This window comes from Mercenaria mercenaria, chromosome 17 (assembly GCF_021730395.1).
Source record: "Mercenaria mercenaria strain notata chromosome 17, MADL_Memer_1, whole genome shotgun sequence".
NCBI classification, from domain to species: domain Eukaryota; kingdom Metazoa; phylum Mollusca; class Bivalvia; order Venerida; family Veneridae; genus Mercenaria; species Mercenaria mercenaria.
Window position 1 is genome coordinate 21,507,299 of NC_069377.1, and position 68,798 is coordinate 21,576,096.

The window sequence follows — 68,798 nt, forward strand, 5'->3', positions numbered from 1 at the left end:
CCACACGTTATTACGTTTAAACAATGCGACGTCGTATACAATTAACCACGAAAGATGACCTAAGGCTGCAGACATTTGTATCTAATGTTTATACTTATGAGTAGGCTGGATTTGATAATAAAACAATTGTCGTTTTTATGTGTGGTCGATATGTGGATTTATCGACCTGTTAAAGCGATATCAAGTCGATAAATTCGCTCGAGGTTGATATTGCTTTTATCAGGCCGATAAATCCACATATGAGCCAAGCCATGAGAAAACCAACATTGTCTATTGCGATTAGTTTTTAGTTTATACAAATTTGTTTTAGCTCGATTGTGATGAAAGCTTCAAGCTTATTGTAACCACTCTCGAGTCCGCTTCCTGGAAAAACCAGTACTGGTGTCATATGAGAAGTCATGGTCGTGACCCCAGTGGAGCTCGAACCCACGACCTCTGGATTGAGCGGCCAACACCTTATCCACTAGACCACCGCTCCCTATTGCGATTAGAGAAACCGTTAGCAAACAGCATGGATCCTGACCAGACTAGGCGGATGTTGGTTTTCTCATGGCGCGGCTCATATCGACCTCACCAAAAGGCAATTATTCACGGTATACTATCACATGCGCAGAAATTGAAAATAACGATTTTGCGCACGAGATATAAAAACGCTTATGATATATTATTCAAGTTAAACTAATGGGAAAAGTGCATTGGACATTGTGTGGGGTATAATAATTTAACATCTGAATTGCACACATTTGTAATCCATGCTTTAAAATGTTCATTTTAAAAACAAAAAAGTTAACATTGTGTGAATAATTGTATAAGCATATAGCAAAAGCATAGTTCGTAGTCCGACCGGACCGGTTTTTTTTTTAATTCTGTGTTAAAAAGATATGCTAGTATTATTTCAAATATAAAAGAAAGAGAAATCAAAAATTAAATAATCTAAAAACAAAAATAACGTTAGCAGTAAATTGTTAAAACATGAAAGTTCATTGCTATCACTACCCTCCCATTTATCCGTATTAGATATTTACCGTTTTTTATTGTTTTGTTTTAAACAGACTGAGCGGACATGTTTCGGGGTGTGTGTGTGTGTGTGTGTGGGGGGGGGGGGGTCCGGGTTCGAAACTTTGCGACCGATCTTTCATATTTTATACTCCAGTTCATTCATTTCTACAACTTACTGTAACTCCGGGTATCATCTCCATACAAAATCACCCGGTTTTGTTTAAAGCTAAATCATATGATTTATCATTTGAGCAACATTTTGTGATATTTTGTTTTCAGTTTTCTTGTATTTCAGGAACAAAGACCTGTTACATAGAGTTATACCTCTTCTGGAAATGTTTACTTTGATATTTTTTATGAAATTTTGTAATTGCCTCCCTTTAATATGAAAAAAAAATGTAAAAAGTGGACTGTGTTTTTAGATTTTGATATAATTTATTAGTTTATTTAGTTTTATATTCAAATTTGAATACTTCAACAACCTGAAACAAATGGCAAATATGAAAACAGCGCATAGCTTCGTAGTTCATCTATTTTCGATCTATCTTGGTTGCGCAACCGAGATAGGCAAAAGGAGTATAATAATAATTTCATAAACTTACATTTCTAGTTAATTTTCGCAAAATGTGTACTTACCAATGCAAATCTTTGACAACCTTAATATAAGAGTGTTTATATTCATATGTTCCCTAAGACAAGATATTTTCATTAAATTAAAACTTAATATGCTAAAACGCTATCTTGGTCGGGCAACCAAATTTTATAAATACTTCCAGTGCACGGTATAGACCCCTTCGCCTTATGTCACATCGTTAGGTGTGAAATAACGACGTACATTTAACTAGCCTGTCCAGTTCTGTTGAAAGTATCCTGCAAACTGCTATCTCATGTCTGTCCGGTACACAAAATGACACATCGACTGCCGAACGTATTACTTCTTTGATTGAGTGTGATTCAAATATCTTGTTATTTTAGGTCTTCGCTTATGTCAAGTGCAATACTTCATCAAACATACGTATCATCAATATCAAATACTTTGCTTCTACTTTTGTAATAATGAAATAAAATACACATAATGACCTTGATAAAGATAACGGTATCACCATTCGTAATTATATTAGCCTTCCGTCCGTAAGTTTCCGGTGGTTTCCGTACAATCGGAATCGGCTATTTCCGTGGTTTGGGCCGGGCCGGGTTTTATTAATAACCCCGGCTACCTCTTTCTACGAGAGTTTCTTGAAGGGATCAGCTATTAACTGTATTCTCAAATAAGTAAGCTGGAGTTATCGTTCTTCATTTAAACGAAAATGGACCCAGCTAACAAAATATGAAGACATGAAATTACGTATATGAATAAGCATAAAGCGCAATACAGAAATCGTTGCTCTCTTGACATTACACAAGTACTTAATGACATTACAGTGTATGCATGTAATAACTGTAATAAAAACAGTTGATTAACAATGAGAGAACGTATTTGCTAACATTTAACTAGTCTTCAATAGCCCAAATCAAGTAAATGACTACCAGTTCTCTTTTGGCACTTGGCGTTAGAAAAAATACTTTGAAAAATTATCATGAAGCTATACATAAGATACTAAGGATTTTGGCATTTAAAGCATTAATTGGTTTACTTATATCCATATATAAGTGATCTAAATTGCAACATGTAGCATGCGTTTGTCATCAACAATAAAGCACTTTACCAAATGCAATAATAGTTGTCATTAATCATAAAGCGTTTGATCAAATACAATAATAGAATTTTTGCATAAATAATCTTCCATAAAAAGTGACCCCCTATTTGTGAATCAGATATTTTAAATTTCTAGATCTCCATTTCTTCATAACCAGACAACTTCAGACATAAAAGATAGATTCAAATAATTCAAACATTTATATGAATGCGAACAAAATTGGTAGTTCTAAGTGTTAGTAAGTTTAGATATCATGAAATTTAAACCTAAACATTATCATGAAAATCTAAACATATTACTCTACAATGTGCCCAGTCACGTGATAATCACATGATCGCGTTACGTCATTTTGTTCCCGCTTCAAGCTCGAAAGTGAAAGTGGAAATTTAAGGTAAACAAAAATTATAAATCAGGGCGTAAGTTTTTCATTAAATATATTGTGTTAATATCATGCACATGATTCGAAACCTATTTGAAAGTGCTGCCCCCGGTGCTACGACTTCCCCACTAAAACCTTCGCGTTTTAACGCTAGTACTCGATTAGAAACTACTGAAAGTTTTTTGAAATCGAAAGTAGATTTTCCGCCAAACACTTCTCTTAATTTGAGAAATGATAATTATCGGATACTGTCAAATGTTGTTGAACTGTACAGTTTCCGCATCATCACAATATCCGGCTTTTGATAAATAATTTAAACATTGGTGTTAGGGGTTTTTCGATGCGGGTTGGCGCAAAGACGTCCGACACGTGTACGTGTTGGTCACCTTACTATGGCATAAATAAATAGTCCCAAGCCACTCACTGGGGTAGTAACCCATGTTTTTGCCCCCAGTGGTTTGGAACTATTTATGTAGTGACCAATGCTTTTGCCCCCAGTGGCTTGGGACTATTTAATATGCAATATTTAAGGTGACCCACATGTGTGACTCGTATATACCCTTTTTGGGTGGGCAGGGATGAGAATCAAACTTGTATTCTTTTTAACTTTGTCATTTGTCTTTGATGATTCCAACAATTGCATTGTCTGTCATGCCAAAATGTAAACATTCAAAGGAAATATGAAACTTCCATTTTTTTGTTAAAAATTGTCACATTTTTTTTTTCAAATCCAAAACCAAGTGTTTGCAAGAGTTACCTTTCCTGTGGTCATTGCTACCTAGTATATAGCCTTACTTAACGTAGAACAAATTAGTTATAGTCAAGATGATATTTATGTTCATGTGCCAAAATTACTTTGGCAACAGATAATTTGTGGTGAATTTGTTAATTCAGAAGATGCCAGTCATTGTACGTCAGAAACGTAGAAGCAGCAATAGCCCTGCTTGTCATGGGAAGACGAATGATTCCGGTACTAGTAAGGAAGATGCTAATGAGGAAAATGGAAAGAAGACTCCTAGAAGGGGAAGCCCTTGCAAGCAAAGTTTGGACAAAGATGTCAGTAAAACGTCATCAGGCAGATCAAGGTTAAGACGGAAATCCCCTACAGATTCTCCCAAAAAATCTTCGAGCAGGTATGTACCTTTAGTAGGGTATACAAGTTTTATTTTATTAAATTGACAATGCCTTAAAATGCATGTTTTGTTTTTTTCCACCGGCTTAACTTAGTAAATTGGAGTGAACAGATGAGCATATTGTAGTGCTGTAAGTTCAGTCCCCAGATGAGACCTATGTTCTTCTGTGACATTTTGATAGATGATCTTGTGTCTGAAATCATTCATTTTCCACCTCTGATCATGCGTGGATCCAGCCAATTTTCTCAGAGGGGGTCCGCCCGCCCTTAACTATGACTGACAAACATGTGTCTTTATACACTAAATATATTTGTGTGTGTGTGTGGATGCTAGCCGTTTACAAGTACAGCGTTGCCAATTATTTTTTCTTGAACAGGCTGAAATAGAATGCCCCCCCGCCCACACCCCCCCATGGAAAAATTTGAAATTAAACGCTTCATTTCCCGTATTCTGGGGCATTTTAGGAGCATTTAAGAACACCTTTTCCACTGCAACTTTATATACAATATACCCCTTATTTTCACGATTTTATGAGCTCACCTGTTAAATTTAGGAAAAATAATTAAGTCTTCTTAAAGGTAAAATTCTTTGTTTCTTTGAGAAAATTAACATGAATATGAATTACATCAAGGTCGTATGTAGCAGCAGCCACATACCCTTTGAATGCGGTCCTAATGTTGCCTTTTCGAAAAACCATTTTCTTTCCTTCTTCTCTTCTTTTCATTTTTAGCTCGACTATTCATAGAATAGTAGAGCTATTGGACTCGCCCATGCGTCCCGATTTGGTTAAGTTTTTGTATGTAAGCTGGTATCTCAGCAACCACTTGTGGGAATGGATTGAAACTTCACACACTTATTCACTGTGATAAACTGACTTACATTGCACAGGTTTCATAACTCTATTTTGCTTTCTTACAAAATTATGCCCCTTTTTTGACTTAGAAATTTTTGATTAAGGTTTTGTATGTAAGCTGGTATCTCAGTAACCACTTGTGGGAATGGATTGAAACTTCACACACTTATTAACTGTGATAAACTGACTTACATTGCACAGGTTCCATAACTCTATTTTGCTTTTTTACAAAATTATGCCCCTTTTTCGACTTAGAAATTTTTGGTTAAGGTTTTGTATGTAAGCTGGTATCTCAGTACTCACTAAAGGGAATGGATTGAAACTTCACACACTTGTTCACTGTCATGATCTGACATGCACAAAGTAGGTCCCATAACTCTGTTTTGCTTTTTTACAAAATTATGCCCCTTTTTCAACATAGAAATTTTTGGTTAAGTTTTTGTATGTAAGCTGGTATCTCAGTATCCACTAATGGGAAAGGATTGAAACTTCACACACTTGTTCACTGTCATGTTATGACATGCAGTGCAAAGGGTCAATAACTCAACTTTGCATTTTACAAAATTATGCCCCTTTTTCAACTTAGGAGTTTTTGGTTAAATTCTTATATGTAAGCTGGTATCTCAGTACCCACTTACGGGAATGGTTTGAAACTTCATACACTTGTCCACTGTCATGAGCTGATAAGCACTATGCAGGTTCCATAGGACCATAACCCAATTTTGCTTTTTTTAAATTATGCCCCTTTTTCGACTTTCTTATTCATTCAATCGACAAGGCTGTTGAATAGTCGAGCGTTGCTGTCCTCCGACAGCTCTTGTTTTTTTAGCTCACCTGTCACATAGTGACAAAGTGAGCTTTAATTTGTGATCAGCCTTCGTCAATCGTCTGTGCGTCAGTGCGTCCATCTGTGCGTCCGTCAAAATTTCTTGTCTGCATGATAGTGGTTTCATGTATCACCATAAGATCTCGGTTCCTTTCTTGAACTGGCCAGATTCCATCATGGGTTCCAGAGATATGGCCCCTGAAAGGGCCAGAATTAGCTATTTTGACCTTGTCTGCGCAATAGCACCTTTATTTATGATTTGATTTTAACCAAACTTGCACAAAACTTGTGTCACCATAAGATCTCGGTTCCTTTCTTGAACTGTCCAGATTCCATCATGGGTTCCAGAGTTATGGCCCCTTAAAGGTCCAAAATTTGCTATTTTGGCTTTTGCAGCCATATAGAGTCCTCATTTATGGTTTGATTTGATACAAACTTCCAAAATATCTTCAACAACAATAAATCTTGGATTCCATGACGAATCTGTCTTATCCAATCGTAGGTTCCAGAGTTATTTTATATCTGATTACCTCCCCTGATAGCTCGTCCGCTTAGCTCAGTAGGGAGAGCGTTGGTATACGGATCGCAGAGTCGCGAGTTCGATGTTCTCCATGACAATTTGATAAAAGGCATTGTGTCTGAAATCATTCGCCCTCCACCTCTGATAACTCATGTGGGGAAGTTGGCAGTTACTTGCGGAGAACAGGTTTGTACTGGTACAGAATGCAGGAACACTGGTTAGGTTAACTGCCCGTCGCTACATGACTGAAATACTGTTGAAAAATGGCATTAAACCCAAAACAAACAAACAAATACCTCCCCTGATTGTAATCAAAATGGATTTATATCAGTAAGTACTTATAGGACTTATTTGAAATTTCATTAATGTCATTAGTTGGACTGAGACAATCAGGGTAGATAACTATGGACTGATTTTATGTCAAATTACCTCCCTTTATTTCAAATTAAAATGGGTATATCTCCGTAACTAATGAAGATACTGATCTGAAATTTCATTGACTTGGACAATTAGTGAAGATACTTATATTGATTGAATTTATGACAGATTACCTCCCTTTTTTTTTTATCTAAATGAATACACCTTATATAGCAGCTTCTAATGAGATTGGTTTGAAACGTTATTTAATTTTTTTTTTTTGTCTTCCATGGTAAGAAATAGTCGTATTAGATAACTCTTGATTGAACATTTATCGATAAGAATACTTTACTAATATATTGTTGTATAGGCTTGTACTCTGTATCTTCTACATGCATATCCCAATGCATGATTACCTCCCCTGATTTTAATAAAAATGGATTTATCTCGGTAAATATTTATAGAACTCATTTGAAATTTCATTAATGTCTTTAGTTGGACTGAGGCAATCAAGGTAGATAGCTATGGACTGATTTTATGTCAAATTACCTCCCTTTCTTTCAAATTAAAATGGGTGTATGTCAGTAACCAATGAAGATAATGATTTGAAATGTCATTGGTGCCATCAGATGGACTCTGACAATCAGGGTAGATAACTTTTGACTAAATTTATGACAAATTACCTCCCTTTATTTTATGTAAACGAATATATATCAGCAGCATCTAATGAGATTGGTTTTAAATGTTATTTAAGTCTTCCAGAGTAAGGAATAGTCATGTTAGTACAAAAATGCAGCATTTGAGCCTAGGACCCTCAAACTTGGTATGGAAATTGGCCCTGACTAGGTCAAAAGGGACTGTTACAAGAAAATGTTTATCCTGATGATATTTAATGTGTGTGCCAGCCTATGTGCTCCATGTCAACACTTGATCATATCATTTTGAACAATGGTACTCAGGTGAGCCATACAGGGCCATCATGGCCCTCTTGTTGTTTTTTTTCTTTTGGATTTCCCAGCGGGGGTCCGGACCCCCAGACCCTCCCTCTGGATCTGCGCATGTCTGATAATTGTGGAGAAGTTAGAAGTTACTACAGAGAGCAGATTAGATCTGGTACTGAATCCATGAACACTGTTTAGATTAAGTGCCCACAATTGTATAACAGAAATACTAGTGAAAAATATTTCAAAGCGAACAAACCTGGTTGAAGTCTTGCACATCTGAACTTTGTACACAGGTTTAAGAGAAAATAAATGACAGGAATGCCTTTATTTGTTAATATACCTTTACAAATATTATGATAAAAGAATACACAGATCTACATTCATACTGTGATAATGAACCTGACATCTTGCAGCAATGTTTGATATTATAGCTCATCAAACTAGTAATTATTTGTTTATTACAGAAATTTCTGGCAGATCCTGGTCCTCCAGACCAGCTCTAAATACAGTTATCAAGCCATGAAACTTTCATCAGTGTACACATGTTGATATCACATATTTATATTTCATGTTTGATGCAGTTCACAAGGACATGTTTCTAATGAAACTGATGAAGAATCTGATGATGATGTTATAAAACCAGTGTCGTCTGCCAAAAAAGCTAGAAAGATTTACTCTAGTGATGGTAAAATTCAATTTACAGTTTAATGCTTAAATATATCAAGTTCTATTTATAGTCATATTCATATATATTAGTGAGCAGCAGGATTCTTAGATCCTTTAGTAATGAGTTGAAGACAGTGTAAAGAAATATAAGAAAAGATGTAATATCTAAGTGTTATTTAACCCTTCAAAATAGCTTATGATCTGACTCTGTTAGAAGAGGTGGCGACTCATGTAGCAATAGCATGAGCTTGTCAAGAGCTGCAAGTGAATTTTTGGTGCCAAAGACAACCCTGCACAACAAGGTCCACGTTACTGCTACGCATGTGAAAAACCATACATGCACCAATTGTATATATTTCACCCTAAATGTGTAGCAGATTATTGGGCGATACAGACAAATTTCCATTTGAATGCAAATACTGTTAAGTTAAACACGGGTTCTAAGACATTTGAACTGCTATAACCAGGGCTCCGGAAATTTTGATAACTCAATCGGTCCGAAACGAAAATCCTGACATCGGCGCTACCCCACCCACCGCATTCCCAATATTACATATTTTGTAAAACTTGATAGGGTAAAGAAATAAGCATGTCATGCATTAAAAATGAGTTACCAGTCACCGCGCGTTACCATACAATGAAGACAGTTATTCAGTGTTATGTGTGATCGTTACTTTGTTTAAATTTCGATGTTTTTCCGAGATAATACGAGGCATTGACACCGTGTGCGTAACTAGTCTAAAAGCCAACGCACTTGACTTCGATACCGTATACACGGCAGATACTTTGTGATGTTTCCTCATTCTTTGACGGAATTCTATAAAATACAATGCGTCAAAGTCAGTTACACGACATGTATTCTCTGCTAAACAGCCTCAGTATTTAAAGAATACTCTGCCGCGGACCGAATGTGTACGTTATTTGAACGCTGAGATCGAATTTCCCGGATGTATAGTACCAAAACGTCACGCGGGTTGGCCACGGATATTTCATTTTACTTACGTTGTACTTCAATAAGCAACTACATTTTATAAAGTTGTATGTTCTCTTCTGATGTAAACAAAATTTCATTTTGAAACGTTTTTTTAAAAGACCGATTTGATAAACAGTGCCACTCCGGTTTTCTTTATCATTCGTGGTTGCCCGTCCATTTTTTTCTTTTTTGTACAGTCAGGTTGCAAAGACGATTTTCTGCATTTGTTTCAACTGGAGCCCCAACAAATGAATCATGTATTTTTTTCAAATCAAGTAATTATAAAAATTATTTTTATCGGTTTTCCGTGTGATGTCTCATTAAATCAAAGACCTATAATGTACAATTATAGCTCTTTGATTAAATGCAGCGACCATTTGTTTGTTACCGTGATCAAACATAGCCTTTTGAAATAAACCATCCGTCGGATTCTAAATAAAAGAAGTGGATCCCCGTCGAAATGATTTGGATCCAGTCAGAAACGTTAAGAAACCAGTCAAAAATGTTTAATACACCGCAGTCGGCTGTCTGCAAACATTAAAGGATGTGCCGCGCGAGCACTGATTGCGTCACGCACTAATTACGGACCGATTATCAAAGTGACAATCAGACCGATTGACACGTTTATTGATTATCTGAAGGTGCGACCAACAATTTCCTACTTGGCAGGTGATTGTGTATTGAGATATCAGACCGAAATTTATTCTTTTCTCCATTTTTACGGGACCGATTTTTTTTCGTTTTTTCACTTCACGAATCGGTCTGAAAAGTCAAAAATCGGTCCAAAACCGACAAACCGGCAAATTTCCGAAGCCCTGGCTATAACACTGCACATTGCACCATGTATAAGAATGTTAATACTCTATTCAGCGTTTTGGACATTAATCATGTAGAAATTTGTCAAGATGTTGTGCTGTGTTTCTGCAAATTTAAGTTTAGATACAGATATATGTTTTGTTTTATAAAGTTCCTTAGTTAAAAGTGCAAGTAATACCGTAAAGATTTTGTATGTTTATCATTGTATACAAACATTTAAAAGGTTCTATTTTTAAAAAAGTTGGGACTGTTCGGAATTAGCCCCCCTATTGTTCGGAGTAACCCCCACTGTTCAGAAATACACGTCCAATAGGTAATATCTTCAAAACACTGTACTGACGGTATCTATATACGTATATAGTTCGCAATTATACACGCTAAATCAGTTGGAATTACTTTATAAACAAGTTGTTTTTAAATGGCAATATAAGTGGGTATTTCCGAACATTCAACATTATTGCTTAACTGTTCGGAAATACCCACATCCGCTCTATATTGTTTTGCTTAGTGTCCGTCTGTCTGTAGTTGGTTGATCATTTAGTTTCTGATCAGTAACTAGAGAATGCTTGGTGTCACAATATTCTTGGTTCATAGAAAGATTGCCTGTGGATAGTAAATGCCCCCAAAAACTTTAGGGATCACTAGGTCAAAGGTCATGGTCTCAATGACATAAAACGTTTTCCACTCAATATGTAAATAATGCTTTGGTCTGCAATCATCAAACTTCTTAGAATGATATCATGTTGTATCTCTATTTACTGGGGTCAATGGTTAAGGTCACAAGTGCATACAATTGTTAAGACTTCTAAGGGACATTGCCTGTTGTCAGTATGTGACCCCAATTATTTTGGGGATCAGTATGTCAAAAGTCAAGGTCACACCTTGACATTGCAAAATGGTTGCCCCTTAATAATTAAAGGACAGTTTGACCTACAAGCATCAAACTTCATTTGATGATTGCCTGTGGTTAGTAGATGTCTCCTACTGTTTAGGAGGTCACTAAGTCAAAGGTCAAGGTCACAGTGACCTCAAAACTGAAAATAATTTCTGCTATGTAACTTTAGAACCCTTTGGTCCATAGTGACTGAATACATTTTCTGCTAAGTAACTAAAGAACACTTTTTATCCTGTCACTTGCAGTATTTTCGACCCGATATCAGGGTGCCGTATATCTTTCTTGATATACCGTCAGTTGATCATGTGACCAGTGATATACGGTCAGTTGATCATGTGACCTTATGATCGATATTGTTGTCATAAGAAATTTTGCAACGAAACCATCATCATTGTGTTGGAAATGTCCGAACTAAGAAAATGAGTGGTCAAATAATGATTGCAGACCATCTGATGATGGTGGGCTATTAAAATCACTCTGCGTCCGTGGTCCGTCCGTCCGTCATTCCGTCCGTCCGTCCGTTAACAATTTCTCGTTATCACATCTCCTCAGAAACTACTGGGGGGATTTTGACCAAACTTTGTCAGAATGTTGTATTGGTACCCTAGTTGTGTCCCCCTGAAAATCAGACTGGTTCAACAATTTATGAGTGAGTTATGGCCCTTTGTTTATTTATATAGATTTATATAGGGAAAAACTTTGAAAACCTTCTTGTCCAAAACCACAGAGCCTAGGGCTTTGATATTTGGTATGAAGCATCATCTAGTGTTCCTCTACCAAGATGATTCAAATTATTTCTCTGGGGTCAAATATGGCCCCGCCCTGGGGGTCACATGGTTTATATAGACTTATATAGGGAAAAACTTTGAATAACCTCTTGTCCAAAACCACAGGGCCTAGGGCTTTGATATTTTGTATGTGACATCATCTAGTGGTCTTCAACTAAGATTGTTCAAATTATACCCCTAGGGTCAAATATGGCCCCGCCCTGGGAGTCATATGGTTTACATAGACTTATATAGGGAAAAACTTTGAAAATCTTCTTGTCCAAACCACAAAGCCTAGGGCTTTGATACTTGTAATGTAGCATCATCTAGTGGTTCTCTACCAAGTTTGTCAAATTATCCTCCTAGGGTTAAATATGGCCCCGCCCCGGGGGTCACATGGTTCATATAGACTTATATAGGGAAAAGCTTTTAAAATGTTCTTGTCAGTAACTACAACATTCAAACTTGGACCACATGTATATTTTTGAGTGGCAAGATGAACCTTGACATGAGTTGACCTTGATTTTGACCTAGTGACCTACTTTCACATTTTTGTAGCTACAGCCTTCAAATTTGGACCACATGCATAATTTTGTGCACTGGAAAAAACTTTGACCTTTATTTTGACCTAGTGACCTACTTTCACATTTTTGAAGGTACAGGCATCAAATTTGGACCATATGCATAGTTTCGTGTTTCAAAATGAAATTTGACATTGATTTTGACCTAGTGACCTACTTTCACATTTCTCAAGCTACAGCCTTCAAATTTGGACTACATGCATAGTTTTGTGTACCGAAAAAAACTTTGACATTGACATTGACCTAGTGACCTACTTTCACATTTTTGAAGGTACAGGCTTCAAATTTGGACCACATGCATAGTTTTGTATTCTGAAATAAAATTTGACCTTGATTTTGACCTAGTGACCTACTTTTACATTTCTCAAGCTACAGCCTTCAAATTTGGACCACTTGCATAGTTTTGTGTACCGAAATGACCTTTGACCTTTACATTGACCTAGTGACCTACTTTCACATTTTTAAGGTACAGGCTTCAAATTTGGACCACATGCATAGTTTTGTATTCCGAAATAAAATTTGACCTTGATTTTGACCTAGTGACCTACTTTTACATTTCTCAAGCTACAGCCTTCAAATTTGGACCACATGCATAGTTTTGTGTACCGAAACAAACTTTGACCTTTGCATTGACCTAGTGACCTACTTTCACATTTTTGAAGGTACAGGCTTCAAATTTGGACCACATGCATAGTTTTGTATTCCGAAGTAAAATTTGACCATAATTTTGACCTAGTGACCTACTTTTACATTTCTCAAGCTACAGCCTTCAAATTTGGACCACTTGCATAGTTTTGTGTACCGAAATGAACTTTGACCTTAAGATTGACCTAGTGACCTACTTTCACATTTCTGTAGCTACAGGCTTCAAATTTAGGACCACATGCATAGTTTTGTGTACCGAAACAAACTTTGACCTTGACATTGACCTAGTGACCTACTTTCACATTTTTGAAGGTACAGGCTTCAAATTTGGACCACATGCATAGATTTGTGTTGTGTACGGAAATGAAATTTGACCTTGAGCTAGTCAATAAGTCTTGAAATTTGGAACACTCAAAAATGGCACATTGGTGGGCGCCAAGATCACTCTGTGATCTCTTGTTATTCAAAAATGAAGAAGTTATTGCGATTTTGCCGGTAATCACGTCATTATATAAGTGACGTCATTACGAATATGACGTCATTAAAGCGGTTGTCGCACACTTATTTTTGTAAAAATAAATTGCCAAATATCGTCATATTGGTCAGAGGTCAATGTAAAGGTATACAAATTTACACAGCCACTTGCCTTTGACAGACTGTCATGGAGGCGTGTGTGTTGCGCACACAGGTCTTGTTTATTGACATATTTTCTTCAACACAAAGAACTTTTCGTAAATACCAATTTAATTTCATTTGTTATTATACCCCCAGATACATAGTATTTATTGGAGTCATGTTTGTCTGTTGGTCTGTCAAAGATTTACATTTAATTAGCATTATTTGTTAACCTCAGCAAGAGGATGTGTAGAAAGTTCACTTCAGGTCACTACATGTCCAAGGTCAAGATCACACTTGAACGTCGAAGGTTAAATAACTTAATTTTATATTATATGCTCCATAGTGTCTAAATAGCTTGGAAGAATTTTGTAAAACTAACCAGTTGTTTACCTCACCAAGATGACATGCAGTATGCTAGGTCGAAGCTTACTCTTGTAGGTCAAAGGTCAAGTAGCTGAACTTTGTTTGTGCTCTTTATTTTCTAAACTGATGTTTTTCATAGAATTAGCATCAGTTAATGATGCTTGGGCCACTAGATCCAAGGTCAAGGTCACAAATAGAGGTCGATAAGCTTCAATTTGTGTGTGCTTGATATTATATTCTTTAACTTTAGAAGGATTTTCAAAAATCTAGCATCAGTTGTTCACCTTGTCAAGACGACATGTAGAGTGCACAACCCAAGTCACTAAGTCCAAGGTCAAGGTCACTCTTAAAGATTAAAGGTCATAATCACAATATTTTACTTTCCCTGTATTAAAGTGGCTTCTGTGGATATTACTGGTAATCACCTTCGGTGACGGCTCGAGTTTGAATTATGTAATATCACATGATGTAGCTTGTTAGAAGAAGTATTCCCTGTATAACCGGTAGTTTTCCAACACTTAAATTTTTTTCTATTTTTTGTGACTAAAAAATTGGCATCATCTGAAATTCAATTATCACTTTCTTTATTTACTTGTCTTCTCAAATTTGTAAAACTTAGTCTCATAAAATTTATATTAGTTTTTTTTCTCAAATACATACTTTTACAGAAAAACTCATGTTCTAAGCTTTTTCAAAACTTTGTTCTTTAATAATAGATACCTTTAAAGGAATTCATAGAATAGAGATTTTCTTATTCAACATTTCTTTTTAGCCGTAACATTAAAAATTCTTGATATATATTCCAACTTTAAGCACTTCAAACATTTGTATTTGAAACTATTTATATCTTGGTGTAGAAATTTATTTATGGACTTGATTCACATGCCTAGCAATAAACTTTAGATGTATCTTTGGCAGAATAGCTGATAATTATAGTATAAAGTGAATGAATCTTGAACTGTGTTGTATTTCATTGTGTAGAGGCCTTAAAGAAATGCTGTAGAATAATTTGTCTTTTCCATAGACTCTGATGCTGCAGAAACATCCTCTGGTAAACAAAAAGGTTCAGATAATGATGACAAGAGTAATGATGAAAAGGATGTTACTAAGTCTTCTAAGTCTTCAAAGAAAAAGGTCAAGAGGGTAAGAAAATACTATAGCAATGAAAGAGTACAAGTCTTCCAGGGGTTATCAGCTCAAAACAAGACTAAGATTTTTTAACCTCTTTAGCTCAGTGGTTAGTAGACTGGCTATAGAATGTGAAGGTCATTGGTTTGAAACCCACAGGAGGCTGGTCTTGGTATCGGATCACTAGCCAGAAGAAGCTACTGGAGTGGGGGTATTGTCTGTATCTAACACTATTCTCCTAAACTTAACTGACTTAACAATCTTCAGGAAGAGTCACCAATATGGACAGTGTTTGCAGTTAAAAATAAACTTACATACAAACAAAATTATTAGATCTCAGTGAGAAGTCATTAATGGTTGATGAATTTATCTTGTGATTCCTGAATAAATTCTCAGTAACCCATGTATTTCTTAGATGTGTCCTGATTGCAGGAAATACTGAATACAGGTTGAAGTATTACATTGAACACACATACTGACATAGAATGTAGCAATTTGCATAATGACCCTTTTAATTTTAGTTCTTTAAATTTTGTCTGTTTTTAGCTCACCTGAGCCAAAGGCTCATGGTGAGCTATTGTGACCGCTCAATGTCCGGCGTCCGTCGTGTGTCCGTCAACATTTTCTAAAAAAATCTTCTTCTTGAAAACCACTGGGCAGAATTACACCAAACTACACAGGAGAAATGGTTAGGTAATGGTTCATTATTGCACAATTATATGCTTGTGATAAGATCAATACATTTGTATATAGTTTTGTTGATCTGCCTGTAAGTGATACAGACTTTACATGTTGATGGAAGCATAGGTCTACATATTGTTATAGTACATACCAACAATGTACTGCATTGGATTTGTATTTCTGTTTTCTTTTATTTCTTACAATTTTTTTATCAGACGTCACCCTGTGAAAATTACGATGGGCCAAGTCAGTAGCACTTCTCCAAGGCGTTATCGGTTTTTATAGACCTGCGCATACTGTGCTGGAATGACGGTATTTCAGCAGTGTGTATTGTATTAGATATTTACAATTAAAATTGTCTGTTTACTCTTAAACTTACAGATAAAGAAAACTAGTACACAGAATGGGGACAGGGAAAAACATAGCAGCAGTGGATCAGATACAGACAGCAGCAGCAGCAGCAGCAGCAGTGGATCAGATACAGACAGCTGCTGCAGCAGTAGTAGTTCTGATACCCACAGTTATCACTCTGGACATGGTAACATTATACAGCAGTTAAGGGCAATACAAAAAGAAGATGATGGCATGTTAAATTTGCTTCAATATTACATCCTGTGGTTTGCTTTGAAAGCCGGTGGGGAAGACTGTGATGACGGTGGGGAAGACTGTGATGACGAGTTAAAAGGTCTTTTTTTTCAGTTATTCATGCATTACAGTCAATCCTGTGTATACAGACCAGCATGAGAGAGCCAAAAAATTGACTTTAATATTGTCACCTACTATGAGGGGAGATATATTGATTTTGTGCTGTCTGTCCAGTAAGTCTGACTGTCCATCTGTAACAAAAGTTTATCTGGAATAATCTGAAACCATACAAACGTTGTAGAAAGGTTTTGTATCTAGGCTAGTTTTGCATGTTACAGTGGAACTTCTGAAAACTGGACCTTCTAAAAACTGGAAACGTTTGAAAACTGCATGAAACTCAAAGTCCCATTTTTAGCTCACCTGTCACAAAGTGACAAGGTGAGCTTTTGTGATCGCGCAGCGTCCGTCGTCCGTCCGTGCGTAAACTTTTGCTTATGACCACTCTAGAGGTCACATTTTTCATGGGGTCTTTATGAAAATTGGTCAGATTGTTCACCTTGATGATATCTAGGTCAAGTTCGAAACTGGGTCACATGCCGTCAAAAACTAGGTCAGTAGGTCAAATAATAGAAAAACCTTGTGACCTCTCTAAAGGCCATATTTTTCATGGGATCTGTATGAAAGTTGGTCTGAATGTTCATCTTGATGATATCTAGGTCAAGTTCGAAACTGGGTCAAGTGCGGTCAAAAACTAGGTCAGTAGGTCTAAAAATAGAAAAACCTTGTGACCTCTCTAGAGGCCATACTTGTGAATGGATCTTCATAAAAATTGGTCAGAATGTTCATCTTGATGATATCTAGGTCAAGTTCGAAAATGGGTCACATGCCATCAAAAAGTAGGTCAGTAGGTCAGATAATGCAAAAACGTTGTGACCTCTCTAGAGGCCATATTTTTCATGGGATCTGTATGAAAGTTGGTCTGAATGTTTATCTTGATGATAAAGTTCCAGTTTGAATCTGGGTCATGTAGGGTCAAAAACTAGGTCACTAGGTCAAATCAAAGGAGAATCTAGAGGCCACATTTATGACTATATCTTCATGAAACTTGGTCAGAATGTTAATCTTGATGATCGTAAGGTCAAGTGCAAATCTGGGTCATGCGGGATCAAAAATCTAGGTCACTGGGTCAAATCAAAGGAAAAGCTTGTTTACAGTCTAGAGGCCACATTTATGATTGTATCTTCATGAAACTTGGTCAGAATGTTAGTCTTGATGATTTCTAGGTCAAATTCAAAGCTGGGTTTGTTGGGTCAAAAGCTAGGTCAGTAGGTCAGATCAAGGGGAAAGCTTGTGAACACTCTAGAGACCACATTTTTGACCCAATCTTTATGAAACTTGATCCGAATGTTAATCTTGATGATCTTTAGGTCAAGTTTGAATCTGGGTCATGTGGGATAAAAAAAATAGGTCACCAGGTTAAATCAAAGGAAAAGCTAGTTAACACTGTAGAGGCCACATGTATGACCATATCTTAATGAAACTAAGTCAGAATGTTAACCTTGATGATCTATAGTTCATGTTTAAATCTAGGTCAGGTTGGGTAAAAAGCTAGGTCACAAGGTCAAATCAAAGGAAAAGCTTGTTAACACTCTTAGAGGCCACATTTATGACTATATCTTCATACAACTTGGTCAGAATGTTAATCTTGATGATCTTTAGGTCAAGTTCGAATCTGGGTCATGTGGGGTAAAAAACTAGGTCACAAGGTCAAATCAAAGGAAAAGCTAGTTAACACTTTAGAGGGCTACATTTATGACTATATTTTAATGAATCTTGGTCAGAATGTTAATCTTGATGATCTCAAGGTCCAGTTTGAATCTGGGTCATGTAGGATAAAAAACTAGGTCACAAGGTCAAATCAAAGGAAAAGCTAGTTAACACTGTAGAGGCCACATGTATGACCATATCTTAATGAAGCTAAGTCAGAATGTTAACCTTGATGATCTATAGTTCATGTTCAAATCTAGGTCAGGTTGGGTAAAAAGCTAGGTCACAAGGTCAAATCAAAGGAAAAGCTTGTTAACACTCTTAGAGGCCACATTTATGACTATATCTTCATGAAACTTGGTCAGAATGTTAATCTTGATGATCTTTAGGTCAAGTTCAAATCTGGGTCATGTGGGGTAAAAAACTAGGTCACAAGGTCAAATCAAAGGAAAAGCTAGTTAACACTGTAGAGGCCACTTGTATGACCATATCTTAATGAAACTAAGTCAGAATGTTAACCTTGATGATTTATAGTTCATGTTCAAATCTAGGTCAGGTTGGGTAAAAAGCTAGGTCACAAGGTCAAATCAAAGGAATAGCTTGTTAACACTCTTAGAGGCCACATTTATGACTATATCTTCATGAAACTTGGTCAGAATGTTAATCTTGATGATCTTTAGGTCAAGTTCGAATCTGGGTCATGTGGGGTCAAAATCTAGGTCACCAGGTGAAATGAAAGGAAAAGCTTGTTAACAGTCTAGAGGCCATATTTATGACTGTATCTTCATGAAACTTAGTCAGAATGTTAATCTTGATGATCTTTAGGTCAAGTTCTAATCTGGGTCATTTGGGATAAAAATCTAGGTCACCGGGTCAAATCAAAGGAAAAGCTAGTTAACACTTTAGAGGCCACATTTATGACCATATCTTAATGAAACTTGGTCAGAATGTTAATCTTGGTAATCTTTAGGTCAATAGGTCAGGTGAGCGATACAGGGCCTTCATGGCCCTCTTGTTTGCTGATGTTGATAAGTTATCGTTAACCTTTCTATTTCCCCCAAAAAAATATTAGCTTATCTCTGAACACATGTTGTGCTTTGGCCAGATATTGCACGTCCTTTGGTCATGCCATTTAAATGAAGCAGTATGGGGAGACTTGTACTTTTTTCGCGAACAAGGTCTAGTTTACAGGTGTTTTTACAAGCAGGAGGTGTTTTTTACAAGCTGGAATATACAGCAAACTAGAAGTTAGATTTTTAGTCTTTTAAGTCTTGTGGTCTCTATTCTCAAAGGTTGTGTTTAGCACAGGATTTACTGTATTTTCAGTTGATTATGGCCCTCCGATTTTACATGTAATAAAGATGTTTTGACACAGAAGTTTCAAGTATATGGACTATAGTTGTATTGATAATAATTATGATACAAGCTTTCTGCTATTGCCATTTGTTCTATATACATACATACATCATGTAAAGGAGGTGTTGTCTTAGAACATTTTGTACCATGCTTATACTTTATGCACTTTACTTTTCATATGTATGAAAAGTTTTTCAGCATTTAAATGATAGAATGGAATTCAATATAGTACCAAGACTTTCAATTAGAATAATCACAAAGTCAGCAAAATTATTGTTCAATGAAAGCACGAGGCTGAGTTTTCAAGTTAGTTTTAAACTTTGTTTTCAGAAATATGTGATGCTAAGAAAAGGTTGGACGGCAGACTGGAGCAGAAGATGAATATATGTGTGAGTCAGGCTTGGGGAGCAGACTTTAGCGTAAGCTCACAATTTATTATCAGTGGCAGCATTACGCTTTAAATCTACAAATGTGTAATGTTAATATGACCTGTTAATGCATTTTTAGCTCAGCTATTTAAAGAATAAGGAGAGCTATCCTACTCACCACGGCATTCACGTGTCACACCTTGGTTAAGTTTTGTGTGGGAGTCATTTCATCCTCAACCTTGATTCGTGTGGAGAAATTAGCAGTTAATTATGGATAACAAATAAGTACCGCTTACTGGAACAGAATTTAGGAACGTCGGTTAGTTTAACTGCCCTCCATTACATACTGGTACCGGAACTTAAAATACTGTTGAAAAACAACGCTAAACCCAAAACAAACAAATTGCCACCCATGCCATATAACACAAGTTGCATCACTCCAGCAGTAATATTCTATTATTTGTATCCCTTTTATACTTGGAAATTCTGGTTAATGTTTTCATACACTCTCACTCTATTATTAATCCCCCGCCGTGGCGGAGGGATTATAGGAATGGTCTGCGTCCGTCCTTCCGTCCGTCCGTCCTTCCGTCTGTAACAAAATCGTGTCCGGTCCATATCTCCTAAACCCCTTGAAGGATTTTCATGAAACTTGGGTCAAATGATCACCTCATCAAGACGATGTGCAGAACCCATGAGTCAGCCTTGTCGGTTCAAGGTCAAGGTCACAACTCAAGGTCAAAGGTTTGAGCCTGCCATTTTGTGTCCGCTCTATATCTCCTAAACCCCTTGAAGGAATTTTATAAAACTTGGGTCAAATGATCACCTCATCAAGACGATGTGCAGAACTTATGAGTCAGCCATGCCGGCTCAAGGTCAAGGTCACAACTCAAGGTCGAAGGTTTGAGCCTTCCATTTTGTGTCCGCTCTATATCTCTTAAACCCCTTGAAGGAATTTGATAAAACTTGGGTCAAATGATCACCTCATCAAGACGATGTTCAGAACCCATGAGTCAGTCATGTCGGCTCAAGGTCAAGGTCACAACTTAGGGTCAAAGGTTTGAGCCTTCCATTTTGTCTCCGCTCTATATCTCCTAAACCCCTTGAAAAGTTTTCATCAAACTTGGGTCAAATGATCACTTCATCAAGGCGATGTGCTGAACTTATGAGTCAGCCATGTCGGCTCAAGGTCAAGGTCACAACTGAAGGTCAAAGGTTTGAGCCTTCCATTTCGTGTCCCCTCTATATCTCCTAAACCCCTTGAAGGAATTTTATAAAACTTGGGTCAAATGATTACCTCATCAGATCGATGTGCAGAAATTATGAGTCAACCATGCCAGCTCAAAGTCAAGGTCACAACTAAGGGTCAAAGGTTTGAGCCTTCCATTTGGTGTCCACTCTGTATCTCCTTAACCCCTTGAAGGATTTTCATCAAACTTGGGTCAAATGATCACCTCATCAAAAACTCATGAGTCAGCCATGTCAACTCAAGGTCAAGGTCACAACTGAAGGTCAAAGGTTTCAGCTCTGTATCTCCTAAACCCCTTGAAGGATTTTCATGAAACTTTGGTCAAATGATCACCTCATCAAGACGTTGTGCAGAATTCATGAGTCAGCCATGTCAGTTCAAGGTCAAGGTCACAGCTAAAATCAAAGGTTTTACCCTTTCACTATCCATAGCAGTGGCGGGGGATTTAGCTGTCATTCAGACTGCCTTGTTCACTGCTATTACAAAATGGAGTAGACCCAAAATTACACTGTCTTCCAACAACATCATCCAAATTTGGGGCATAAATCTTTCCAGCAATAGCTCTAGTTTCCCCAGATATGATAGTGGCCTATTGTACCACCAAGTATTTAAATGGTCAAGCATACTGTTTCCTCTGAGAGCTCTTGCTTAAAATACCTAAAATGGATGAGGTATTAATTTACTATTTAAAGAATAATGAATTTCAATTTCAAATTTAGACAAGATTTAGATGCAGTGTTGTTGCTTTGGATCATAAACTGTGAAAGAGATTATATTACTCTAGGGTTTTATTTTCAGAAAGACGTAAAGGCCTATCCACAATTCAATGATTATGTAAAACATGAAGATCTGAGTGGAGGTGATATGCGTCACTTAGGGAATTGTGAGGTAACGTGTTTATATAAAGAAAATGGTTCAGTGATAAGTAGTGCCAATCTGGACTATAGCTCTCTTCCCTGACTGTGCATCCAACCGCTGCAAAAAATGGCGTAATCAATGATTTAACAGCAAAAAAAAAAACATTTCCAAATAGCAAATTTTCTCTAACATCAGTATAGTCAAATATCATTCAGCGTCACATACTGGTGCCTGATAGCAGTTACTGGAAAGCACAACATCTCACGTCTAAGTGCATTAGCACAGCTGTATTTTTATGCTCCCCGAAGGGCGAGCATATAGTTGCTGCTTTGTCCGTCCTTCTGCCTGTCTGTCCATCACACTTTTGTCTGGAGTATAACTTGAAAAGTATTGATGGCATTTGATTGAAACTTCACATATTTATAGAGGCCATTGAGACAAAGTGCAGTGTCAAAGATTCATAACTCTACCTTACCTAGATTTTGAATTATCTCCCTTTATCAAATAAGGCTTGTCCAGAGCATAACTTAAAAAGAATTAATAGCATTTCATTGAAACTTCACAAAATGATAGAGGATATTGACGGAAAGTGCATTGTCAAAGAACCATAACTCTGCTTTACCTAGTTTTTGAATTATCTCCCTTTATTAGACAAAATAAGGCTTGTCCGGAGTATATCTTGAAAAGTATATATGGCATTTTATTATCCCCTGACGAAAGTCGGAGGGATATAGTTTTGGCGTTGTCCGTCCTTCCCTCTTTCCGTCCGTCCGTCCGGAGCCATATCTAGGAAATGGTTGGGAATATTTATTTAAAACTTCATATACATGTACACCACTATGAGTTCTTGCGGCCCGTCAAGTTTCAGTCAGATTGCCCAAGTAACACCAGGGTTATGGCCCTTAGAAGTTTCTAGTGTTAACTATATAGGGTACTATAAATATGGCAATTTCTGCATCATAACTTTTGATATATTTGACCTAGAACTATGAAACTTAAACAGAATTTAGATCACCATAATGTGGTTGTGTACACACAATTTCATTCGGATTTATTTGTAAATTAAGAGTTATTGCCCTTTAATTGTATAAAAATCCACATATTTGTACATAACAAACTTACCATTTTGTAGAATTTCATTAAATTTCTTTCATTCTTTTCCATGAACATTTATTGTAAACATGTGAAGTTGTGTACCCACACCTGATCACCGCCTTACCTTGATCACACACCTCTCCCCCGACCCCCACCCCCCAAAAAAAAATATTTAAAATAATTCATTCCTTATTTTAGATTTTTTTCAAACAATCTTCATATACATGTTCACCACTATGAGGTTATGGGGCCCATCAAGTTTCAGACAGATTGGCCAAGTAACACCCAGAGTTATGGACCTTAGAAGTTTCTAGTGTTAACTATGTAGGGTACTATAGATTATGGCAATTTCTGCATCATAACTTTTGATATATTTGACCTAGAACTATGAAACTTTAACAGAATTTAGAGCACTATAATGTGGTTGTGCACAGACAATTTTGTACGGATTTCTTTTGTAATTTCAGAGTTATTGCCCTTTAATTGTCAAAAAATCCACATATTTGTATATAACAAACTTACCATTTGGCAGAATTTCATTAAATTTCTTTCATTCTTTTCTGTGAACATTTATTATAAACATGTGAAGTTGCGCACCCACACCAGTCCTGGTCACCCACTTGCCTTGGTCACACCCCACTCCCCCACAAAAAAAAATATTTTTTTTTTTTCATTTCTTATTTTAGATTTTTTTCAAACCTTCCAAATTGTACCATTCCCCCACCTCACTTCTCCACCCAGTCATGCCCACCACCGATCATGCATCCTCTCCCCCCCCCCCCCCCCCCCACCACCCAACTTCACCCTTTTACCCTTTTTTTTTTTTTTTTTTTTCATTTTTAATTTTCAATCAATATTTATAATCAACATGTGAAATTTTGTTTCCTCTCCCGTTTCCCTGCACCCCCACCCCCTAAAAAAATAAATATATACATATATCTATATATATACATATATATATATTTCCATTCCATTCCTTTTTTTTTTTTTTTTTTTTTTAATGTTCAAACCTTCAACATGTTAAGTTGTGACTGCACAAACCTTGCCCTCAGCCATGTTCAAGATATCTTACCTGTGTTCTCTTAAGGACATCTGTTCTTTTAAGTTCAAATGTACATGTTAAACAGCAACACCTGGTGCCAAACCACTCAAAGACAATATTTCGTTCCAGTTAAACTTCAAGCTCACATTTCAATTAACTGCATTTAATTTTAAAAGCTAAGCTTATTACAGTAAGCATATCCCATTCAAAATAAATTCTTTAGTCAGGATCAAAGTATCATACATTTATTATGTACTCTTTAATTAAACATTTGTTTTCTGTTAAATTGATTTTGACTAATGAAATTATTTGCTTCTTATTAACATCCTTAACTTTTTGCCGGATATATCTTTTTGCCATTCCTCACTACAAACCCTTTCGGCGGGGGATACCAATTCATCGAATTTGCTTGTTGAAACTTCACATAATCATAGAGGCCATTGAGACAAAGTGCAGTGTCAAAGAATCATAACTCTTCCTTACCTAGTTTTTAGCTCACCTGTCACAAAGTGACAAGGTGAGCTTTTGTGACCGCTTGATGTGCATCGTCCGTCAACAATTTCTAAAAAAATCTTCTTCTTGAAAACCACTGGGCAGAATTACACCAAACTTCACAGGAATGATCCTTGGGTGGCCCCCTTCAAAATTGTTCAAAAGAATTGAATTCCATGCAGAACTCTGGTTGCCATGGCAACCAAAAGGAAAAACTTAAAAAATCTTCTTGTCCAAAACCACAGGGCCTAGGGCTTTGATATCTGGTGTGTAGCATCATCTAGTAGTCCTCTACCAAAATTATTCAAATGATCCCCCTAGGGTCAAATATGGCCCCGCCCCGGGGGTCACATGGTTTATATAGACTTATATAGGGAAAACTTTGAAAACCTTCTTGTACAAAACCACATGGCCTAGGGCTTTGATATTTGGTATGTGGCATCATCTAGTGGTCCTCTACCAAGATTGTTCAAATTATCCCCCTATGGTCAAATATGGCCCCGCCCCAGGGGTCACATGGTTTATATAGACTTATATAGGGAAATTTTTGAAAATCTTCTTGTACAAAACCACATGGCCTAGGGCTTTGATATTTGGTATGTAGCATCATCTAGTGGTCCTCTACCAAGATTGTTCAAATTATCCCCCTAGGGTCAAAAATGGCCCGCCCCAGGGGTCCCAAGTTTTACATAGACTTATATAGGAAAAAAAGTTTAAAATCTTCTTGTCTGAAACCACAACACTTAGACCTTTGATATTTGGTTTGTAGCATTGTCTTATGGTCCTCAACCAAAATTGTTCAAATTGTACCCCTTGGGTGAAAAAAGGCCCTGCCCTGGGGGGTCCTAAGTTTTATATAGACTTATATAGGAAAAAGCTTTAAAAATCTTGTCTGAAACCATATGATCTAGGCTTTTGATATTTGGTATGATGCATTGTCTAGTAGTCCTCTACCAAAATTGTTAAAATTATGCCCTTGGGGGTAAAAGAGGCCTCGCCCTGGGGTCACTTAGTTATTATGTGAGTTATATAGGAAAAATACTTAAAAAATCATCTGATCCTATTTCCGAGACTGTTTAATTATAATTACCTGATGACCCCAAGTAATATGATGTCACTTGACTGTGACCTTGTCCTACTGACCTACTTTCTTGTTTTTAGCTCACCTGAGCACGAAGTGCTCAAGGTGAGCTTTTGTGATCACCCTGTGTTCGACGTCCGTCCGTCGTTAATTGTTTGACTGTTAACACTCTAGAGGTCACAATTTTGACCCAGTCTTAATGAAACTTAGTCAGGATGTTCCTCTCAATAAAATCTTGGACAATTGTGATATTGGGTCATCTGGGGTCAAAAACTAGGTCACCAGGTCAGATCAAAGGAAAAGCTTGTTAACATTGTAGAGGTCACAATTTTGGCCCAATCTTAATGAAACTTGGCCAGAATGTTGCCCTCAATAAAATCTTCGATGAGTTTGATATGGGGTCATCTGGGGTCAAAAACTAGGTCACCGGGTCAAATCAAAGAAAAAGCTTGTTAACACTCTAGAGGTCACAATTTTGACCCAATCTTAATGAAACTTGGTCAGAATGTTACCCTCAATAAAATCTTGAACAAGTTCGATATTGGGTCATCTGGGGTCAAAAACTAGGTCACCAGGTCAAATCAAAGGAAAAGCTTGTTAACACTCTAGAGGTCACAATTTTGGCCCAATCTTAATGAAACTTGGTCAGAATGTTACCCTCAATAAAATCTTGGACGAGTTTGATATTGGATCATCTGGGTTCAAAAACTAGGTCACCAGGTCAAATCAAAGGAAAAGCTTGTTAACACTGTAGAGGCCACATTTTTGACTGTATCTTCATGAAACTTAGTCAGAATGTTAATCATGATGATCTCAAAGTCCAGTTTGAATATGGGTCATGTAAGGTCAAAAACTAGGTCACCGGGTCAAATCAAAGGAAAAGCTTGTTAACACTCTACAGGCCACATTTATGACTGTATCTTCAGAAACTTAGTCAGAATGTTAATCATAATGATCTTTAGGTCAGGTTCTAATCTGGGTCATATGGGGTCAAAAACTAGGTCACCAGGTCAAATCAAAGAAAAAGTTAGTTAACACTTTAGAGGCCACATTTATGACCATATCTTAATGAAACTTGGTCAGAATGTTAATCTTGATGATCTATAGGTCAGGTTCAAATCTGGGTCAGGTGGAGTCAAAAACTAGGTCACCAGGTCAAATCAAAGGAAAAGTTAGTTAACAGTTAAGAGGCCAAATTTATGACCATATTTTAATGAAACTATCTTGATGATCTTTAGGTCAGTAGGTCAGGTGAGCGATACAGGGCCTTCATGGCCCTCTTGTTTAAGATACAGCCTTGAAATTTTGATGACATACACAGTTTTGCACACAAATTGAAAACTGAATTTCATTGACCATGAATGTGACCTACTGACTTTCTTAATATTTTATCATCAGTTTGACATTTGAAACATGTAGTGTCAAAGAACCATAACTCTACCTAGTTTTTGAATTATCTCCCATTGTTTTACAAAATGAGGCTTGTCCGAATTATAACTTGTAAAGTATTAATGGCATTTAATTTAAACTTCACACAGGCCATTGAGACAAAGTGCATTGTCAAAGAATCATAACTCTACCTTACCTTTTTTTTAAATTATCTCCATCATCCTTTATTAGCTCACCTGAGCACGTAGTGCTCAAGGGTGAGCTTTTGTGTCAGTGATTGTCCGGCGTCCGTTGTCATCCATAGTCCATCAACACCTCCCAGCCTAAATCACCAGTCAAATTTTGATGAAACTTCACAGGAATGTTCCTTGCCTGATCCTCATTGAAAATTAGTCTAAGAAATGAATTCCATGCAGAACTCTGGTTGCCATGGCAACCGAAAGGAAAAACTTTAAAAACCTTCTTGTCCAAAACCACAGTGATATTTGGTATGTGGCATCATCTAATGGTCCTCTACCAAATTTGTTCAAATTATCCCCCCCCCCCCCCCCCGGGTCACATGGTTTATATTGACTTATATAAGAAAAAAACTTTGAAAATCTTCTTGTCAAAAATCACAGGGCATAAGGCTTTGATATTAGATATGTGACATCATCTAGTGGTCCTCTACCAACATTGTTCAAATTGTGCCTCTGGGGTGAAAAGCCGCCCTGCCCCGGGGGTCTCAAGTTTTACATAGACATGTATAGGAAAAAACTTTAAAAATATTCTTGTCTTAAACCACAAGATATAGGCCTTTGATATTTGGTATGTAGCATTGCTTGGTGGTCCTCTACCAAGATTTTTCAAATTATTACCCTGGGGTGAAAAGAGGCCCTGCCCGGGGGTCCCAATTTTATATAGACTTACATAGAAAAAAAAACTTTAAAAATCTTCTTGTCTGAAACCGCAAGACCTAGGCCTTTGATATTTTGTATGTAGCATTGCCTTATGGTTCTCTACCAGAATTATTCAAATTAAAACCCTGGGGTGAAAAGAGGCCTCACCCGGGAGGTGCCAAGTTTTACATAGACTTATGTAGGAAAAAACTTTAAAAAATCTTCTTGTCTGAAACCACAAGACCTAGGCCTTTGATATTTGGTATGTAGCATTGCCTTGTGGTCCTCTACTAAGTTTGTTCAAATTATGTCCCTGGGGTGAAAAGAGGCCTCGCCCCGGGGGTACCAAGTTTTACATAGACATGTATAGGAAAAAACTTTAAAAAATCTTTTGTTCTGAAACTCCAAGGCCTAGTCTTTTGATATTTGGTATGTTGCATTGCCTAGTGGTCCTTTACCAAGATTATTCAAATTATGCCCCTGAGGTGAAAAGAGGCCCCACCCAGGGGTTCCCAAGTTTTACATAGACTTATATAGGAAAAAACTTTAAAAATCTTCTTGCCTGAAACTGCAAGGCCTAGGCTTTTGATATTTGGTATGTTGCATTGCCTAATGGTCCTCTACCATAATTGTTCAAATTATGCCCCTGGGGTGAAAAGAGGCCCTGCCCCAGGGGCTCAAGTTTTACGTAGACTTAAATACTATTAGGAAAAAAAATCAAAAAATCTTCTTGTCTGAAAGTTCAAGGCTTAAGCCTTTGATATTTGGTATTTAGCATTGCCTAGTGGTTCTCTAACAAGATTGTTCAAATTATGCCCCTGGGGTGAAAAGAGGCCCTGCCCCGGGGGTCACTTGTATATGAGTTATATAGGAAAAAATACTGCAAAAATTATCTGATTATATTTCCTAGATTGTTTAATTATAATTACCTGATGACCCCAAGTAATTAGGGGTCACTTGACTATGATCTTGACCTACTGACCTACTTCCTTGTTTTTGTGCCCCCCCCTCCCCGAAACCTTGCATGAGTCTTAATCATGATATGTACTTGCGCACCTACTATTGTTCATCTGGGTTTGCCCCCTTTTTCTAGAGTTATGGCCCATGAAATAGCCAAAAATGCACATTTTCACTTTGTGATGTGCCTAGCTCAAAATGTATTACATATAAATTGATTAAACCTTGCATAAGTCTTTATTATGATATGAACTTGCACGCCTCCTAATTTTTGTCTGCCTCTGCCCAATAATTTTAGAGTTACAGCCCCTGAAATAGTTCAGAATGCACATTTTCACCTTGTGACACACCTAGCTCAAAAAGTATATGATATAAATGGATGAAAACTTGCATTCATGAGTCTTTATCATGATATAAACATGCACACATCTTATTTTTTGGCTGGCCTAACCCCCTATTTTTAAAGTTATGGCCCCTGAAATAGTCAAAAATGTACATTTTCACCTAATTATGTGCCTAGCTCAAAAAGTATTTGATGTAAATTCATGAAACCTTGCTTGAGTCTTTATCATGATGTGACCTTGCACACTTGGCATTCTTCTTGAGAATCTTAGTGCTTATTACATAGTTATGGCCCTTGAAATAGCCAAAATAAAGGATTTTTTGTTTGTGATGCTCATAGCTCAAAAAGTATATGGCCTAGAATAATGAATCCTTTTCATAAAATGTTTGTTGAGGCTATAGCCACTTAAGACTGCAAACATTTGAATTATTGCCCCTTATTTGTGACAAGGGTACCAGTGGGGGGCACACCCTGTGTCCTACAGACACATTCTAGTTTAAGATACAGCCTTTAAATTTGGATGACATGTACAGCTTTGCACACTGATCATAACAGCGTAGAAATTTGGACCACGTCAGTAACTTTCGATAAAGATTTCAATACTCATCTTTAATGTTTTTAGCCCTGACCTACTGACCTACTTTCTTGTTTTTGAAGCTACAGCAAAGAGATTTGTATAATTTTTTAACAGATTTCAGTACTTATCTTGAAGAATCTTTACCATGACCTTCTCACCTAGTTTTTTTTTTAGCTCACCTGTCACATAGTGACAAGGTGAGCTTTTGTGATCGCCCTTCGTCAGTCCGTCCGTCCGTGCGTCTGTCATCAATTTCTTGTCTGCATGATAGTGGTTTTTATTTATGATTTTATTTTAACTAAACTTGCACACAAGTTGTATCACCATAAGATCTCGGTTCCTTTCTTGAACTGGCCAGATCCCATTATGGGTTCCAGAGTTATGGCCTCTGAAAGGGCCAAAATTAGCTATTTTGACCTTGTCTGCACAATAGCAGCTTTATTTATGATTTGATTTTTACCAAATTTGCACACAACTTGTTTCAGCATAAGATCTTGGTTCCTTTCTTTCACTGGCAAGATTCCGTTATTGATTCCAGAGTTATGGCCCATGATAGGGCCAGAATTAGCTGTTTTGACCTTGTCTGCAGCTTCATTTATGATTTTATTTTAACCAAACTTGCACACAACTTGTATCACCATAAGATCTTGGTTCCTTTCTTGAACTGGGCAGATTCCATTTTGGGTTCCAGAGTGATAGCCCCTTAAAGGTCCAAAATTTGTTATTTTGGCTTTTGCAACCATTATAGAGACTTCATTTATGGTTTGAATTGATACAAACTTCCAAAATATCTTCAACAACAATAAATCTTGGATTCCATGACAAATTTGTCAGATCCAGTGGTAGGTTCCAGAGTTATTATATATCAGATTACCTCCCCTGATTGTTATCAGAATGGATTTATATCAGTATTACTAAGTACTTATAGGACTTATTTGAAATTTCATTATTGTCATTAGTTGGACTGAGACAACCAGGGTAGATAACACTGGACTGATTTTATGTCAAATTACCTCCCTTTATTTCAAATTAAAATGGGTATATCTCCGTAATTAATGAAGATACTGATCTGAAATTTCATTTATGTCAACAAATGGACTTGGACAATCAGTGAAGATACATATTGACTGAATTTATGACAAATTACCTCCCTTTATTTTTTATCTAAATGAATACACCTTAGCAGCTTCTAATGAGATTGGTTTGAAACGTAATGTCTTCCATGGTAAGAAATAGTCATATTAGATAACTTTTGATTGAACATTTATCGATTTGAATACTTTAATAATATATTGTTGTATAGGCTTGTACTCTGTATCTTCTACATGCATATACCAATGCATGATTACCTCCCCTGATTTTGATAAAAATGGATTTATCTCAGTAAATATTTATAGAACTCATTTAAAATTTCCCTCCACCTCTGATTCATGTGGGGAAGTTGGCAGTTACTTGCAGAAAACAGGTTTGTACTGGTACAGAATCCAGGAACACTGGTTAGGTTAACTGCCCGCAGTTACTGAAATACTGTTGAAAAACGGATTTAACCCCAAAACAAACAAACAAACAAACAAACATTTGAAATTTCATTATTGCCTTTAGTTTGACTGAGGCAATCAGAGTAGATAGCTATGGACTGATTTTATGTCAAATTACCTCCCTTTTTTAAAATTAAAATGGAAAAGGGACTGTTACAAGAAAATGTTTATCCTGATGATATTTAATGTGTATGCCTATGTGCTCTATGTCAAAACTTGATCGTATCATTTTGAGCAATGGTACTCAGGTGAGAGATATAGGGCCATCATGGCCCTCTTGTTTGAAGCTTTAGCAAAGAAATTTGTTCAAGCAATCAATTAAACTCAGGGGAGCGATATAGGGCCATCAAGGCCCTCTTGTTATACAAAATAAGGCTTGCCCATAGCTTTACTTGAAAAGCATTAATGACATTTCATTGAAACTTCACAAAATGATCAGTATTAATGGCATTCGATTGAAACTTCACACAATCATAGAGGCCATTGAGACAAAGTGCAGTGTCAAAGAACAATAACTCTATTTTACCTAGTTTTTAAATTATCTCTCTTTATTATACAAAATAAGACTTGTCTGGAGAATTACTTGAAAAGTATTAATGGCATTTCATTGAAACTTCACAAAATGATAGAGGCCGTAAACTACCTTACCCAGTTTTTGAATCATCTCCCTTTGTTCAATTTTTTTCTTTTTATTATCTCCATTTTTTGGGGTTTCTAATACGTTATTCACCATATTGGGACAAGCACATGCATCGGGGAGCATCATTCGGTTTTACCGATTCCTTGTTATAAGGAGCTACGATTCCCTTGACAGGATTTGATTAAACAAAACATTTTTGTGGAGAGATCTAGCTCTATATCTTGCAATTTTCATTTGCCTGTTGTTTTATGAACGTCCCAAGTAAACTTCCTTGAACAAATCAAGCCAACTTCACACTGTGCTATATGCTGTTTTTATGCCCCCGAAGGGAGGCATATAGTTTTTGAACCGTCTGTCAGTCTGTCGGTCTGTCCGCAATTTTCGTGTCCGGTCCGTATCTTTGTCATCCATGGATGGATTTTCAAATAACTTGGCATGAATGTGTACCACAGTAAGACGACGTGTCGCTCGCAAGATCCAGGTCCGTAGCTCAATGGTCAAGGTCACACTTAAACGTTAAAGGTCATTTTTCATGATAGTGCATTCGTGTCCGGTCCATATCTTTGTCATCCATAGATGGATTTTCAAATAACTTGGCATGAATGTGTACCACAGTAAGACGACGTGTCGCGCGCAAGACCCAGGTCCGTAGCTCAAAGGTCAAGGTCACACTTAGACGTTAAAGGTCATTTTTCATGATAGTGCATTCATGTCCGGTCCATATTTTTGTCATCCATGGATGGATTTTCAAATAACTTGGCATGAATGTGTACCACAGTAAGACCACGTGTTGCGCGCAAGACCCAGGTCCGTAGCTCAAAGGTCAAGGTCACACTTAGACGTTAAAGGTCATATTTCATGATAGTGCATTGATGGGCGTGTCCGGTTCATATCTTTGTCATTCATGCATGGATTTTAAAATTATTGGGCATGAATGTGTACCACAGTAAGACGACATGTCGCGCGCAAGACCCAGGTCCGTAGGTCAAAGGTCCTAAACCCTAACATCGGCCATAACTATTCATTCAAAAGGCCATCGGGGGCATGTGTCATCCTATGGAGACAGCTCTTGTTTCATGTATATTACTTAATAACTGGTTTTTTCTACAGATCTTACGTGGAATAAGCTAAAAGCACATCAGTTCACCAGATGAATATATTACCTGCAGGAAATTAAAACATTTTACTCATTTCTTATGTTCTTTAACATACATTTTATGTTTGGCTGGGAATCATTAATGATTAAGCCAGTTTTTAGATGAATCTCAGTTGGACATAAGACTAATATCATACTGAAATACAATGAAAGTGATAATTATATCACAAGCAGGACTAGATGATATATTGCTGCACTGTGAAATGAGGAATGCAAGTTTGAGTTCCTGTTCCTTCAACTAAAATCAATTTTAGATGGGGTCTCATGGTCTTATGGTTAATGTTGCTGGCTTCAAATGACTTGCCCTTCGCTACTTTGGGTTCAGAACATCACTTGGGGTGTAGAATTCTTTTATGTGAGCAGGTTTATGGAAGCTGGTTCAGTCCATGTGCCCACTTGTGCTTGAAATAATGCAAGAAGTGACACCTAGGGTCTTCAAAAGCTGGACAGTTGCCATATGATGTGTAATTGTGTCAGTGTGATATTAAACCCAACTACAGCATAAAGTAGTTCACAGAGAGAATGAGATTTTGTGCTAGTATGTTTAAGATACATGAATATAGAAATGTTTATGTACACATATTGATATCTGTAGAGACCGTGCAAGAGTTCTTCATGTACTTTGATTTTTGTAATATAGTTGTTTTAACAAGTGCACCAGTCGGTAACAAGTAAAAATGCAAACAATGGACTCTGTCTAAGAATCATTGAAAAGATGATACTGATTGACAGTGAATGCTAATGACTTCTTGTGATACAGAAAGGTACCCTCTCGAACTTGTAAAATTATTGCTTAAATTTAGACAAAACTCTCTGTCTTTGCCATTTGCCTGCTGCTAAAGGGGCAAATATAAAAGAATCGATGTAAGTTATATTTCACTGGTACTACCAGTATACAATGTACTCTAAAAATCACGTCAGAGAAATTTGAGCAGTTTTGACAGATTAAAAATATTGCCAAAAGTAGATTATATTTTATCTTTACACCAAAATTGCTGTTTAGCTAATAAAGTCAATACCCAGATATTCAGGAGTACTCTGAACACTGTATTGTCACAAAATTGTTCCAGTTCACATAATGTAGTTGGGTAGAGAAGAAGGGTGCACTTACACTGCCTAGCTATAGATACTACTGTTATAGGGAAGTGTTAGAGTGTCTGCCTTACTTGTGAGTGGTCCTGGGATAGTGTCAGAGCTTAGATATTTGCATTCTGTTACAGCATGTATTTGAAGTTTATCAGACTGTTCAAAATGTTCTAATTTTTAGCGAACAGTATAATGGATCTTTGTTTAGCAACCACATCACTGTTGAATGTAAAATGAAATACACCCAAAGAGAAATTATCCAATATATTATGTCCCTTTGATGTGTCTGCTCTACATGTCCAAGAAGAGTTACATTTCCTTGGTCACAAATTTTTCGTTAAATAAATATGAAAATATTAAATGCTCATAACTATACACTCCTAAGCAAATTTTCGAGAAATATATGAACATTTGCCTGCACTTCAAAGCTTTTTAATTTCATACCTATGTTTTGAAAAAAATAGGTACTATCTCTAATATCTTAACAGTATAATGTTTGACTGTCTTAAGTAATATATTCTACTGATTTAACAGGTGTGTAATAGAGAAAACCATCCTTGGTCAGTAATTGTCAGACTAGAAGGCGAGCCGTATAACAGGGAGACGTTTGAAACGGTATGTTAAGAATTGTGTTCAATCAGTCTATTGCATAAGTTTTTTGGGATAACTACTTCTACATTAATAAAGGGATTCCAAAATCAAGCTTTACACACCCACTGCAAATGTGCATGACATTTTAATCTCAACTATTTGAATGGTGAGAGCTATTCTACTCAATCAGCCATTGGCATCAGCTTCACACCTTGATTAAAACCTTAAGCCTGCTTGCGGCATGTGAATCTGCCTTTGCGAACAGTGCAGACCAAGGTCAGCTTGCACATCCGTGCAGGCTGATCTTGGTCTGCACTGTTCCCCATTCAGTCAGTATCTTTTTTGTTAGCACCCCGTTTAACAGTTGAATTATATAATATAATGGTACTGTCCAAATTGAAAGAGGGACAAGTTCATTATAGAAATTTAGCAGGGTAAGGTTTAAGGTTATATTTCATGATGATATATTTCAGTTTGTCAGAGAGGAAGGGGAAGACATTGATGAGTTACCCCCTGTGGAGTACTACATGGGATGTTTCTGTCACCCAAGAACAAAGCTTTTCCATAAGCTATATCATTTTGGGCATTATCTGTACCATAGATGCAAGAAAATGGTAAAATAAATGTATCTTACATCTAAGTACTAAATAATAGTTAAATAATAGTTGTAGCAACATTCTGGCATTCGTTTCTACCCAGTTAGTTCACCTTTTCCCTTAAATTTTGTGGTACTTAAACTTTATTTGGTTTACAGACAGGCTGTAGCTCTTGCAATGTTAGTATATGTAAATTTTTGTTTACAGAGGCTGTTGCTCTTGCAATGTTTGTATGCTTTGAATCTTATTTACAGGGCCTATTGCTCTTGCAATGTTAGTATATGTAAAATCCTGTTTAGGCTGTAGCTCTGGCAATGTTAGTATACATAAAATCTTGCTTACAGAGGCTGTAGCTCTTGCAATGTTAGTATATGTAAATTTTTGTTTACAGAGGCCATTGCTCTTGCAATGTTTGTATGCATTGAATCTTATTTACAGGGGCTATTGCTCTTGCAATGTTAGTATATGTAAAATCCTGTTTACAGAGGCTGTAGCTCTTGCAGTGTTAGTATACATAAAATCTCCTTTACAGAGGCTGTAGCTTTTGCTGTGTTTTATGCATTGATTCTTGTTTACAGAGGCCATTGCTCTTGCAATGTTTGTATGCATTGAATCTTGTTTACAGGGGCTATTGCTCTTGCAATGTTAGTATATGTAGAATCGTGTTTACAGAGGCTCTAGCTCTTGCAATGTTAGTATACATAAAATCTTGTTTACAGATACTGTAGCTCTTGCAGTGTTAGTATATATAGAATCTTAGTATATGTAGAATCTTGTTAACAGAGGCTCTATTTCTTGCGTTCTTTGGGTATGTAGAATCTTGATTACAGAGGCTGTTGCTCTTGCAATGTTAGTATTCGTAGAATATTGTGTACAGAGGCTATTGCTCTTGCTATGTTAGTATATGTAAAATCCTGTTTACAGAGGCTGTTACTCTTGCAATGTTAGTATATGTAAAACAGGGTTCCCACGCTTCCTGGAAAACTGGAAAAGTCCTTGAATTTTTCATTTCATTTTCAAGGCCTTGAAAGTACTTGAATTTTCAAGAAAGAGCAAAAAACCTGGAAAAAGTCGGGATTTTTGTTCTTTCTGTATGCTCACAATATTGCCAGTGTACATAAAAAAGCAAAAATATTTAAATAGAGAAACACCGGCATTGTTATCCCTGTTCTTGAAAAATTCACGTCTTCACATCAGTTGGGATTTTAGTGGTGTTACGGAGTTGTCTTTCTTTGTAAAGCATTTGGTGATTAAGATGAAAGAAAAACGTGGCACACTTTGAAAAATGATTTCTTTCCTACAAAGAAGAGAAATTGGCAAAGCTAGTGTAAAATACGACCTCAAAAGTCTGAAAATTGACAATAGATTGGTATTGCCAGATGACTGCATTGTCCATGCTTATAATCTGAGTGAAATACATCTGACAAATTGCAGAACACCCTTAAAATTGAATCACAAGGTGAAAAGAGATGCTTATCAGCACAAGAAGTCAATCTAAAAAGCAACCTACTGACAACTTTGAAAAGTTTTAAACGCTTGGTGAAAATTGAGTCCTGTTTTTTAGTTTGATTAAATTTACAGGTATTATACCCCCACCTATGAAGTTCAAAGGGGGTATATTGGAGTCTGTCCATCTGTCCATTTATGTTTGTCCATGATTCTTGTGAACCTAACTCTAAACTATTTGAAGGGTTTTGTTGAAACTTTACCGACTGGTAGTATATGACATGAGGATGTTCATATTACTAGATAATGTATCAAAGGGGAGATAACTCGGACCTAGATATTTTCCATTATGTCTCTTAAACAGTACTACTTTAACCAAGTGACAGTGAGTGAGGCAGAAGTATCCATCCCCTTTAGGGATAGCTCTAGCTTATTTTCTTGAAGTTCTAGCACCTATTAATATCTTAGAGGCAGTGAAAGAATTTCACTTCTGACGGGACTTGAACCTACAATGTCTAGATCAGGTTTGGGCGCTCTACCTTTGAACCGCGAGGCACTCTATTAGTCCTTGAATTTTGTGAAATTGTCCTGGAAAAGTCCTTGAAAAGTCCTTGAATTATTTCCCTGGAAAAGAGTGGGAACCCTGGTAAAATCTTGGGGGCCTCCGTGGCCGAGGCCCTGGCCGAGTGGTTAAGGTCGCTGACTTCAAATCACTTGCCCCTCTTCGATGTGGGTTCGAGCCTCACTCGGGGCGTTGAATTCTTCATGTGAGGAAGCCATCCAGCTGCCTTTAGGAAGGTCGGTGGTTCTACCCAGGTGCCTACTCGTGATGAAATAATGCATGGAGGGGCACGTGGGGTCTTCCTCCACCATTAAAGCTGGAAAGTCGCCATATGACCTATGTCGGTGTGTCGGTGCGATGTTAAATCAAAAAAAAAATATCTTGGTTACAGAGACTGTTACTCTTGCAATGTTAGTATATGTAAAATCCAGTTTACAGAGACTATTGCTCTTGCAATGTTAGTATATGTAAAATCTTGTTTACAAAGACTGTTACTCTTGCAATATTAGTACAATGTATATGTAGAATCTTGTTTTCTGAGGTTGTAGCTGTTGCAATGTTCGTATACGTAGAATCTTGTGTACAGAGGCTATTGCTCTTGCATTGTAAGTATATGTAGAATCTTGTTTACAGAGGCTATTGCTCTTGCAATGTTAGTTTTCAGGAAATCTTGTAAGTGGTTGGAATTGGCCCAAAAAACTCAGTAGATTAGTTTGTATGAAAATGACAACCATTGATCGATTAATAATGAACTAATTTAGGAATTCTTTGAACTACAAATGTATTCAAAATCTCAATTGGTTTTTGTTGTTTCTTATATTTGCTGACAGGCTTCCAAATAGTCCTACTTTGTCCTACTTTTCCTACTTTTTAGGTCCGTTCCTACTTTTTAAAAAACCTACTATTCCCACCTTTTATATTTAAAGAAGAAGAAATATGTTAACAAATGTTGTTAGTCTATTTGCAGAATGAATTTTGTTACATAATATAAGCACTGATGGTATATACTGGTGAGGCTCTGCTATGTACAATTAGACCTCAGAGCATCATAAAATAGACAGACCTTATATATCAGGCCTGGATGCAGGGCCGGGCTGAGGGTTAACTTATATTGCAGGAAGTAATACTTGTATTGATTAATCATCTCCCACTCATAGTTTAATCTCTCAATAAATAAAACTTGTATAAAATATACATATTTTTATTACATCATAATGATTATATTATGCAAATGTCAAGTGTGTTTTTTCTTCTTCAAAAGCCATAGCGCAATTTGTACTTTTACCTACTACAGGTATTTCTTTCAATGCAGTACATGTAATCAGCATAATCTCTGTCAAAATATCTGTTAGACATTCATTTAAACACATATTCTCTGTTTATATTGGACTCGACCATGCGTCGGCGTCCGCGTCCCGATTTGGTTAAGTTTTTGTATGTAAGCTGGTATCTCAGCAACCACTTGTGGGAATGGATTGAAACTTCACACACTTATTCACTGTGATAAACTGACTTACACTGCACAGGTTCCAAAACTCTGTTTTGCTTTTTTAGCTCACCTGTCACGAAGTGACAAGGTGAGCTATTGTGACCGCTTGATGTCCATCGTGCGTAGTGCGTCGTCTGTCAACAATTTCTAAAAAAATCTTCTTCTTGAAAACCACTGGGCAGAATTACACCAGACTTCACAGGAATGATCCTTAGGTGGCCCCCTTTCAAAATTGTTCAAAGAATTGAATTTCATGCAGAACTCTGGTTGCCATGGCAACCGAAAGGAAAAACTTTAAAAATCTTCTCAAAAACCAGAAGCTCTAGAGCTTAGATATTTGGTGTGAAGCATTGCCTAGTGGACCTCTACCAAATTTGTTCAAATCATGACCCCGGGGTAAAAATTGACCCCCGCCCCAGGGGTCACTTGATATTACATAGGAAAATCTTAAAAAATCTTCTTCTCAAAAACCAGAAGCCCTAGAGCTTAGATATTTGACATGTAGCATTGCCTAGTGGACCTCTACAAAATTGTTCAAATCATGACCCCGGGATCAAAATTGACCCCGCCCCAGGGGTCACTTGATTTTACATAGGAAAATCTTCAAAAATTTTCTAAAAATAAACCAGAAGGCCTAGAGCTTAGATATTTGACATGTAGCATTGCCTAGTGGACCTCTACAAAATTTGTTCAAATCATGACCCCCGGGGTCACTTGATTTTACATAGGAAAATCTTCAAAAAATTTCTAAAAATAAACCAGAAGGCCTAGATCTTAGATATTTGATATGTAGCATTGCCTAATAGACTTCTACAAACTTTGTTCAGCTCATGACCTCCGGCGTAAAATTGGCCCCGCCCCAGGGGTTACTTGATTGTACATCGGAAAATCTTCCAAAAAATTTCTAAAAATCATCAGTTTGACATTTGAAACATGTAGCTCATATTACTCAGGTGAGCGATCCAGGGTCATCTTGACCCTCTTGTTACAAAATTATGCCCCTTTTTTGACTTAGAAATTTTTTGTTAAGGTTTTGTATGTAAGCTGGTATCTCAGTAACCACTTGTGGGAATGGCTTGAAACTTCATACACTTATTTACTGTGATGAAATGACTTACAGGTTCCATAACTCTATTTTGCTTTTTTACAAAATTATGCCCCTTTTTCCATTTAGAATTTTTTGGTTAAGGTTTTGTATGTAAGCTGGTATCTCAGTACTCACTAATGGGAATGGATTGAAACTTCACACACTTGTTCACTGTCATGATCTGACATGCACAAAGCAGGTCCCATAACTTTATTTTGCCTTTTTGCAAAATTATGCCCCTTTTTCAACATAGAAATTTTTGGTTAAGTTTTTGTATGTAAGCTGGTATCTCAGTATTCACTAATGGGAAAGGATTGAAACTTCACACACTAGTTCAATGCCATGATATGACATGCAGTGCAAAGGGTCAATAACTCAACTTCGCATTTTACAAAATTATGCCCCTTTTTCAACTTCGGAGTTTTGGGTTAAATTCTTATATGTAAGCTGGTATCTCAGTACCCACTAATGGGAATGGATTGAAACTTCATACGCTTGTCCACTGTCATGAGCTGATAAGCACTATGCAGGTTCCATAACCCTATTTTACTAAATTATGCCCCTTTTTCGACTCGATTTCATTCAAGCGACAAGGCTGTTGAATAGTCGAGCGTTGCTGTCCTCTGACAGCTCTTGTTTTATCAGAAATGTCTTTCTGGCCATTTTGAAGAGATGCCTTCGAATACTCATCTATATCCCCATCACACCAAGCTCGTTTTCAGTACGTTCTAAAAAATGTAGCTGAACGGGCTCAAACTGTGGCAACGGAACAGACGCAGTAGCGACGTTCTACAGTCTGTCTAAGAACTTTATGGACTGGCTCGGACGGGGTTGAACGGGAATGGTGCTCTAGAACTTTGAGCCTACTCAAAAATTTCTGCCGATCATTCCATCCTACAGTTAGACGGACTGACAACGTACTTAAAACGAGATGGACGTACAAAGAACTGAACCGCCGTACTTCGATCGTACTAGAGACGTGGTATGGCGTAATGCGATCGGGCGACAATTCAAGTACGTGTGCACATGAGTCTTTATCATGATATGAACTTGCGCACTTTCTATTTTTCGTCTGGCTTCGCCCCCTAATTTTAGAGTTATGGCCCCTGAAATAGTCAAAAATGCACATTTTCACCTTGTGACACGCCTAGCTCAAAAAATATTTGATATAAATTGATGAAACCTTACATGAGTCTTTATCATGATATGAACTTGCGCACCTTCTATTTTTCGTCTGGCTCCGCCCCCTATTTTTAGAGTTATGGCCCCTGAAATAGTCAAAAATGCACATTTTCACCTTGTGACACGCCTAGCTCAAAAAGTATTTGATATAAATTGATGAAACTTTGCATGAGTCTTTATCATGATATGAACTTACGCACGTCCTATTTTTCATCTGGCTCCGCCCCCTATTTTTAGAGTTATGGCCCCTGAAATAGTCAAAAATGCACATTTTCACCTTGTGACACGCCTAGCTCAAAAAGTGTTTGATATAAATTGATGAAACCTTGCATGAGTCTTTATCATGATATGAACTTGCGCGCCTACTATTTTTCATCTGGCTCCGCCTCCTATTTTTAGAGTTACAGCCCCTGAAATAGTCAAAAATGCACATTTTCACCTTGTGACATGCCTAGCTCAAAAAGTATTTGATATAGATTCATGAAACCTTGCATGAGTCTTAATCATGATATGAACTTGCGCATCTCCTATTTTTAATATGGGTACGCACCCTATATCTAGAGTTATGGCCCCTGAAATAGTCAAAAATGCACATTTTCACCTTGTGACACCCCTAGCTCGGAAAGTATTTAAATTATCATGATATGAATTTGCGCACCTACTATTTTTCATCTGAGTCCGCCACCTATTTTTAGAGTTATGGCCCCTGATATAGACAAAAAATGCACATTTTCACCTAATTATGTGCCTCACTCAGAAAATATTTAATGTAAATTCATGAAACCTTGCTTGAGTCTTTATCTTAATGTGATCTTGCACACTTGGCATTCTTCTTAAGAATTTTAGCATTTATTACAGAGTTATGGGCCATAACTTATGGCCCATGAAATAACCAAAATAGTGGATTTTTTGTTTCTGATGCTCATAGCTCAAAAAGTATATGGTATAGAATAATAAATCCTTCTCATATTTTTTTTTGAGGCTATACCCCATTAAGACTGCAAACATTTGAATTATTTCACCTTATTTGTGACAAATGTACCAGTGGAGGGGGGGGGGGGCACACCCTGTATCCTACAGACACATTCTAGTTAATTCTACATCTATAGTCTTTTTCATTAGTTTAGAAGTAGTTACATGACTAAGGATTAAAAGTGGTTTTGACTCATAGGTGGAGCCAAAAACACGTATTGACCTCCATATGTGACTGCATGACCTTTTGATGTCAAAACAATTGTGATGTTTTGCACAGTTAACTGGGAAAAATGACCAACAGTGGAAATATTTTCATTTGAGTTCTCTATATCCAATTAACCTTACCAGGGGATCGGACGTATATAATGTCTCTCGGGTTTTTAAGTGAGAATTCAATGACATCTTGGCAGAAATGGCGATGTAAACAAAGAAACGGGAGTATTTTTTTCCAAAAACATGTAAGTATATGCTTATTTGCCATTTGATCGAACTGCTGATATACTCTTTCGATAGCCACATGTATAAGGTGAGATCGATACATTCGTTTTTTGGTCATACAGTTGACAGTACAAAAACTATTGAAGGGACAAATTGATTTGAAGTGACTGTTTTTGGATTTCTGTCATGTTTTTGTGCAAGTTTTGACCAAAACAGGCATTCTGCTCGTGTTAGATTGACTGTATTACGTACTATATTATTATGTCTCAATTTCGGAAATGTTTGCACGTTTCTAAAACCTGGCATCGCCGGTTTTTTTAACTTTAAGCATATTTGGATGTCTGTCGGACCTATTTAAGCAAATTTAATCTATCAACTGGTTTCAAAGCATAAGCAAATCAAATGTTGAAACATACATGCTAATTGTGAAAATGTAAAACTTAAACCAATATTTGCATTTGAAACGTATATGCCATTTGAATACTGTGTTTACCGTGTTACATGGTAGGCCCTTGTATGTAATAAATTTCTTTTGGTCTTAAATCACGTACAGTAAGATATGGTACAAAAAAAATCGTAATACTCTGCATTTTAAAAAAGTCATTTTTTTTTTTAATTTAACTGAAATAGTAAAATATTATCTGTGATCAATCATCTTTATGGAAATTGCAGATAATAAGTTTGGTCATTTTGAATTAGCTGCGGTATTTTAATTGGAAACATTTCAATCGTTTTTTATCGGCAATCTCCGGAGAAAAAAAACATGTAAGAGCATTTTCAAATGTTCATATTGAACTTCAAAACTTATGAAATAGAAGTCGTAATTAGACTAGTTAACGTTTTTGAAGCCGGCGCAGCAAGTAAAAGGTAGCCCTTTCGTATTATGACCATATAGTGTCTAAGGATTGAACCTTTCCAGCGCTCATTTAGGTCTGTCTGTCAGTGTAGATCGTAGATATGTTGTAGATAAGATATATTACTAATATGTTGTAAATTTACCCTCTCCATATCTCCCTTCCTCTCCCTATCCCCCTCTCTTCTTCCATCTACCCCTCTTTCTATCGCTCTCTCCTCAATTCGACCCCCTCTCTCTCCCTCCTCCATCCACCTCAGTCTATGTCTACGCATGCTGTAAAGATAATTTTCTTCTCTTATCTTTTTTAAAGCCGTTTAAATGCAAAATATCATGTTCTGATATAAATAATGTGGCAAAATACTTTTTTTTGGCAAAATATTTTTTGCTTAAATGTGTGGGCTAGTCCCTTATACAGAATTCAGTTCTCGTTATATCCCGTGTATTACAAGTTTCACAAATTAATCCATGTATAGTTGGCTAATATTTAGGTACGTGTACTGTCTTATTCACTGAGAAGCAGGATCCGTTTGTTTGTCGATGATACCTTCTTTGTATACACACACATATGTATGAAACAATTATATGTTACATATATCATCGTCTTAAATGTATGATACTGTATATATATATATATAAATATGAGGTGGCGCGGTGGTAGCGAGTCCGACAAAAGATCGAAAGGCCCTGGGTTCGCTCCGTTTGTTTGTCGATGATACCTTCTTTGTATACACACACATACGTATAAACAATTATATGTTACATATATCATCGTCTTAAATGTATGATACTGTATATAAACATGAGGAGCCGCCGTGGTTATTATTATTGGGGAAGTATTCGTCACAATACAAGCAGACAGCAAGGCTCAAACATTGCAAGATTCAAATGTCGATGATTTTTCAAGACAATTTACATCACAGGCTTGTGACAGACTGATTGACCGGCACACCTGAATACCATTTTTAGATTACCGTATTTTACAAGTAATAGGAGAAATGAATTAAATCTAATGATTTTTTTAAATTAAGCACTGTTTTGTATATGGTAGTATATGAATTTACACATATTTATAAAGTAGTATATGTGGTAAACTTAGTAGTTTGTTATGAACAACATTGTATACACTTTGGGTTATGTTTGCCAGCATGCAGCCTTGGGAACTCTGAAAGACTGTATAGTATAGGTGGATGATCTGACATCATGCATCAACATTTTTGCTAAACATCTTGTCTGAAACAACTGGTCAGAATGACACCAAACATGGTTTGTAGCATTCTGGCATGGACCTCTCTCAGATTTGTTCAAATGGTTTAAGGTTTTTTTCATGGCCTACGAAAGCATAAAAATTTTAAAAGAAAAACTTTTAAATGACTTGTACTCATTAACCACATGGCATATCTTCACCAGATTTGGTCTTTAACATTTTTGTATGGTCCTCCTTCAGTTTTGTTCAAGTGGTTATGCTTGGCCCCCCGCAGGAGCTTAAAACATTATATAAACATCCTTTTTAACAAGTTTTCTCATGGACCACTTTATGGAACTTCACCAGACTTAATCTGTAGCATCCTTGTATAACCCTCTCTCAAGTTTGTTCAGATGTTTGTTTGACCAGGTTTAGGGGCCACTAGAGTTAAAAATAGGAAAAAAAAACCTTTAAACAACTTCAGAATCTGCTCATGAACCACATGATGGTTCTTCACCAAACTTGGTCTGCAGCATCCTTGTATGAACCTCTTACAATTTTGTTCTAATTTTATGTTCTGCATGATCCCTTTAGGGCTAAAAATGGGAAAAAAAACTTTCAAATGGCTTCTTCTCATGAATTGTTTGATGGATTGTCTTGGCTTGTCTTGGCCTATTACATTCTTGCATGAACTTCTAAAGTTTGTTGAAATTGTCCTGCTTGACCACCAGAGCTGAAAAATGAAAGGCCTATGAACAGTTTCTGCTAACGATAATAATATTCCCCAAACTTGTTCCATAGCATCCTTTCATAGGCCTGCCTTTATTCTGTTAAGATGGTTTATTAGGGGCTTCCAGAGCTAGAAATAGAATAAGTTTTTAAATAACTTCTTCACATGAATAGCTTGAAAGATCTTTCCTTAGTATCCTGGAAAGGACCTTTCTCAATTTTATTTAAATGTTTCTGCATAAACTTGATCTGTATAATGCTCTTGGTTGACTTCTCTCAAGTTTGCTTTAATGGTTACACATCTTAACACATTTTATTGCCATCAAAGCAAAATATAGAAAAGGCTTTATAGTACTTGTATCTGCTTAATAGATGTTCACCAAACTTGGTCAAAAGCAAGGTCAAAGTCATCCTAAGGTGAGCCACTTAATAGGCTCTTTTTGCCCTCTTGTTGATAAATTACAGTGTCATTATGATATTTTCTTTATTTCCATTTAAACAAACGTAGGTATTGCCGTTGTCTCTGCTGAACAACTGATTGACAGCTTGGTTTATTTTCAGCTGGAGGAGCTTGGTGAGGATGAGGAGAAAATTGCCAAAGTGGCCACAGATAAATCTTTGTTAATTGAGGTACTATAACTGCACTGTAAATACATGGTGCATTACAAAACTTGTACATTTTAAACATCAGCTCAAAAATGATTATAGCAAAACAGATAGCTTCTTAAAGCACTATGTCATGATCTGACCAAATTCATAATATTGTAATGCTTCATTATTTTGGTGCACATGTAGAAAAATTTAAAGTAAGATGCAAGGTGACTCTATCAGATTCCATTGGTAAAAGCTTAAGACTTTCAGCACTAAATAATTAATGGACTCCTGTAACTAAGAGGCCTGTACTGGTTCTTCCCAGGAAAGACGGCTTCACGTGTATCGGTGCTATACCGCGGGCACGTTAAAGAACCTGAGACTGTCTATTCGCAAAGAGCTTGGCTAAGTTAGCCAGACAGGCCTGTATCTAAAAAAGATTTGTCTCTATCTGTTCTGGGGGCTTTATCTCACTCTGTACCTCTGGTCAGATCGCTCTGTGTCTGTACTAGTAGAGGATGAATTTCGAGCCCTCAGTGTGGCTGTGTTTGCTATATGTAAAGCGCCTTTGAACGTGTTTATCATGAAAAGGGCGCTATATAAATCTGGTATAATAATAATAATATGATATAAATCTAATTTGCTAAATTAACCTTGGCAATGGCTCTAAGATTGATGAAGAAAATATAAATTGGAATACTATAAAATCAGTATTCATGGTGAGCTAATTTTCATAGGTTTCATGTTTGTATCAATCCAAAATTTTTACTTTCAATGAAAAAATATATCTCATATCTGGTGTCAGTCTACATATGGCTTTATAAATTTCTTTTTGCAAAATAAAACAGAAAAGTTGTACCAAAAAACGGAACTTTAATCTATTTTTGAATTATTTTATAATTTCATGTTTTAGATGTATAACAAGTTGAAGAAGTGGATGGAGGAAGCAGACACAGATTATACTAAAGATGGTCGAAGGGCAAATAATAAATGGATCCGGGAATATGATTCTTTAAATTAAATTACTAGTAGTATGCACCAATTTGGTGGAATTGTTATAAGTTTATATTATAATCATGGACCATTAAATTATAGTAACAGACATTAGAAAAATAATTCTAGCAATATTGAGTTGAATTCATTAACTTTTACCCTGCAAAAATTCTAAAATGAACTGGTCTGTCATTCAGTTTGGTATCATTTATTATTCAAAGGGGTGTTCACTGAAAATTTACTGACTGAAGAGCAAACAGTGCAGACCATGATCAGACTGCACGGATGTGCAGGGTCATCTGGGTCTGCAGTCTGCACTTGTTGCAAAGGCAGAATTTCTTGCCACCAGCAGGCTATATGTTAAACAGTACCCATATACTGAGAAATCATTAATACTAAATGAGGGGGACTAATTTTTGTGGATATTGTGGTTGAGACAATCCACAAAATTAAATCCGAATCATTTTATCTTCAAAAGTGAAAACAAAACAATTCATGTTCCTACAAAATGATTTTGGCACGTACCATAAAATTTCATGCCCTAGAAATTCAAGGACAGTAAATTAAAGTTTTTGCAGTGAAATTTAAGAAATTTGTACTGAAATATCGGACTTCCTTTTGTACAGCAATATGGTATAAGTATAACGTAAATCCACAGTGTTTGTAAATGATCAACTCTTGTGTTCAAATGTTACAGACCATGTTCCCAAGATGTGTTCAACAAAACTTTTTTTGAGAGCCACAAACAGTGGCATTCTCTGATGAAACTTGGTACATGTACATTTAGAATTTAAATTTAGAATCAGGTGTTCACTGTCTCTATGTTAGATGTTTTGGAGTGTTTTTAATATTGAGGAGAATCACAGAGAGCTTAATTGAAATAGCTTTGTGGTAGAAACCCCACATCCAGTGTGTGAGGTAGGGGTTTGCTTTCTGGCTACACAATATGAAGAAAGTGGTACCAGTAGCTCTCTTGTTTGGCACTCAGCACCCTAGTTTCAATTGACACCATTAGGAATGAGAGGTCAGGAGTAATTAGTATATGTTATAGAACTTGTTTCACAATGGACTAAAATAGATTAGTATAAACTAGTAGAATGGCATTAAAAAAAAAATTGTTTAAGCCAAATGAGCCGTGCCATGAGAAAACCAACATAGTGCAATTGCGACCAGAATGGATCCAGACCAGCCTGCGCATCTGCGCAGACTAGTCAGGATCAATGCTGTTCGCTAGCGGTTGGTCTAATTCCGATAGGCTTTGAAAGCGAACAGCATGGATCCTGACCAGACTGCACAGATGCGTAGGCTAGTCTGGAACCATGCTGGTCACAAAGCCACTATGTTGATTTTCTAATAGCATGGCTCATTTGGCTTAAAAATGTAATAAAAATGTATCCAGGTCACTGCATAAAAAATCCATCTGAAACTCGGCTGGATCTTTTAGTTCGTTTTCGCGTCTAGCCGTATTTATATATGCCATCTGCATGGAAAGCAACTTGACACATCACTTTCGTGGCATCACACTGAATGTGAAACCGTCACTGATATGACCTGCCATGAAGCTACCGTTCTTGACCTATGCATCACAGGCATATCAATGCCAAGCATTATTTCTGTTGGATAGACTATAGTCGGGATCACATTAACTGCTGTGCACATATTGCCTCTTTTTTGTGGTGTTTAGGCCTAGTCCGCTGCAAAGAACAGTCTTCAATTCAGTTTTCACAGAAGGAAGAACATGAAGTAATAAATGCGTGTGACATGTGTCTAAGAAATCAATATATACCCACAGAAGAAGACGAAAAAATAAAGGAATGAAAAGTATATAAGAAATACAAAAAATAATAAAAACATAATGGAGAACAAATTACATCCTCATCGCTAGTGGCGTGCGCGTCGCGAGGGGTGATGGGGGGCATGCAGAAGATTACCTGGCGTGTTGCAAGTATGTTAAAGCACATATTTGTCAATCTGCTGTAACAAACAACCAGGATAAGCCAATGAAAATTTAACCCAACGAATAATAATGAATTCACAGTATTTGCTTCTTTCACTACTTTACCTGTATAACCTGCCTATGGGTACCCTTTCAAACATTTGTATAGTATTTGAGTTACAAACAGGTGTAAAAATATGTGACTATCAATATATTAAAAATGAATATAAAAAGTATTGGTTACTTTACATTTGGGAACACCCTGTAGTTATATATTTTTTGTTTAAAAGTACTGTTCCACCCCTTGCATCAACACAATAGTCACAGAAAATGTGTATAATTAATATCTACATATGCTGGCCAAATATGGTTTTGATGCACGGGTGGGAACAATGTTGTATAAAGCAAAACACTTTTTATATCTATATAACAGGGTACGTAATTCTATTTAGAACAAAAGTCACTGTTCTATGAAACAAATATTGAAAATTTGACTTTAAGAAATAACCTCAAATATGTATTTTGATGGCATATGTAATTAAACACTTATTTCTTAGTAGTTTATTTTTCACTCTTGGAGTAGGCAAATTCATATAGAAAGTGTCCGAAGTCCTTCATTTGTTAATAGACATTTTATTATTATGTCTCCCACCAGACATATTGATTTACTCCAGTCTGTGTGTGTGTGTCTGTCTGTCTGTGTGTCTGTCACAAAGCTTGTCTGCACTCTAAGTCGAACATTTCTTGTCCGATCTTCACCAAACTTGAACAAAATGTGTCTGCCAATAAGTGCTCGGCCAAGTTTGATAACTAGCCAAATCAGCCCAGGCACTTCAGAATTATGGCCCTTGAATTACCAAAAAAACACTCAGATTTTCTTGCGCATTTTTGCCCTCAAACCGGGACAATACACCAAAAGGACCCCTATACTACTTTTAAAAGTAGTATAGGGGTCCTTTTTGGGCAAAAAAGCGCGTGCACATGCTGTAAGTAAACAGTATATAAAGACTGACTTGCTATTTAGATGATTAGGCAGTTCTGGGAGACATGCGCTTTTCTCAAAAGCATCTCTAGTTTTTCATTGATTTTAACCTAGAATTGCATGGACTAGAGTGAAATTTTTATTTCCTTGTTTTTGAATTCTGCTATTAGTGGTTTATAATATTTGCGTAATACATATTTATGTACTGTAGCATTTTTGTGAGATGTCCAGTAAGCTTAGCTTTAGATTCCAGTCAAGACGCCGAAATTTCTTTATTTGATTGTAGGGAACTTGTTGTCCTTGTTGATTTTAGGAAGATGTCAAGTAGTACTGGCTCCAAGGTTATGAAACTGAGACCAGTCCAAAAATGCGCTGTTGCCGTTGATCAGTATCCATTACCGGTATGTGATCAAAAAGCCAATCAGGTGCTGGAGTTTTTTGACTGGTTTAGAAATTTAGTTTCATAACCTTGGTCCCAGATGTACCCTGATGACACACTAGTGCAGTGAAAGAGACATTCCTTTTTAGCTCGACTACTCAAAGAATAGGTGTGCTATTGGATTCACTCATGCGTCGGCTTCCTGATTTGGTTAAGTTTCTAGTTCACCTGAGCCAAGGGCTATTGTGACCGCTCACCGTCCAGTGTCCGGCCGTTCACACTTTCCTTAAAACAACATCTCCTAAACCAACAGTTCAATTTTGATTTCACAGGAATGATCCTTGGATGGCCCTCTTTCAAAATTGTTCAAGGAATTGAATTCCACACAGAACTCTGGTTGCCATGGCAACCAAAAGGAAAAACTTAAAAAATCTTCTTGTCCAAAACTACAAGGCATAGAGCCTCAATATTTGGCATGTAACATCATCTAATGGTCCTCTACCAAGATTCAAATTATGCCCCTGGGGTGAAAAGAGGCCCCGCCACAGTGGTCCAAAATTTTACATAGACATATAGGAAAAAAACTTTAAAAATCTTCTTGTCTGAAACTGCAAGACCTAGGCTTTTGATATTTGGTATGTTGCGTTCCCTAGTGGTCCTCTACCAAGATTATTCAAGTTATGCCCCTGAGTTGAAAAGAGACCCCACCCAGTAGGTCCCAAATTTTACATAGACTTATATCGGAAAAAACTTTAAAAATCTTCTTGTCTGAAACCACAAGACCTAGGCCTTTGATATTTGGTATGTAGCATTGCCTTATGGTCCTCTACCAAGATTGTTCAATATTGCTTTATTTTGCTCCCTAAAGGGGAAGCATATAGTCTTCGGTTTGTCCGTCCGTCCTGCAATTTTTGTCCGAGATATTTCTCAGCAACCACTGGTCGGAATTTAGCGAAACTTCATAGGAAGCTTCACAATCAAGAAGAGATATGCATGTCGTCTTTGTGTTTCGGTTGGATGATTTTTCACAGAGTTATTGCCCTTTGATTATTCAGCAGTAGTATACTATAGTACAAATTCTTGTCCGAAGTATTTCTCAGCAACCACTGGTTGGGATTCATAGGAAGCTTTACTATCAAAAGGAATTGTGCATATTATCTTCGTGTTCAGGTTGGATGATTTTTCACCCAGTAATGGCCCTTTGATTATGCAGCAATAGTATACTATAGTACAGTTGTTGTCCGGGATATTTCTCAGCAGCCTCTGGTTGGAATTTAGCGAAACTTCATAGGAAGCTTCACTATTAAGAGATGTGCATATTATCTTCATGCTTCGTTCGGATGATTTTTCACAGAGTTATTGCCCTTTGCTTATTCAACAGTAGTATACTATAGTACAATTCTTATCCGGGGTATTTCTCAGGAACCACAGGTTGGAATTTAGCCATATTTCATAGAAAGCTTTACTATCAAGAGGAGATGCACATATTATCTTTATTTTCTGGTAGGGTGATTTTTCACCCAGTTATTGCCCTTTGATCATTCAACAATTGTATACTATAGTACAATTCTTGTCCGAAGTATTTCCCAGCAACCACTTGTTGGAATTTAATGAAACTTCATAGGAAGCTGCACTATTAAGAGGAGATGAGCATATTATCTTCGTGTTGTGGTCGGATGATTTTTCCCTGGTTGTTGCCCTTTGCTTATTCAACAGTAGTATAGTATAGTACAATTCTTGTCCGGAGTATATCTCAGCAACCACTGAGTAAGATTTTTGGTAAGATTTTTTAGAAGCCTTGTTCTGTTATAATCCTTAAAAAATGGCCCTTAGATATGAAGACTGATTTTGGCAGCCATATTGGATATTTTTGGGAGAATTTGTTTGTCAGTTCTTTGACACTTGATTTAAGTACTTTTAAATCATTATTTGTAATTTGAAATAAACTGATATGGTGTAGTTTTTCTTCTAGTTTGTGTTTATGTAATTGGTTTTTGATGACACTTATTTTATTTCTTGCATTTGGTGAGAAAAGTTTTACATATATTTGGGAAAATGTCATTGACCAATCAGATTGCAGCATTTTTTTGTGCTTCTCTGTAAATATGGGCTTATCAGATATTTCTTTTCTCTTCTAGTTTGTACTTCTCGATTAAACACTTCTTCTTAGGTTGGAAATTTGGAGCGAATTTTAGGAACTTTGGACTTTATTTTTATTGGGGAAAAATTTAGAAATTTTGAGTTTAATTAATTTGCTTAAGAAAATTACTGAAATTTACGTGCATTTTATTTGGAATAATTGTGGAATTTTCTGATAATATTGACATATATTTTAATTGGTGTATATATTAATTGTAGAAGTTTTATAGTTGACACAATTTATATCTTTGTAGTTGTGAATGTATGGTTATGAGAGGACTTTTGATTTAATAGATTTTTAAAACTGGACTTTAACTCTTGTGTTTTCATTCAATTATGTCTCCCACCACACAGTGGTGTGGGAGACATATTGATTTACTCCAGTCTCTGTGTGTCTGTGTCTGTGTCTGTCACAAAGCTTGTCCGCACTCTAAGTCGAACATTTCTCATCCAATTTTCACCAGACTTGAACAAAATGTGTTTGACCATAAGACCTCGGCCAAGTTCGGTAACTAGCCAAATCGGTCTAGGCGTCTTGGAGTTATGGCCCTTGAATTACCAAAAATCGGCCTTTTTACTCTTGTCCGCACTCTAATTCAAACATTTCTCATCCGATCTTCACCAAACTTGAACAAAATGTGTTTGACCATGAGACCTCGGCCAAGTTCGATAACTGGCCAAATCGGTCAAGGCATTTTGGAGTTACGGCCCTTGAATTATCGGAAAATTTGCAGTTTTACTCGTGTCCGCACTCTAAGTCGAACATTTCTCATCCGATCTTCACCAAACTTGAACAAAATGTGTTTGACCATGAGACCTCGGCCAAGTTCGATAACTAGCCAAATCGGTCCAGGCATTTTGGAGTTACGGCCCTTGAATTAACGAAAAATTGGCAGTTTTACTCTTGTCTGCTCTCTAAGTCAAACATTTCTCATCCGATCTTCACCAAACTTGAACAAAATGTGTTTGACCATGAGACCTCGGCCAGGTTTGATAACTAGCCAAATCGGTCAAGGCATTTTGGAGTTACGGCCCTTGAATTACCGAAAAATCTGCCTTTTTACTCTTGTCCGCTCTCTAAATCCAACATTTCTCATCCGATCTTCACTAAACTTGAACAAAATGCGTTTGGCCATAAGACCTTAGCCAGGTTCGAAAACTAGCCAAATCCACCCAAGCACTTTTGATTTATGGCCCTTGAATTACTGATTGGATCCACTCATCCAGACCATATAATTGGATCCACTCGTCTAAACCATCTAAAGAAACCACACATTTTACATAGGGGCAGTTGTGGGAGATGTGTGCTTTTCTCAAAAGCATCTTTATTTTTTCAGTCATGTGTTGATTTTCTCCAATTTATAATCTAAGTGGTGTTATAATAATTAAACTTATTATTACAGCACTTGGCATTATTATGTCTCCCACCACACAGTGGTGTGGGAGACATATTGATTTACTCCAGTCTGTCTGTGTGTCTGTCACAAAGCTTGTCCGCACTAAGTCGAACATTTCTCATCCGATTTTCACCAAACTTGCACAAAATGTGTTTGACCATAAGACCTCGGCCAAGTTCGATAACTAGTCAGATCGGTCCAGGCGTCTTGGAGTTACGGCCATTGAATTACCAAAAATCGGTCTTTTTACTCTTGTCCGCACTCTAATTCGAACATGTCTCATCCAATCTTCACCAAACTTGAACAAAATGTGTTTGACCATGAGACCTTGGCCAAGTTCGATAACTAGCCAAATCGGTCTAGGCATTTTGGAGTTACGGCTCTTGAATTATCGAAAAATTGGCCTTTTTACTCATGTCCGCACTCTTAATCAAACAATTCTCATCCGATCTTCACCAAACTTAAACAAAATGTGTTTGACCATGAGACCTCGGCCAAGTTCGATAACTAGCCAAATCAGTCCAGGCATTTTGGAGTTACGGCCCTTGAATTATCGAAAAATCGGCCTTTTTACTCTTGTCAGCTCTCTTAATCAAACAATTCTCATCCGATCTTCACCAAACTTGAACAAAATGTGTTTGACCATGAGACCTCGGCCAAGTTCGATAACTAGCCAAATCGGTCCAGGCATTTTGGAGTTACGGCCCTTGAATTATCGAAAAATCGGCCTTTTTACTCTTGTCCGCTCTCTTAATCAAACATTTCTCATCCGATCTTCACCAAACTTGAACAAAATGTGTTTGACCATGAGACCTCGGCCAAGTTCGATAACTAGCCAAATCGGTCCAGGCATTTTAGAGTTACGGCCCTTGAATTACCGAAAAAATCCGTCTGTTTACTCTTGTCCGCTCTCTAAGTCGAACATTTCTCATCCGATCTTCACCAAACTTGAACAAAATGTGTTTGGCCATAAGACCTTGCCCAAGTTCGATAACTAGCCAAATCCGTCCAGGCACTTTTGATTTATGGCCCTTGAATTACTGATTGGATCCACTCATCCAGACCATCTAATTGGATCCACTCGTCTAAAACATCTAGAGAAACATTTTTCATAGGGGCAGTTGTGGGAGACATGCGCTTTTCTCAAAAGCATCTCTAGTAATAACTTTGAAATAGCCCAGAAAGTGGCTTTGTAAGGAATCTGGCTTTTCCTTAAATTAATTAAGCCAGTGGTGGCCATCCTGAAGAATTTACAAAACAACCCGAGCAATAAGAACATTGCCAAAAACCACATTTTAGGTCCATCCTGAATATTTTTACCCCAGTTCCCGAGCGATTAATGTCCTTGGTGAACAATTTACCCTGGGGACTGGGGTTTACGACAGGCATAATATCTCGGTTCCTTTCGAAAACTGGCCAGATCCCATCATGGGTTCCAGAGTTCAAAATTTGCTATTGTGGATTGTGAAAACGATAGAGACCACATTTTACAATAGATTTTAATCAAACTTGCACACAACTTGTATGGGCATAATATCTCGGTTCCTTTCAAAAGTGGCCAGATCCCCGTTTCAGAGTTTGTTATTTTGGCTTTTGCAGCCATATAGAGACTTCATTTTTGATTTGATTTTAAACAAACTTGCAAAATATCTAACAACTATTGATCTTGGATTCCATGATGAATCCATCAGATCCAATCATAGGTTCCAGAGTTACAGCCCCTGACTGACCCCTGAAAGAGCCGAAATTTGTTAATTTTTATCTTGTGAACATGATAGAAGTGACATTTTACATTCGATTTTAACCACACTTACACACAACTTAAGTCGCAATAAGATCTGTGTTCCTTTCGAAAACCGGCTAGATTCCTTCATGGTTTCTAGAGTTACTGCCCTTTTCAGGGGCAAAATTTTCTATTTTGGCACTTTCAGCCTTACAGAGGTTTCATTTATGCTTTGATTTGACACAAACTTGCACAGAATGTTTATCTTGATGATCTTTAGGCCAAGTTTGAAACTTGGTCATGTGGGGTCAAAACCTAGGTCACCAAGCCAAATCAAAGGAAAAGCTTGTTTACACCCTAGAGGCCACATTTATGACCCTATCTTCATGAAACCTGGTCTGAATGTTTATCTTGATGATTCCTATGCCATGTTTAATCTGGGTCAAAAACTAGGTCACCCGCTCAAATCAAAGGAAAAGCTTGTTAACACTTATTACCCTATCTTCATGAAACTTGGTCTGAATGTTTATCTTGATGATTCCTATGCCAAGTTCGAAACTGGGTCATGTGGGGTCAGAAACTAGGTCACCCACTCGTATAATAATTAAAGGAAACGCTTGTTAACACTGTAGAGGCCACATTTATGACCCTATCTTGATGAAACTTTGTCAAAATGTTTATCTTGATGATTCCAATGCCGAGATTAACAGGTGAGCGATATAGGCTATCATGACCCTCTTGTTTGACTAAGCAGTTTTTGGTTAAGTTTTTATATGTAAGCTGATATCACAGTACCTACTAATGGGAAACTTGATACACTTGTCCATTGTCATGAGCTGATATGCTTTGTACAGGTTCCATAACCCTGTATTGCAATTTTACAAAATTATGCCCCTTTTAAACTCACCTGAGCAGTGTGATCGCTCGATGTTCGGTGTCTGTCATCTGTCTGTCTGTCGTCTGTCAACATTTAGATTGTGTATGCGATAGACGCTGTATTTTTTTATTGATCTTCATGAAATTTGGTCAGAATGATTGCCATGATGAAATCTAGGTCAAGTTTGAATATGGGTTATCTGGGATCAAAAACTAGGGTCACTAGGTCAAATCAAATAAAAACCTTGTGTATGCGATAGAGGCTGTATTTTTAGCTCACCTTCTGATCACTCGATGTCCGTCGTCTGTCTGTCTGTCCGTCAACATTTAGCTTGTGTATGCGATAGAGGCTGTATTTTTCAACTGATCTTCATGAAATTTGGTCAGAATGATTACCTTGATGAAATCTAGGCTAAGTTCGAAAATGTGTCATCTATGGTCAAAAACTAGGTCACTAGGTCAAATCAAAGAAAAACCTTGTGTATGCGATAGAGGCTGTATTTTTCAATTAATCTTCATGAATTTTGGTCAGAATGATTACCTTGATGAAATCTAGGCCGAGTTCGAAAGTGGGTCATCTGAGTTCAAGAACTAGGTCAAATCAAAGAAAAACTTTGTGTATGCGATAGAGGCTATATTTTTCAATTGATCTTCATGAAATTAAATCAGAATGATTGCCTTGATGAAATCTAGGTCAAGTTTGAATATGGGTCATCTTGGGTCAAAAATTAGGTCACTAGGTTAAATCAAAGAAAAACCTTGTGTATGCGATATAGGCTGAATTTTCAATTGATCTTTATGAAATCTTGGTCAGGATGATTGCCTTCATAAAATCTAGGTTGAGTTTGATTAAAGGGTCATCTGGGGTCAAAAAGTAGGTCACTAGGTTAAATCAAAGAAAAACCTCCTGAAAGTAAGTCAGAATTATTGCCTTGATGAAATCTAGGTAGAATTTGAATATGGGTCATCTGTAGTCAGAAAGTAAGTCGCTAGGTTAAATCAATGAAAAACCTCGTGTATGTGATAGAGGCTGTATTTTTCAACTGATCTTCATGAAATTTTGTCAGAATGATAGCCTTGATGAAATCTAGGTCAATTCGAATATGGGTCGTCTGGGTTCAAAAACTAGGTCACTAGGTCAAATCAAAGAAAAACCTTGTGTATGCGATAGAGGCTGTATTTTTCAATTGATCTTCATGAGATTTGGTCAGAATGATAGCCTTGATGAAATCTAGGTCAAATTCGAATATGGGTAATCTGGGTTCAAAAACTAGGTCACTAGGTCAAATCAAAGAAAATACTTGTTTTTGCTCCAATTTTAATGATAATTGGTCAGAACAATTTTTTCCATGAAATCTCTAGGTCAAACATGTTTACACTGTTATGGTGTATTATGGTGTGTTTCTCAGGTGAGCGACCTAGGGCCATCTTGGCCCTCTTGTTCAATTGATCTTCATGAAATTTGGTCAGAATAATTGCCTTGATGAAATCTAGGTTAAGTTCGGATATGGGTCATCTGGGATCAAAAACAAGGTCACTAGGTCGTATCAAAGAAAAACCTTTTGTGTGCAATAGGGACTGCATTTTACACTGGATCTTCATGAAATCTGATCAGAGTGTTTGTCTGGATGAAATCTAAGTCATATTCTAATATGGGTCATCTAAGATCAAAAACTAGGTCACCCAGTCAAATTCAAGAAAAACCTTTTGTACGCAATAGGCGCAGCATTTTACACCGGATATTCATAAAATTTAGTCAGAATGATTACCTTGATGAAATCTAAGTCAAATTTGAATATTGGTTATCTGGGCTCACAAACTAGGTCACTAGGACAAATCAAAGAAAAACCTTGTGTATGCGATAGAGGCTGTATTTTTCAATTTATCTTCATGAATTTTTGTCAGAATGATTACCTTGATGAAATATAGGTCAAGTTTGAATATTGGTCATCTTTGTTTCAAAAACTAGGTCACGAGGTCAAATCAAAGAAACACCTTGTGTAAGCAACAGGGACTGCATTTTACACCGGATCTTCATGAAATTTGATCAGAATGTTTGTCTGGATAAAATCTAGGTCAAGTTTGAATATGGGTCATCTGGGGTCAAAAACTAGGTCACCTGGTTCAATCAAAGAAAAACCTTTTGTACGCAATAGGGGCTGCATTTTACACTGGATATTCATAAAATTTAGTCAGAATGGGTGCCTTAATGAAATCTAGGTCAGGATTGAATATGGGTAATCTGTGGTCAAAATCTAGGTTGGAAGGTCAAATCAAAGAAAAACCTTTATGCAATAGTGATTGCATTTTACACTATATCTTCATGAAATTTAATCACAACGCTTTTCTTGATGACCTCAATGTCAGGTTTGATTCTGGGTCATGTTTGGTCAAAAACTAGTTCATCCAGTCAAATCAAAGGAAAAGCTTGATAACACTTTCGAGGCCACGTTTTTGACCATATCGTCATGAAATTTAGTCAAAATGTTTATATTGATGATCTTTGGCCCAGTTTCAAATCAGGGTCATCTGGGGTCAAAAACTAGGTCATCTGTTAACATAAAAGAGAAACCTTGTGTATTCAATAGCGGCTGCATTTTTCATTTTAAGTGCATGAAACTTTGTCAGAATGTTTGTCTGCATGAAATCTCAGATTAGTTTTTATCTAGGTCACGTGAGGTAAAAAACTAGGTCACCAGGCAAATAGCCCAGTGTTGCTGTCCCACGACACATCTTGTTAAATATATTTTATCTTTTACACGGTGCCTATACCACGTGACTTTTATGGCTATGTGTGGGTATAAAAAACATAAACAGCCGTCGATTCAGGTAACATTTTTCATGATAACTTTCTTAATCCTGCACCAATTTTATTCAAATAAAGACGAGGGCCCGGCCATAAGAAAGATACAATCACGGCCCATCAGTTTGAGAAGAATAAATTCGTATTTTTGTCGAAAAGTGCAAACGCGCATTTTTCAGTCAGATAGTCGACGTGCTATGTGTGTGTGCATTCTGTTAAAATCGTTTATAAAACTCTTAAAAATATGTTCAGCGACAGGGCAAATGGAACCGAGAATGTAATTTTACCTTGTTTGACAGTTGCAAAATGATCGTGAAGAAATATAGCGTATTCCTCTCGTTTTTAAAATAAATAAAAAGTTGCTATGTGTGGGTGCCGCTAAATTTATGCTATGTGTGGGAGTAAACTCATAAAAATGATACCGTTGCTTGAGATACTTGCACTAAGTGAGTTTTAACTTACTCGTGTTACATTCATAGAAATGAGTAGGCCTATCCATCTAGCATAACTGATCTTTTTTTATTTTTATTTAGAAAGTCGCTGTGTTATAGAGAATAGCGCGTTAGATTCATTGTTGTTATTGATTACGAGCGCGTGTTATCAAACATCTTTAAACGTTAAAACTCTGATATATGTTTGAAGTAAAATTTATGAAAACGTTATTTCCAATCTCCTTCAGTTGTGTTAAAGTGTTGTTTTTTTACCTTGATGCATACACAACGGTTTTCATAAACACGCAATTGAATCATTGTCCCTGAGGTAGTTTTAAAGGGATATAGTGTAGAGCATAGATCGTAGCACTGGATGCTGCTCCATTGTAAATTCTACTGCTCACCTAGTTCGTGGTTAGTTGCAGCTAAAATGCTATTTATTGTAGCTTTGCGCTATACGTTTGAAACAACACAAATTACTACTATTACAGGGTTGTAGTTCAAACCACTTTCCAAGCATAACGAAAGGGCTTCAATCCCTCGAACGAAAGAAGTGTTAACATTTACACGCACACACACACGCACGCACACATACGCACACATACACATCATGTATACACATTAACAACAACATGTAACAAAATAGTTGTTTAATCAGATAAAATCACAGACAATTTGAGAATATACATACATTTTAGATTATTGCACTTTGATTGTAAAGTAATTATCACAGAAATTATGTCCAACCCCGCAACAGCAATGATTTCGGTATGTTTAAAACAAAGAAAAAAGAAAATTTAGCTTAAACAAATCAATAGCAACGGACCTTTAAAACAGTTTTTCTCCCTACTTTAAGTCTTTCAATTCTAAAACATTTATTAATAAAATCCGGTATTTTCATAGGCAGCAGTATCAGTGCTTTGACTGAGAACAGTTAAGTATATTACCGGGTAGATTTTTAAGACGAAAAAAAAAATCTCAAAGTCCGTACTATACTATCATACTAACAACTTGGTAGTAAAATAGTATAGTGAGGACTTGGAGATTTTTTTCGTGTTAAAAATCTAATTTACTTAATTTTTCTTAATCAAAGCACTGATACTGCTGCCTGTGGTATTTTACAGATATCAGTAATTAAAATTAGAATTTCAATGGAATGTTCATTTTGACTTTTTCCTCCAACAGAACATAAGCAAATGGATCATTACAAGCCGTACACTCACGACAAATGATTTACTGCATCTTTTTTGAACGTCTTAATATATTCTTAGTAATATCATCCTATCAAAATACGAATTTGATGACAAGCTCACTTTTTGTCTTTATGCATCCGCTTATGACGGGACAAACTGCTCTGGTGCTTGTAGCTTTTCCCACACGCACTGCAAATGTTGCGTTTCTCCGTGGTATGGGAATTCATGTGTTCCTTCAAAGCGATTTCGTCTCTGCATTTCGCTTCGCAAATATCACATGCTACAAAATTTTCCTTCCTCTCGGATTTCACATGGGCGGATAAAAGATACTTATCAGCGAAAACTTTTCCACAATTTGTACATAAATGATTTTTGGGTCCATCGTGCCTACTGGTACGGTGTCTTCTCAGATGGTAGAGGTCCTGAAATAAAGAAAACATATAAAAATAATTAGTTACCATAGATCATCCACATCAATATCCGGGTTCTTTACATGTCCGCGATCAGTGAGCCATTTCTTACTCATTCTCCTCGGCAATGACCACAGCATTCCCGTATAGTAAAAGTGCATTCATGGATCTAACAGTAAACTTTATGTACGTTGTGATGCTAACTATAACTGGTTATTGTACGAGAAATGTAACCATACAAGAACTTATAACAATAAAATTCAATTAATATCTTTAAAACCTGACTTTACATTTTCATCACCCTTTTAGCTCTGAAAAGCAATTTCATACACTTCACCTGGATTTTTTCACGTTGTACTTCATACATATTTAAATCTCGCATTCATCCTAAGACATGAATACAGTGTAAGATGACTGAACTTAGCAGTACGAACTTGTCACAATAACAATATTCTTAAAACAAGAGCTGTCCGTAAGACAGCGCGCTTGACTATTATCAATGTTTGTCCATAAAACAAAACTTTTTCTCACTAAAAATGCAACAGAGTAATGGGGATTTCTTTCCCTGGAGGAGATGTAGACAGTAAAGAAGTATTTTAACTTTCATCTCAATACTTTTGATAGTTTTCAGGATATTGGACTTTATAAAACTTTAACCAAAATTTCTTAGTTGAAAAAGAGGCATAAACCTGTCAAAAATAAAACAGAGTTATGAGGATTATTTTCCCAGATGGAGATATTGATAGTAAAGAAGTATTTCAAGTTTCAACTCATTACCTTTGATGGTATTTTAGATATTTGACATATGAAACAAAATAACTAAAAATTAATTAAGTCGAAAAGGGGCATTACTCAATTAATTAAAATGCTTGACAGAGTTGCCTACCCCTGTTTATAGATTGGGGTCATGTTGGTAAATAAGTATGCAAAATATTAAAGCAATATGTCAATGGACTTTGAAAATATTTGGGGTGGTACGAAAAACTGAACCATATAATAAGCATATTCTAAGTGAAAAGGGGGATATAACTCAGCTAAAACGCTTGATAGAGTTATGTACTCTTGCCTAAAATTAGACATGGTGATGGTAAATAAGTGTTGAAAGTTTAAAAGCTTTATCTCAAAAGCTTTTATCAAAATGTGGACTGGTACGAAAAACTTAACCAGGGTGTGACGCCGACGTCGACGCCGACGCCGTGATGAGTAGGATAGCTCTACTTATTATACATTCGTATGATAGTCGAGCTAACAGTAAGAGATTACATACTTACATAGAAAGACTGTCCACAGCAGTAAAATTCCCCTGCATTTGTATGTAATTTTTGATGCCGTGACAGGCTGTAGTTAGTTTTGAACTCCTTTCCAAAAGTATCACACATGAATGAAGACATTTCTGAAAATTTAAAATAGACAATTTAAGTGAATTGACTGAGATATATTTCCGTCATTATGATACTTAATCTTTCTTAGGACTGTTACGTTATTTATTTTGCATTACCGGCACGTGCAATAGTAGAAGCAACGGTATCATTTAGAAAAATCTGCAATATCTCAGATTTTTGTTTTAGTTTACTCCCACACATAGCATAAATTTAGCGGCACCCACACATAGCAATTTTTTATTTATTTAAAAAACGAGAGGAATACGCTATATTTCTTCACGATAATGTTGCAACTGTCAAACAAAGTAAAATTACATTCTCGGTTCCATTTGCCCTGTCGCTGAACGCATTTTTAAGAGTTTTATAAACGATTTTAACAGAATGCACACACACATAGCACGTCGACTATCTGACTGAAAAATGCGCGGTTGCACTTTTCGACAAAAATACGAATTTATTCTTCTCAAACTGATGGGCCGTGATTGTATCTTTCTTATGACCGGGCCCTCGTCTTTATTTGAATAAAATTGGTGCAGGATTAAGAAAGTTATCATGAAAAATGTTACCTGAATCGACGGCTGTTTATGTTTTTTATACCCACACATAGCCATAAAAGTCACGTGGTATAGGCACCGTGTTTTAGATGAAGCTGATTGACTGTGCCAGCTTCAAGATTGAAGACAAATTTAAGATTTTTCATTATTGATATTCATTACAGTCTTTTTTATCATATTAAGAAGTTGTATTTAAAATAGTTTTTGTATTTTTTCATTTACATTGTTAAGATATTTAGATGTTTGTATTTCATATTTAACTAACACTTAAACCATATAGTTAGGACATACATGTACCATATCTTAGATATCAGTGAATATTATTATTTAACATTGTTCTGTACATTATGGAGATATATTTGGACGAGTACCCAGCTGAGAAAACCAAATTGGACAAGCCGCTAGGCAAGTCCAATATGGCTTTCCAGCTGGGTACAATGTTAAATAACCTTTTTATTCTTATATTTTATTTTTTTTTTTAATTAGAAATGATTCACTGAATATTGTTTTTTCTGCCTTTTCTGTATAATCAAACTCTGTACATAGAGCACCTACTTCACCCGATTTACATTTCGAGCTAATGAATTATTATTATTATTATTAAATGTTTAACATGGGACTGTTGAACCGTCCAAATACGGAAAAAATACAGGGTTTTTTTTGTACGCACAGTAATATATTGTATGGTCACATGTTGCAAATAAATGTTCACAGTTGGATAAATAAAATAGATATAGAATAAAAGCAGTTATGGGTATGTGTAATTCTCAAAAATAGATGCATGTATAGCTGAACCCACTAAACTGGATAGCGTCCGAGCAGAGTTTAATTTTTGTTTGGAGGAGATTTCTGTGTAGAGGAATTTTATTGATGGCATATATACTATTAAGAACAAAAGTAACATATTGTTACTCGGAAACCTGATACATATAAAATCATGATTTTATTTAATTACCTCATGAAAATGACATTAACATTTTTTATGTCCCCTTAAGATGGGCATAATTAAAATTGCACTGTCCGTCTGTGTGTACGTCCATGCAAGTTCTTGTCCGAGCTATAACTTCAACATTCATGGGGGATTTGCAAACACAAATTTGACACAATCTTAACCATATTGAGAAGGTGCACCGCACTTATGACCCGGGTCTCTCAGGTCAAGGTCAAAACATGATGTGTGATTTTTTTTTCGTGTCTGGTCCATATCTTTTTGGCACATGGAGAGTTTTTGAAATAAGTTTCCACAAAATGCTTATCTAATCACAAGGGTGTGTCGTGTCAATGACCCAGATCTCTTGGGTCAAGGTCAGGGTCACAATTTGACATTGGTTTTCTGCATGCAGTCATTTATAATTTTTGTTTTTGTTGTTTATGTATGAATTAAGAAGTCATTTTATGCAAATAACTATTTTAGCCTGAGAATAAGCTACATGTATGTGCATGATCCGGGTCTCTAGGGTCAAGGTCAAGGTCATTATTTAAATTTTTATTTGTTGGCGCAGACAACTGTAGCATTCTTAGGCATGCTTTGGGGGCATGACAGCTCTTGTTGGACATGTCACCAAATGGAGTGTAATTTACTAGTCATGTGATGTATTGCTGCTATGAAAAGAGTCAGATTGACTATAAGATTGTTTGGTTTGCAAGGGTAATTTTGGGTTGACATATACAGCTTAGTGCAAAAAAGTTTTTTGGTTTCCTGATTAGACGGGTTATGGTTTTCAAGGACTTTTTCTACTAGAAATGAGAAAGAAAAATTTTGGAGACACTGTTTGTTCAGTTTAGATGTGTTTTCAGTTTTAATTGGTTCTGATAAGGAGGGTTTCAGTGTAATTGTGCAAATGGTTATATGTTTTTCCCTGTTGAACACCTGAGTATTAATGAAGGTTACCAGGTGAAATAACATTATCCTGTGAAATCGTTATTATTTGTGAGTAACATATTTTTATGGATTTCATGGTAGGCTCATATCCCAGTGAAAAAAAAAAATTGGGGTGATTTACCATTTAACTTGTCATTAAAATGCAAAATACACAATGTTGTTCATAACCCTTTAAAGCTTCTTGCCCAAAGTTGGGTGAAATTTTTCCACATGTTCATTTCCACCAAAATTGGCATACATGTAGATTGTATATATGACACTGAAAAAAGATAAAGTGGGTGAAAATAAAAGCTGCAATTAAAAATTGTAAAATTGCAAAAAAGAATGTAAAAATTTCTGCATTATTTCAGCGTTGCAGTTGTTTACTACCTAATCTGCACAATATTTTTGGTAATTTTTAAGAATATCTTGCAAAAATCTATCAAAAAGTTTGTACCACAAGTCACTTTCAGAGTACTCACTTTTTATGGATTTTTGAGAGAAATTATTTTTCGCCTAAAATGTGAGGGTTAGTCCCTTTAAAATTTACCCATTTTATATATAGTTTCTTACCAGTGAAAAATATATTTAATATTTATCACTGTGAAAAAACCACATATATTTCACTCTAATATTTCGATGCTTTTGAAGAATGTAATGAAATGATTGTTTGATTTCTGTATGGTAGAATTAAGTTAAAACATTAAATGAAAAGAAAGTGTTTATTTTATATGTAGAATGAAATATCTGTCACTCCAGAACACCATCTTCTACATTTTCACTCTTTTGCTGTGCTGTGAAAATATTGCATCTGGTGTTAAGGTAGTTCTGTATGTTTGATAAACCGGAATGTGATGGCGTAACGTCATTTGTCCGGTAAACGTAGAATAAACTCTAGATTAGGCGTACGGAAATGAAAATAATTTTATGAATAAATGGCAATTCGCGAGTAAATTCATTACAATGGCAGTTACTTAGAATCTTTCTAAAGTTAAAATATGACATTAAAACATCTGACACATTAAATAATTCAAAATAATGTTTGAAAATTAGCTTGACTTTAATGTGGTTGACTTTAATTAGGGTCGGATATCTCAAAAATAAGCTCATGGACCTATACATTTTATTTCACCACATTATAGACCATATGTTTATTTACTACCGTGAGAAGTTTCATTAAAATCTACATTGTAGAGAAATTTCTATTTGTGAAAATGTTATGAAAGTTGTGAGTTTCCCGTAGACTTCCATTATGAAAAATTACATGAGGTCCAAATTTTTCAGATCAGTCTAGCAAAAAATCAAGCACACGACCCTATCTTTTTTATTTGCTGAGTTTTCTAAGTATACCGGGCGTCATTGAAAGATTACCACTTAATATATACCTCTATTTTTTTTATATAATATCGACGTCACTTTTTGTCGAGCCCGCTTGCGGAAGCGAAGACATAGTTGTCCAAATGTCTGTTCGGTGTATGTGCCTGCGTCCGGCCGGATTTGTTTGTGCGAACCATAACTTTGACATGCATGGAGCAATCTTGTTTATATTTGGCATGAATGTAAACCTCAGTGAGACGGAGTGCCGTGCGCAAACCCGAGGTTCCTATCTCAAAGGTCAAGGTCACACTTAGAGGTCAAAGGTCAAATTCAATAATGACTTTGTCCGGAGCATTTCTTCTTCATGCATGGAGGGATTTCGATGTAACTTGGCACAATTGTTCGCCATCATGAGACGGAGTGTCATGCGCAAGAATCAGGTCCCTAAGTCTAAGGTCAAGGTCACACTTAGAGGTCAAAGGATACAAGAATGACAACTTTGTCCGGAGCATTTCTTCTTCATGCATAGAGGGATTTTGATATAACTTGGCACAAATGTTCACCACCATGAGACGGAGTATCTTGCGCAAGAACCAGGTCCTTAGGTCTAAGGTCAAGATCACACTTAGAGGTCAAAGGTCAGATACAAGAATGACATTGTCTGGAGCATTTCTTTTTCATGCATAGAGGGATTTTGATGTAACTTGGCACAATTGTTCACCATCATAAGACGGAGTGTCTTGCACAAAAATCTAGAATTACTTCCCTTTGTTGTTACTATAAATAGCTTATATTGTAACTTATTTTATTACTGGTCATAGGGAAAAATCAAGACCACTTTCTGTAGTACAACAGGATTTTTGTGTGGACTTGGAATTTTTTTAGATTTACTTCCCTTTGTTGTTACTACAAATAACTTATATTGTAACTTTTTGCAATCTTTTTTTTTTATTTGCCATAAATGTTTGCCTCAATGAGACAGAGTGTCGTCTGCAACTCCCAGTTCTTTTGACAGCTGACAGATTCGACATGTTGCCATGGGCATCTAGTTCATGGTTTGTGCATGGTTTATTACTCATAGACCCTGTCTGATCATGTCTCCTAACACATTTCATGACTGTCAGGTGAGAACAGCACATACAACGTGCAATTTCACAACATAAAAGTTCGGCGTCAACTGTGCCAATGGCCTAATGGCGTTGATCGTGCTTTAAACGTGGAATTCTTAGCAAAGATATTCTGGTTTCTTAACGTATTCCTTTTAGTCTGTTGACTAACTTTCAAGTGCGATGAATGATTTGTGATAGAATTTTCGTACATGTCGACATTGCTCGAAAAAAGTCATTTTGCACGTGCAGCCCGTGCCTCAAATGGAGTTCATCGAAATTGACAAATCTTTACACCAGTGACGTCTCAGTTGCGTCAAAAATGTAGTAGAGTTATGCTTTTAACACAGTCCAATGCGATTTTTAAAATATAAGGGCCATTAGGGTGGTAACTTTTCAGTGACGCTGTGTATATATTCTGAAGTTTTGAAAAATCAGGCTTTTATCAAATTCTACATTGTAGAAAAAATTTTGATCCAAATGTGCAGAACTACCTTTAGTTGGTGAAAGATATTTTACACAATTATCCTCTATGTCTGTTACTTATATCCTTGATGTCTGTTACAAACATCCTCGATGTCTGTTACAAGTATCCTCTATGTCTGTAACAAATATCCTCGATGTCTGTTACAAATATCCTCGATGTCTGTTACAAATATCCTCCTTGTCTGTTACAAATATCCGCGATGTCTGTTACAAATGTCCTCGATGTCTGTTGCAAATATCCTCCTTGTCTGTTACAGATATCCTCTGTATCTGTTACTATAAATGAATCTATTATATCTTTTAGAAAAAGAAAATGTTTTAATATTAGTTAAGTGATAAATTTCACCGCACAATTTTAAATATTTATTTTGTTAAGTTTTGAATTTAAGATTAGTTTTACAAATTGTGTTTTTAAAGTCAAGAAAGTGTTTATAAAATATATTTGTTTTTATGTCCTTAGAAGTGTTGAGGTGTTTTGTTTACATGGATATAAATCTAGTAGATTTGATAATGTTTAAGATGGTCTTGCTCAAATTATGTCATCCAAGAATTTAAAGCAGTTAAGTTATATATAGCTAATACTGGTGAATTCTTAAAGAAGTCTATCCACTCATTATGTTCATTAGATAAGATAAGATAAGATAAGATATGAAATTAATTTTATTTTAGTTGGCAAGACATATTGTGCCCCTACAATAGAGCTGTTACAAAATAATGTAAACTTTGTCTTGAGTTATTGTATACTTTATTGACACAAAATGTGAAAGAAGGATTTGCAAATCATATTTATTTATTTTAATAAGAAAT

At 36.4% G+C, this 68,798-nt stretch overlaps 1 protein-coding gene across 1 annotated transcript; it reads left to right on the forward strand.

Annotated features, from left to right (window-relative positions):
• The first annotated feature begins 3,042 nt into the window (after positions 1–3,042).
• Positions 3,043–49,912, forward strand: LOC123537477 (uncharacterized). Its single transcript, XM_053529235.1, has 11 exons — positions 3,043–3,087; positions 3,970–4,208; positions 8,290–8,393; positions 15,057–15,175; positions 16,223–16,526; positions 19,880–19,968; positions 21,965–22,054; positions 34,833–34,913; positions 35,363–35,503; positions 45,994–46,062; positions 46,937–49,912. The coding sequence occupies exons 2-11, from the start codon at positions 3,973–3,975 to the stop codon at positions 47,042–47,044; spliced, it is 1,341 nt and encodes a 446-aa protein (XP_053385210.1). The 5' UTR covers positions 3,043–3,087; positions 3,970–3,972; the 3' UTR covers positions 47,045–49,912.
• Positions 49,913–68,798: the final 18,886 nt, after the last annotated feature.

Coding starts and splice junctions, on each gene's coding strand:
- LOC123537477 (XM_053529235.1), top strand. CDS start 3,973: ATGCCAGTCATTGTACGTCAGAAACGTAGAAGCAGCAATAGCCCTGCT. Junction 4,209..8,289: donor CCCAAAAAATCTTCGAGCAG/GTATGTACCTTT, acceptor TGTTTGATGCAG/TTCACAAGGACATGTTTCTA. Junction 34,914..35,362: donor ACAGGGAGACGTTTGAAACG/GTATGTTAAGAA, acceptor GATATATTTCAG/TTTGTCAGAGAGGAAGGGGA.